This window comes from Adiantum capillus-veneris, chromosome 8, assembly GCF_014529385.1.
Source record: "Adiantum capillus-veneris isolate H3 chromosome 8, ASM1452938v2, whole genome shotgun sequence".
NCBI classification, from domain to species: domain Eukaryota; kingdom Viridiplantae; phylum Streptophyta; class Polypodiopsida; order Polypodiales; family Pteridaceae; genus Adiantum; species Adiantum capillus-veneris.
In genome coordinates, this window is record NC_140938.1 from 52,723,244 (window position 1) to 52,795,332 (window position 72,089).

The 72,089-nt window shown below is 42.8% G+C and overlaps 1 protein-coding gene across 6 annotated transcripts; it reads right to left on the reverse strand.

Annotated features, from left to right (window-relative positions):
- Positions 1-3,900: 3,900 nt before the first annotated feature.
- LOC147452142 (N2,N2-dimethylguanosine tRNA methyltransferase) lies at positions 3,901-44,031 on the reverse strand. 6 transcript variants are annotated; one of them, XM_086517942.1, is made up of 11 exons: positions 43,461-44,031; positions 43,125-43,367; positions 42,780-43,038; positions 42,474-42,674; positions 41,977-42,073; positions 41,648-41,896; positions 41,342-41,404; positions 5,376-5,485; positions 5,011-5,165; positions 4,030-4,114; positions 3,901-3,940 (listed from the first exon to the last, which is right to left on the reverse strand). In XM_086517942.1, exons 1-11 carry the CDS (start codon positions 43,960-43,962, stop codon positions 3,916-3,918), a joined length of 1,989 nt encoding a protein of 662 aa, XP_086374068.1. In that variant the 5' UTR covers positions 43,963-44,031; the 3' UTR covers positions 3,901-3,915. The 6 variants fall into 6 exon arrangements, with proteins under 6 accessions (XP_086374068.1, XP_086374067.1, XP_086374065.1 ...); XM_086517941.1 differs by lacking the exons at positions 3,901-3,940; positions 4,030-4,114 and having other exon boundaries at positions 4,996-5,246; positions 5,331-5,485; positions 43,461-44,028; XM_086517939.1 differs by lacking the exons at positions 3,901-3,940; positions 4,030-4,114 and having other exon boundaries at positions 4,996-5,233; positions 5,331-5,485; positions 43,125-44,030.
- Positions 44,032-72,089: the final 28,058 nt, after the last annotated feature.

The following is a 72,089-nucleotide window of genomic DNA, read 5'->3' on the forward strand; positions in this document are numbered from 1 at the left end:
TTCTTCTCTGTTTTTTGTTTTTTTTTTTATTTGTTTCTTCCCATTTTTACGTTACGTAGGCTTGTTGTTCATTGGATGTGCCTTCTTTTCTCTCTCCGCAATAAGGCCCTCCAAATGACCTCCCAAATTCCCCAATGCAATGCAAGTTGAGTATGATGCAAGTGACAAGAATGGCTCTATGTCTTTCTATGATTTGCCACCCTTGAAAGAACTTCGATTTAAAAAAATGGGTTTATAAGTTGAGACACGTGGTAGCATTGATCACATTTTTAAAATTGTGATTTTCATGAGGAGGGGCATGTGACATTATTTTATCGATTTAGTTTTGAAGTGCAAAGAAAGTATGCATCCTAAGGAAACCAGATTAAGAAGCACTACATACTTGGTCTAAGAAAACTCTTACATGTGGTTTTGACAAGTGGCAAGAAAACCTTGTCAAAATATATGCTCTACTTCTATTTGAAACATCTAGCAACCAATTTAGCCTTGTACTTTGAGTTTCCATCATTGAGTGTGATCTTCAACCTATATATCTATTTATGTGACAAAGCCTTCTTCCCTTTTGGCAAATCTAGCCTTGTACATCGACTTCCTTCAACTTGTAGATCCATTTACATAGCGAATAATTATTTTTATTTGGAAAAAAGATTTTTTTAAAAGTCCCAATTTTATTCTTCAAAGAATGCATCTCTGCTTACATATCACTCTCCCACTTAAGCTTCCCATCTCGTAGCATAGCCTCACCATAGCAAGAGGGCTCACCATAATCCAACCTCTCAAGAAGCTAGAAAATCTTGTTGACCTTTTAAATGCAGTAGCATGTGCATGAGGACTCTTTTGCCTATGGCCTCCCTAATAGAGGGAGGTAGATGAAGAAGATGATGAATAGTAGAGCAAATAGTTGTGCACATAGAAAGAGAGTTTGCATTTAGGTTTTCAAGCTTTTTAAGTAGGCAAACATCTTGTTTGTACTTACATGGCTGCCCAAGTTGGGTTGAACCCCAACAACCGCCCCCTTCGACCAAACTTGGCACTTTTGCAAATATCATCGCCCCATTGCACTAAGCTTGTCACGCTCATGACACATAGAGGCTTTGGTGTACTCAAAACCGTGAGTTTTAGATTTTCTCACAACTAAGGATTTTAGGTTTACCCATAACCTTACACTACCACAAAAAATCTCCTCTGAATACACCATGTATAGGTCAACGTAGCTACCATCACACTTGGCTTTTTGGTTTACTCACAAACCTTGGGTTTAGGTTATCCGATAACCACATGAGGTGGCAACGAAGGTGGGGCTTCACATTGGGAAGGTCTTACCTCCTAATGACATCATGAGGTGGCAATGAAGATGGGGCCTCACATTCAGAAGGTCTTACCTCCGGCCTCTTATTTCCTTAGATGGGGTAGTGTCTAATCCCATCACAACAACAAGAAAAAAGGAAAAGACTATAATGGCAGGGAGCTTTTGCAAACAAAACACCATATAATTTCGTGAAAAAGGCACAAAGGCAAGAAACAACGTGGTGGTCTCATTATTAGAGCTCCCAAAGTAGCACTACCCTAAACTGTTTATTTCTATAAATAGCTCGATGAATAGTGGCAATATAAGGCGCTCGATCTTTATGGTGTTACTTGTTGCGGAAATGAAGGCTTAAATATAAAGGGCTCAATTGTGCATGGGAAATGACTTTTATACACCATACCTGAGGCCATGAGCTGCAGCACATCGGTATCGACAAAAAGATGATAGGGCATAGCCAGAGTTGCCATGGATGATGTGAACAGTGCAATACTATGTGGATCCATGTGTTGATGATGTGCATAAGGCTGACACAAAAGCATGTAGGTGGGCATTGGGGTGCACCAAAAAAATGGTGTGGCCAGAGGACATACACGCTGGGGGCGAGAGGGGATGCGAAAGTAGGTGCCACAAGGTTTCATGATGAGATATGAAGCCACGAGTGCACAAGACAGTCGAATTGTGTGATGAGGAAGAAGGATAAGAGGAGATATAAGAGGCGTACGAACCGCATAGCCATGGAAGAGTATTTTTCAAGCATGGCTCACTAAAAGCTTCTCCAGAGTTTAAGACCCCCACCATTGGGCAATGCAACAAAGTCATTGCAATAGGAGCAATGAAAGTCCTCTATAGATAAAGATTTCTATTCTTGCACAACCCATATTGTCAAGCTTGTCTTCATTTGAGAAGATAATACAAATGCTGAAGTAATCTTACCAACCGAGGAAATAAAAGTTAGTGCGGCGACTCCTCTTGGCATTAATTGAAGAGGACTGAACCCAACCGCCTCATTAAATCTCTAAGGATCTATACTTGCGTTGGTGACTCTTCCAAGCTGGGTGAAAACACTTGCTTCTGCTCCTCCATTCGTTAAACATCACAACCCCTTCTTTCATATTCCTCAGGAATATCCAATTCCAAGCAAATGTTGCAGTTGAACGACTCCGTTTCTTCACTAAAGAGCTCTTGTGATGTAGATATGGTAGAATCCTCGCAAAAATGAGTGTCTGAGGGAGAACTCTCCCCCATTAATCCTCTATCACTTGCCTTTAGCTAGGGCTATTGCTTAATGAATCCTTTCGTTAAGGTTTTCCAAACCTTGCAAATCTTTTCGTAGATCTCCAAAAATTTCTCAAAGCTCAATTGAGTCTTAGCCACGCTCAAAGGAGTTGCACTCGTTGGAGGAGAAGGTCAAGACCTTCATGGTTCTGATACCAGCTATTGGGAAAGCCTATGGCTTCCCTAATAGACATAGTAGAGAGAGGGAGGTAGATGAAGAAGAAGATGAATAGTAGAAAATAGTTGTGCACACAAAAAGAGAGTTTGCATTTAGGTTTTCAAGCCTTTTAAGTAGGCAAACAACTTGTTCATACTTACATGGCTACCCAAGTTGGGCTAAAGCCGACACATTTGTCCCACTAGCATTTCAACACCACTTGAGATACTGTCACTACTTTCTGCATGGTTGGAGCTACGATAAACATCACTTTGCACAATTTTTTCTCCCTATGGTGCATGGAGAGCCTTTTGTCTTTGTTTTATGAACAGGTGGCCTAACATCTTGAAATTTAATCATCCTCTTCTCAACCTCTTTGATGGGAAGGTTCTTGTGCATTTTCTTATCATCAAAGATCACGCCATTGCTACTAATAAGCTTATGCAAGACCAAATTCCATAAGCAATAATCCATTTCACCATGTTCTCCATAACCAATGAATTACTTCGTTCTAGATTCTTTTTAATTCCCTCCAATTCATGCTCAAATGCCTCACAACCAAAGACTCGCAAATGATCATATGATGGTTTTCTTCCACTCTTCGCCTTTTTTTAACTGCCACCATCAAGTATCTTATTCGGTGATCGATTGGTCAAACCAACTTCAGTCTTACAAGCGTCTACTCAAAAGCAACTTTGCAACTTAGCCTAAGATAACATGCTATGAATTCTAAGGTTGCATCCTACAATTCCTTCTCTTAACAACCGCATTATTGCTGGATGTATTAGGAGAAATAAACCCTCCTAATGCAATTTGAATTACACAAACACTAGAAGTTACTAGACATACTCTCCGCCATTATCAATCTGTAAACTTCATATGTGAGTAATTTTGAACAAATAAAGTCCATTTTTTAGTGATACAAAGTGCATTAGTCTTTATGCTTCGACGGATATGCCCGAACCTTCCAATTGCATCATGTATAAAAGTGAAAGTATGTAGTGCCCCCCAGTGATTCGGTAGCCATGGGTCCACACATGAATGCATTAGATTCAACTTCTCAATATTTTCCTTCTTTGATTGACTAGAATGGGCTGATCTAGTTTGCCTTCATACACACAATTCAAAATCTATAAAACTGGGAACAAACAAATACCCTGAACAAGATGGAGAATTAATTCCATAAGTGCTCGAATGACCTGACCAACAATAACCAAGGTATTTGGCTACTAGGTAATATTTGCAGCATGATCTTGGATGGTACACACAAACCAAAGGTGAGGATTACCACATGTCTCCTGTAACCAAGACCAAAGATTCTCTTTGAATCTTCCAAGTGTCGTTGCTAAAGCATCCATGATAGCCAAAATCATCTGTAACAACCCATTGGAAAATAAGAGTAGACACGTGTCTCACATTCTTAAGCACAAATGGTGAACCTTTGGCAAAAGTCAAATGTACCTCTCCTACACTTAAGTATAGTACAAGCAAAATCATCCAAATTTAAGCATTCATGTGAGCTATCATGATAGGTAGTGACCCTTTCACTATGAGGAGTAACATGAGTTTATACACAAGAATTTTCGCTCCAATCTTGAGAGAATGAGGCATCTTTACTTGTCAAGAAACATGCAACCTAAGAACATGAAAATAGAATACCTCCATCATTACTAATGACTTGAATGTTTTCTTTATTTTGGCCTTGCTCTTATCCTCTTTCTTGCCATCCTCATGTTGGTCCTTCTCTTCTTTCCACTTATAGCACTTTTTCCTGATGAGACCTTTCTTCTAGTGAAAGCAAACAATTTTCTTCTTATCTCCAGACTTGCTGCAAGTCCCACAATACTGACCGTGCTTATGAAAACACACTCACACTCAACTACCACTAAACACATTCTTCCTCAACAACTCCATCCATCATATCGCATCAGCCTTCCCTCGCTACATGCAGTCCATGCCTGAATTGCACAATTTTGCGACCTTCATTCTCATCACCACTTTGTTCAGAAGACAATTTACTATGAGGATCCAACAAGTTACAAGGAATTCCCGACGAAATTGCTTAAGAAAATGGTAAGAGTCACTTCACTAGGCCTCCAAGCTAATTAGCCATGCTAAGACAAGCACCATGTACATCCCTAAGGCCACAAGAATGCGCAGAGATTTACACAGTATAAACAACAGGACCAGCATTCATACACATGATGATCTACTCTCGCCTCAAAAAATGCTGGGCTACGCACAAGCAATCATCCGGTGGAAGCGTTACCCATCCTTTCCACACATTTTGCGCCTGCTGAGAAGTTACACTTTGTTCGTCTTCCTTGCTGGTCCACCACCAATGCTAGCACAATTCGCATATGATGGTGCAAGCACGCCCCAAGAAATCCTCCCTCCTGCAATGCACCTCCCCGCAGGTAGCCCCTTCCAAAAGCACCGTCAATTTCATATTCAAGTTATTCACAATCCCGTCCCTGCCGCAGAATCAATTCCTGCACAGCCCTGCTGTGTATATCAACCATCCCCACGTTCAAAGACCAAAAAAGAAAAAGGAATTAAAATTGTAAAGAGGCTAGTTTTGATACATACCCTTCCTCCTCAAATCCTTCATGAAGTATTGCCAACACAACTCACCAATCTTCAGTGCCTGCTAGGCGTCTAGCCAATGCTAAACAGGATGTCATCGAGCAGTTTGTCTTCACCGCATTTGAGCAAACGTGGGACCTGCTAGCAATATAGCCCTCCTGTTCACTCACAACCAGAGAAACAACAGCATCTATTGAGGGCCAGCGGAAGAAAAAACTCGAGTTTGTAGCAGAAAACCTCGGACACACAATAACAACAGTCACAATCCAAGCTAATTCATCTCAAAGCAGCCCATAATGTTGACTACCTCGCATGAAGTGCACTTGCAAAAACACACCAAGTGAGACCTTGCTGTGAGAGTGCACGTGCGCGGAAGCGTGAAAGAGGGGAGAGAGAGACACACACACACACACACACACACACACACACACACACACACAGAGAGAGAGACCACAAACCAAAACACTGGAGTAGGGAAGAGGGGGCGATCAGTCCCCCCATAACTACCAGAACAAGAGACCCGTACAATGCCAGCTGATGTGTGATCTATGACTGTGGAAGTGGATACCGGGAGGTAGGGCAATGCCTCGAAAATCCCCCACGACCCAAGAAGAAATAAATGAAATATGAGGGCGCCCAGACAAGGTGGGCAGCCGGCCCAGAAGTGGGCGGCCGGAATGCAATCTAAATGCATATGCAAAGGGTGGCCAGCCCGGAGGCACACTAGCCATACATGTATGCCCTAGACCTGTGAAGCAGTAGAGTGGTGTAAGTCTTAACACCACCTCTCAGCACCGAATGCTGTACAAACCGTTTGAAGCAGAAGATGTGAGGCAAATAATCAAGATGTCAATTGCGATGTCTGCAACAGTCTGGGGTGTCCGAACCACCGAGAGATCTCCATGGTAAAGTGTCGTCACAAGCAGTGTAGCAAACTGCTGTACTCCACCGATACAGGGTGAAGATACTACGTGAAGGTCCTGAACTGAGTGTGAAAACAACTCCTTGTCGTAAAAGAATCGTCAATAGACCTACAAGTGTCCTGCCCAATAGGATCTGTGGTGTCTGTAGTCAAACCGTCTACAGAAAATGGGAAATCCCAGCAACCATCTTGAGCACGATCGAAAGCCTGCCAATGCGTGAACCTGCAACCCAGTGTAGCGTGACATCCCAACCCTATGTGTCCGTGGACAAGCTACACCACAGCAGGGTTCAGTCATTTCAATCAAATCTAGATTAGCAGTGATCTGGCACTTTTGTGAGTCTATTCGTAGACCGTGCATGCCCAATCACTTAGCATAGATGCATATCCTCCGGTTGCACACAGCATGATCATCGAATTCCCATCAGAATCCATTAGAATCAGTTAGGGGAATTTTCCAGTGCATTTAGCCTATTTTCCAATTTTTGGTTATTTTCACTTATTATTTTTAAGTGACTTTCCAACAAAAGTAGGTAGGGCAATTTTGCTAAGTTAATATATAAGCAAACCCAAGTTAGCACTTTCTGGCAGAAGAGGCAGCAGGAGCTTCCCGCTCAACAGGCAACTTCTCAGCAGTACCCCCCTCAGCATCAAGATCCATCTCCCATCTCTGGCATTTCCTCCCTTGCAGTCATCGCCATCAGCCACAGTACCCTAGCGTTAGCAGATTCTTGCAGATCAGCCCCATCCTCGGAGTTGTTCCGCGACAGAATCACCTCAGCATTAGCATTTTCAAATCAGCCTTGCTAGCGTTTTTGCTACTTCAGCCATGCAGCGTTTTTGGATCAGCAACATCAGCAGATTACTAACGGCAGCAGAACAGTAGAGCCAGTGTTTTGTACAGCAGGTACTTCAGCGTTTTAGCTTTGCAGATGCAGATCATCCTAGCGTTTTTGGCTAGCAACAGAAGTCCAATCAGCGTTTTGTTTTCAGCCATAAACCACATCAGATCCACAGCGATTTCAGCCTTGATACAATAGCAGATTCCCCTCAAGTTGGTTGCAGATGATCCCCCATTTTCAGCCATAAAAACGCAGCCAAAACAGTCATTTTCAGCCACCGAAACAGTCCCCGAATTCAGCGATTAGAAGATCTCAGATTTCAGCCATCAAGTCATCGTCGTCGTCGTCGTCGTCGTCGTCATCGGCATAGTCCAAGTTGCATCAGTCCATTGCATTCGCATTGTACACCTTTGTGCAATCAAAGTAGACCACTCTCGCCGACGAGAGTGGGGCCTTCGGAGGAGGGTTTTACAACCTCTCGGTGTCGTATCTCTTCTCTCTCCTTCTCTCACTCTCATTCACTTGCACGCACAATATCCACTCACTTTGTTCGTGATCATAGCACTCTCCATAAGACGGAAAGCTCTCTCTTTCCCTAAGAACTAAAAGGAACCTTGAGCAATAAGATCACTAATCTTGAGAAAATACAACATTCATTCCGCTGCACCTAACATTGGTATCAAAGCTTTGGAAGTGTTCTGCATTACTCAAGGAAAGAACCACAAGAATTTTTTTTGCTTGTTGCGATCGCACGAACCCAAGTTTACTTGGGCATGGCGATTCCTAATCGTGTTTTGTTGAAGAGTGACAGGAATCCCAAGAAAGAAGGGCTTGTCCAGCCTCCCCTTGTGTCTCTTTTCACTCATTGAGAGCGGACCGTGCACTTAGCGGCCGGCCAATCGACATGAGGTGGGAAAAAGCAACCTTGGTGTGAGCACGAGGCCGCCAAGGGGTGCGCCCGCAGAAAAGGGTAGAACTCGGGTGAAGAGAAGATCCTTCTCAACGCGATTTACAAGTGAAAGAAAACCTCAAGAACCCAAGACCCTCAAGACTCAAGAACCTCAAGAACCCCAAGAACCCAAGACCCTCAAGACTCAAGAACCTCAAGAACCCAAGATTCTCACGAATCAAGGACCTCAAGAACCTCAAGAACCCAAGATTCTCATGAATCAAGGACTTCAAGAACCTCAAGACCCTCAAGAACCCAAGTTCCTCGCGAACTTCAGAACCCAAGATTATAGTGCATGGTCGTCACCCGAAGCGGAATGGATACTTCGCATACAAGTGATGAGCATGAGAGAGGTGGCGAAGATTTTTCCCCACCAGGAGACTTTTTCAACCCTCCCCCTTCGCCATCTACGCCATGAGTTGCACTCACTCCTATGGAGATGATGGTCAAGTCGATGTTGGACACGATGACACAACAACAAGAAACGAATCGAGTTGCATTGGCACAACTCGCAAGCAAAGCAGAAGCACAAGAAGTCAAGGACCGCGAGCGCGATGAAAGAAACGCCACACTTGCCACAAAACAAGAAGAAAATCGCCTTGCTCAGGAACGTGAGCACATTGCTCTTGCCGCAAAACAAGAAGAAAATCGACTTGCTTTCGAACGCGAGCGCAATGAACGAGAGGCTCAAAGGGAGATTCGTCATCAAGAATTTATTTCCCACATTCTAGCCTCGAAGACCGAGCCACCCAAAGATCGTGGGAGTTCGTCAAGTGGCGCAAGCCACGACGCGGATTCCAACCATCCAATCACAGAAAAGTTGACTTTCAGTAAGTACGACGGTAAGATGGATGCTACAGTTATTCATTCTTGGTTGCATCAATTTAATGCTTATTTTGCGACAACTAAGAAGACAAGAAATAGCAAAGTTTTGACGGCAGCTATGTACCTTGCCGGTGATGCCATCAATTGGTACCACGCATGGCAAGAGGCACAGCTAGCCGCGCACCTAGAGGCAGCCGACAATTTCACGCCCCTCTCTTTTAGTTGAGGCTGATTTCCAAGACAAGCTCAAGGCGCGGTTTATGCCACCTTAGTACCTCGCACGATTGAAGGACGATTGGCACGCTCTCAAGCAAAATGGTATGCCGGTTATGTCTTTTTCTAATTGTGTTTTGCAGCTACGTACCCAACTACGCATGTCGGATGATGAGCGAAAAGAGGCTTTTCTCTTCGGATTGGACGAGTATATCAAGTACGATGTCGAGGTATTCGATCCAATCGATCTCAACAAGGCGGTAGCGATTACTCTCGCACAAGAGATGAAGCACAACAAGAGAAACCCTAAGGAGAACAAGACTTCCACAAGTACCTCGCAGACTTCTCAGAACCCTCAGAAGGATAAGAACGGTAAGAATGGTAAGAATGATAACTCTTCTAATCAATCTACCAACAGTATCTCATCAAAGAATTCTTCCAATGAATCTAAGGGTAAGACTAACACAACTGCTAAAAGAAAAGATAGCACAAGGAATTGTAGGAGGATACATCACGTCGGAAGAACAAAGCACTTATTCTAAAGAAGGTCGTTGTTTTCATTGTCACATCAAGGGTCACATAAAAAGAACATGTCCTAAGCTTGAATCGAATGAATCTAAAGAACCCACAGCACCCACTACATCTGTCAATGCAATGAATGATAACACGATTGTTGTCCACAGTTTCTCAGGACCCTCCCATTGATGATTCTCTCATTAAATGTTATGGTCGTACGTCGGGGCACCGTTTTGTCATATTGTTTGACCCAGGTAGTATGCATGATATGATCAGTTCCTCTCTTGTTGAGAGAGCCCACCTCGAGGTTAGTCCGAGATCTCCTATCGAGATCTCTGGCTTTCGTCCCGGTATGGACGCTCTCATCACAGAGGAATGCCTTGATGTGTTGTTTGCAATTCAACAGACTGCATTCACTAGAAGATTTGTTGTTTCTCCTCTCTCAGGATGTGATATGATTTTGGGCATTCGATGGTTTCGTGATAATGACGCTCTTATGGATTTTCTGACTAACACTATAACTCTCAATGCCAAAAGTGATTCTCCTATTGTCATTCATGGAGAGGACATTGCTCCTTCTCCGTCTCTCATTGCTAATATGCAGGACAAGGTTGAAAGGATTCGAGATAAGGAGACTCTCTCAGTCTCTTTCTCCACAGGATGACACACAGGATTTTCATGATTATGAGAAGCATGAGGATTTGAATGATAATGATTTGCATGATGATTTGGATGAAAAAGACGAGCATGATGAATTGCATGAAGATGATGCGATTGTTCAGAAGGATGATGTGTTAGTGGATGCTTTTTCTAGCGAAGCTAACCTCGTTGCAGATTCGATCAATCACGAAGGATCGATCTTGGCTCTCGAGCCTAGGTCCCAAGAACCCCTTCAGGAAGAACCGATCTTGGCTCTCGAGCCTTGGTCCAAAGAAACCCTCACAGGAAGTATTATGTGTTCGCATAATTGATACACACGCATTGTTCGAGTGTTTCATTCGTGAAGATTTCCTGTATTTTAGTCAGCATCGTTATTGATCCTTTTTCCTAGGCATGACATATTGTATGTTGAGCACGTTTCTCTCATGGATGAGCACAAATGTATGCGGATTGTTCATGAAAAGCTGAAAAGTTGGTATGTAAGGAAGTCACATTCCATATCTCTTCCTTGGCATGACACAGTTTCCGAACGAGCACATGACAGTATGAGCACCAAGCATGGGCATTTCCATTGTGATTTGCCACAGTTGCTTGATTTTGATCAAATAGAAAAGATTCGAACGCCTTGTTTACATATGTTTGATGAACGGGTTGTCACTCCGTCTCTATGTTCATCTACATTGCATACACAGTCTTTAGAGAAGACAAGATTTTTTTCCTTCACTTTACATGGAATAGGTATGTTCATGGTTTTGTGTTGGAGATGGTTTCAGGAAATTTCAACCATGGAGATTCTTGAAGACGAAAGACGCAGGTCTCTAGACGAAGTTGAAGCAAGAAAGGAGATTCAGAAGACTTTGTGTCGCTTTCGGCGCGGCCCAAAGAAGCAAGCGTTGCAGACCTTTATGAAGTTCAAGTACCGCACGACCCACACATCAGAGTGGGCCGGCGAAGAGTCCCTTCCAAGATTCCGGATGCTGTTGGCGATCTCCTTCGACGCCATACAGTTCGGTACCAATACCTCACTTTGAAAAGGAGGGGATGTCACGTGACACATCCCAACCCTATGTGTCCGTGGACAAGCTACACCACAGCAGGGTTCAGTCAGTTCAATCAAGTCTAGATTAGCAGTGATCTGGCACTTTTGTGAGTCTATTCGTAGACCGTGCATGCCCAGTCACTTAGCATAGATGCATATCCTCCGGTTGCACACAGCATGATCATCGAATGGGAATTTTCCAGTGCATTTAGCCTATTTTCCTATTTTTGGTTATTTTCACTTATTATTTTTAACTGACTTTCCAACAAAAGTAGGTAGGGCAATTTTGCTAAGTTAATATATAAGCAAACCCAAGTTAGCACTTTCTGGCAGAAGAGGCAGCAGGAGCTTCCCGCTCAACAGGCAACTTCTCAGCAGTACCCCCCTCAGCATCAAGATCCATCTCCCATCTCTGGCATTTCCTCCCTTGCAGTCATCGCCATCAGCCACAGTACCCTAGCGTTAGCAGATTCTTGCAGATCAGCCCCATCCTCGGAGTTGTTCCGCGACAGAATCACCTCAGCATTAGCATTTTCAAATCAGCCTTGCTAGCGTTTTTGCTACTTCAGCCATGCAGCGTTTTTGGATCAGCAACATCAGCAGATTACTAACGGCAGCAGAACAGTAGAGCCAGTGTTTTGTACAGCAGGTACTTCAGCGTTTTAGCTTTGCAGATGCAGATCATCCTAGCGTTTTTGGCTAGCAACAGAAGTCCAATCAGCGTTTTGTTTTCAGCCATAAACCACATCAGATCCACAGCGATTTCAGCCTTGATACAATAGCAGATTCCCCCCAAGTTGGTTGCAGATGATCCCCCATTTTCAGCCATAAAAACACAGCCAAAACAGTCATTTTCAGCCACCGAACCAGTCCCCGAATTCAGCGATTAGAAGATCCCAGAGTTCAGCCATCAAGTCGTCGTCGTCGTCGTCATCATCGTCGTCGTCATCGGCATAGTCCAAGTTGCATCAGTCCATTGCATTCGCATTGTACACCTTTGTGCAATCAAAGTAGACCACTCTCGCCGACGAGAGTGGGGCCTTCGGAGGAGGGTTTTACAACCTCTCGGTGTCGTATCTCTTCTCTCTCCTTCTCTCAGTCTCATTCACTTGCACGCACAATATCCACTCACTTTGTTCGTGATCATAGCCCTCTCCATAAGACGGAAAGCTCTGTCTTTCCCTAAGAACTAAAAGGAACCTTGAGCAATAAAGATCACTAATCTTGATACAACATTCATTCCGCTGCACCTAACACCCAGTGTGGCCAGGTGGCTAAGCTGTGTAAAACTCCACGAAGGCCAGATGTAGCAATCTGCACCATGAACGTCCTCCGAAACAAGGAAAGCCAAACTCAACAATCTGCACTATAGAAGCTACCGTAAGCTACAACAGTCACCGGGAGACCGCATGGACCACCACCAGATGGTGTCCTGCCAGTAGGTAGGGTAATCCAAGATGAGGGAAAGCCAGACTCAACAGTCTGCGCTGTGAACGGCCTCTGAGAAGGGGTGTACTTAGACCAAGCTGTCTGCATCGTAATCATCCTGTATAAAGTAGGAAAGCTAGACAGAGCAATCTGCGCTGTGAATAATCTCTGAGAAGAGGAAAGGCTAGACCAATCTCTCTGCACCGTCTTGACTGTATCTCCTGCCTCCAATTCTCCGGTGTCAACCAAAACAAAATCTGCACCAACAACGCCACCAAACCACGACTCTGTGTGGCTCTCAATGTGAATGAGTTGGGAGTTGCCTACTGCCCAGGTCGGGGGATAAGTCTGTTGTAAGGTTACCGAGGGTGAGTATAAGCAACTCTGAAGGTAGCAATCCAAATGATCAAGAGTATAGAAGAGAAATTGCACTACCATCCAAGCCAAGCTCCGCGTGACTCCGAATGTAGTCGCGGGATGCTTGATCTCTCGCATCTCGCAATGATGTCCAAGAAGAGATCCAAGATCCTCTTCCTAAGTCCATGTAGATGCTCTTGTGTAAGCAAGTGATCTGACATGTCGAGGTCAAGTGGTAAGTGTCTGTCCATCCAAGATGGTGGTGTCTTCTCTGGGAATGTCGGAATCCCATATGCCATGAGCATGGCCATGTCTCGTGTGAACTCCTCTAATGAATGCATAGGTGTGTCCATAGCAAATCACAAGTCGCCACTCCCTCTGGAGTGCGCAACCGCCGAATGATGGCTGGAATGAATGGATCTCCCAAGGATCGTACGCCCGTAGATGATCAAGCTGATGTCGAAGATACCATGTACTGCAGCAGTCATTGAGAGAACGCACAGACCACCACAGAATGGTGTCCTGACAAGAGGTAACTTCATCCTCTGAAAAAACGCAAGCCAAGTGTTTGCCGTCCACCCAAAAACGCAACTGCGAGGTAATGAAAACGCTGCTGTCCAACTATTTTCAACGAGATCATACGCTCCCATCATGGTCCGGAGCGGTGCAGTGCGTTTGGAGAGGGTGGTGAATCAAAGTCACAACGGCTGAAAACAAAGAAAACAACATGTATGTGTGGCTGAAAGCAGTGGCAGATGTAGAGAATTCTCGACAGCAATGCACCGGATGCGAAGCCGTGTGGGAAAGCAAGATCCAATGGGCAAGGCCCAGCGCTGCGCTAAAAAGAAAAAGGAATTAAAATTGTAAAGACGCTGGTTTTAATACATACCCTTCCTCCTCAAATCCTTCATGAAGTATTGCCAACACAACTCACCAATCTTCAGTACCTGCTAGGCGTCTAGCCAATCCTACACAGGATGTCATCGAGCAGTTTGTCTTCACTGCATTCAAGAAAACGTGGGATCTGCTAGCAATATAGCCCTCATGTTCGCTCACCACCAAAGAAACAACAGCATCTATTGAGGCCAGCCAAAGAAAAAACTCAAGTTTGTAGCAGAAAACCTCAGACACACAATAACAACAGTCACAATCCAAGCTGATTCATCTCAGCGCAGCCCATAATGTTGACAACCTCACACAAAGTGTACTTGCAAAAACACACCAAGTGAGACCTTGCACACATCATGCTCCATGATCCTGGCAGGTAGGTGACAATGAACACATACTAGCCTAGACTAATAACACGCCGCCGGTTGCCCCCGTCCGCACATGCAACTCCTGCAAACAAGCTCACAAATTTATCAATATGAGTCCTCTAGGCTTAACTACTGTCACGACTGTGACTATATTATTATGTCATCAGTTGCAAACTATTTATATGCAGATATAAAGAACCACCAGTCAAAGGATGTATCTCCTGACACAAATTGATGATGTGGCAGTCTTACCCGATGATGTGGACAGCTGTACAGACCCAGAAAATGCATTGGCATGCTGATGTGGCAGGTCGTACAGATTTCCGCGAAATGCGTTGATAGGTGCTGACGTGGCACAGCGTATAGATTTCCACGTTTTCCGTTGGCAGCTTTTGGACCAAGAGCTTTTGAGTTTGAAGCTTTTCATGTATTGCTTTTGTGAGAGCCATGGGCCTTTAAATATCTATTGAGAGGGCCTCGTTTGCTGACGAGCAGCTGAGCAGAGAGGACCCTCAGACTCTGTAACTTTGCTCAAGCATTAATATAAAAATAAATACCGAAAGGGGCACCAAACTTTGGGGCCAATACCTCTGGGCACGGAACTACGCCGGGTCGTGTCAACTCAAATGAATTGTGATTAAATTTGTGCAATGTTTTTAAGTGATTCTCTTGTGTGTCGTGTCACATTCCTGACTTGGCGTGCCCAAGTCTGTTATAGTGGTATCAAAGCACAGTCGATTTTTCTTCTCATCGGGAAAATCCGATCCCTTTTACCGCGATACAAATGGATTCAGGTGACGAATCCCACAAGAATCAGACGAACCCACCCGACATTTTAGATCGGGTCAAAGCACGGAAAATTCTAATGGACGACCAGACAAAGAGTACGGGCTACCACAACCTACGGAGTTTGAACGAATGGAGATGTAGCGTCAACATCAGGTTGATGCTTGTGCTAAGCAGATGCTCCAGTATTCGAAGGATCCCCAGTATGCGAAATTTTTGACCCGGCACCCAATTGATGAGATGTATTCTCGATGGCGTACGGCTATCGATTCACCCTTAAAGTCAGTTTTAAAGGAAGCTCCTGTTCCACAGATGTTCACCGAAGATGAGCTTGACGACAAGGTCGAGCAACGAGTCAAAGACAGGCGTGGCCGTAAGCTCTCGCCAATCTCGAACACCATAGGAGCTTCCTATCTCTCCTTCGAAGAGGAACCCTCTCTCTCACGCTTCCGCACACGCGCACTCTCACATGGTATCAGCAGCTCCAAGCTCTTCATGATCCAAGGCGCTTCATATGCATGAGATTCTTCTCCCACAATCAGAACAGCCAGCGTTTCTGCCAACGTTTTTACACCAAGAGGGGGGGGGGGGGGGGGGCCGCCATCAGTTGGAGTCTTTTCATCGCGGAGACACCCTTCTTCCCTTGCGTTTTTGTTGGAGAACACCAGATCTGCATTACCCACACCAAGCGCTAGCAGCAGGACAGTTTTTCGTCGCCGGAAAACCCTCTGCTCCACTTGCGTTTTCAGCCCGCATTTGCGTTTTTGGGGCTGAAATGCTTGCGTCTTCTGGACAGCAATGCAGTGTTTTTGCAAGAGGGGGCAGCGTTGGGCCTTGCCCATTGGATCTTGCTATTTCTACACGGCTCGGCATCCGGTGCCTCGCCGTCGAAATTCCTCTTCATGTCTACTACAATTTTCAGCCATCCATACCTGCTGTTTTTTCTCTGTTTTCAGCCTATCAGGGGTTGTGACATTGATTCCCCACCCTCCCTAGAACCTCTGCATCGCTCCGGACCATGCCGGGAGCGTATGAGCACACTGAAAATCCCTGGACAGCAACGTTTTTATCACGTCCCAATTGTGTTTTTTGGGTGGACAGCAACCTCTTGGCTTGTGTTTTTTCACAGAGAATGAAGTTACCAATAAGTTGCAGCGGATGTGACTCATGAACTTTCCTGAAGATGGAGCGGATGTGACTCATGAACTTTCCTCAAGAATGAAGTTGCAGCGGATGTGACTCATGAACTTTCCTCAAGATGAGTGCTTAAATTGTGCTCAAGGTTCCTTTTACTTACGGAAGGGAGAGCCTTCCATTCCTTTAGTGAGAGAGTGCAAATGATCAGAAACAAAGTGGATAAACACTGTGAATGAAGGTGCTGAGACTGAGAGATAGAGAGAGAAGAATACGACACCAGAAAAGTTATCAAACCCTCCTCCGAAGGCCCCACTCTCTATGGCGAGAGCAGTCTAATATTGATTGCACAAATCTCTACAATGTTATGGACTTGGTAGCGGAAGCAAGAGGCCTTGCTACTTACCCCGAGGAGCTTTTACCTTCTGACATATAGTGCACTATGTGAGATACCAAAACACACCTTTTTGCATTTTAGGCCAATAAAAAAATCTTTCTATTTTTTTCAAAGTGGTGTTCATTCCCCTGTGCCCACCCATGAGAGAGTCATGTGCATCATGCAATATGGTGGGCCTGAGAGAGGGCAACACACATAGACGTTGACGAAAATACAACAAACAACCCATCACGAATGAGATAGTTGCTTGGCCCTTGGGAAGCAACAGCCTGCAACCATTGCTTACCAAACTCGAAATCCGCATACTGGTTCTTCATGCTATCGAAAAACACACCTTGAAGAGAAATTGTGGATCTTGGATATGTTCTTTACAACTTAACGCATCTGCAACAGGGTTAGCTTTTCCAGGCACATACTCAATCAAACCTCCAAATTGTTCAAAAAATTGTGACCATCGTACTTGGCGATCACTCCAATGTGCACTAAGCATAGTTTCACGTGACACATCCAACCCTATGTGTCAATGGACAAGCTACAGCACGACAAGGGTTCATTCAATCCGGTTAATCTAAATTTAGAAGTGTTCTGGCACTTTTGTGAGTCTGTTCGCAAACCGTGCATGGTCAGGCACTTAGTGTAGATGCATATCCTCTGATTGCACACAACATGATCATAAGCATTCCCATCAGAATCCATCACAATCCTTCAAGGGAATTTTCCAACGTATTTGACCTATTTTCCCCTATTTTTGACATTTTTCACTTATTATTTTAAGTGACTTTTGTTGGGAACTGAGTAGGGCAAATTGGGTAAGATAATATATAAGCAAACCAATTCTAGCACTATTTGGTAGAGGAGCAAGGAGAACACAGGCCACTGGCAGCAGGTTCCCCCTCTCTCTCAGCAAGACCAACCCTTGGGCGATTTCATCCCCTAGCGTTTTCCTCAACAAGGCTTCATCGCCAACAGTTTCCAGCACTTGGCGTTTTCAGCCACAGCATCATCGCTAAGCTTCTCAGCCCTAGCATTTTTCATCCAAGCACCTATCGCCACAGATCTCAACCCTTAGGCGTTTTCAGCAGGCCATTGTCGCCCTCTTTCCGTAGCACTTTCAGCCTCACAACAGCAGCAGAATTTCAGCAATAAAGACCAGCAAACCAGCGTTTTTCCATAGCGTTTTCAGCAATAGCAAATTTCAGCCCCTGGCGTTTTTGGACAGCAAGACAATAGCGCCTATTTTCAGCCCTTAGATCGGTCTCGTCATCCCCGTCGTCGACATGGATCTAGCCTAGACTTGCATCAGTCACATGCATCCACTTTGTACTAGTTTGTGCAATCAATCGTAGACCACTCTCGTTGGTCGCCAACGAGAGTGGGGCCTTCGGAGGAGGGTTTTACAAGTCTCTGGTGTCGTATTCTCTTCTCTCTCTATCTCTCAGTCTCACACACTTTCACGCACAATGTCCATTCACTTGTTTGTGATCATTGCACTCTTATCATTAAGAACGGAAGGCTCTCCCTTCCATAAGAACAAAAGGAACCTTGAGCATAGTACGGAGAACTCATCTTCAGAAAGAACAACATTCATTCCACTGCACCTTACACATAGACTAGAATCACTTGAGGGCTTGGTGATCTATGCGAACTGTAAACTCTCTACCATAAAGAAAATGCTTCCAATGCTTAAGAGAGTGAATGACAGACAAAAGTTCTTTATCATAAACTAAATAGTTCTTTTCTACACTATCGAGCTTCCGACTAAGGAAAGCTACAGGACGACCATGCTGTTGAAGTACAGCTCCTATGGGGACATTGCTCGCATCCGTCCATATCTCAAAGGGGTCATCCCAAGAGGCAAGGATAAGACACGGCGCTTCTGTCTCACCGCAACCTTTAGAGCTGCGAAAGCCTCAATGGCTGCCTTGAGTAAATCCACACGTTATCAACAAGTCTCTACCCCTTTCAAAACATCTCTCATAGACGCGGCAATGCGTGCAAAATTCACTATGTACGAACTATATGCTTGACATAAACCAAGAAAAGAACGCATATCATATGCAATTTTGGGCAAATCCCAATTACATACTTGTTTCACCTTCGCGGGGTCTAGCTTGACGCCTACTGCAGAAATGATATAACCCAGATAAGTAACTTCAGTGAGAAAAAACTCAGATTTCTTAGCTGCAATGTACAACTAACACTCATCCAAACGGATCAATACCCTTTCTATATCCTTTTCATGTTGTTCCCACGATGCAGAAAAAATGAGAATATCATCAAGAAAGATGAACACACATACACCAACCGTATCGCCCAAACGGCCTACCATGAGACAGTTAAATGTACCCACGGCACCTGTCAATCCAAAAGGCATAACCACATACTTCCATTGCCCTCGCTCTGTGCAAAAAGCGGTCTTGAAGATGTGGCCTTTGAATACCCTTACCTGATGGTATCCACTTTTGAGATCAACCTTGCTGAAGACCTTTGCCCCTTTGAGCCTATCAAAGATATACTCAATGCGAAGCATCGGAAACTTGTTCTTGACGGTCATCTCGTTCAATGCCCTGTAATCAACATACAAACGAGACGAACCGTCCTTCTTGCGGACAAACAAAATAGGAGCAGCAAAAGGACTTACACTAGGGCGTATGAATCCTCTAGCCACCAACTACGTGAGTTGTTGCTCTAACTCTTCCTCCTGCGTCTTGTTCAAACGATAGGGAGCCTTACTGACAGGCTGTGCCCCCTCAATAAGCTCGATGCGATGGTCCTCCAGTCGCTCGGGTGGGAGACGGGGTGGAAAATCATCCTGCAAAAAGAGATGCTTAAACTTGGTAAACAAAGTTGAATAGCTAGTTGGAGCCTGAATGCTCTGGGTAACTGGAGCAGCATAGATAAATGCCGCTTGTGCTCCTCGTAGTAATTCACGCTTTGCTTGCACATGAGAGATGAAAGGCAAAGAATGCAAGCCCTCCTCAGCAAGAATAATGAGGGGGCAGTCAGTTTTGGCATTTAATGTGAGTGTTGTCCTCCCAATCAATGAGAGAACCATCTAATGCCCAAAAGCATATCACATCCTGAGAGAGGAGACACGACAATTTCCTACGGAAAGCAACTTGTTGAACTGTAAACAACACATCAAGGCACTCTTGCGTAATGAGATAGTCCATACCGGGAGCAAAGCCAGACACCTCGAGAGAAGATATCTGACTAACCTCTAGGCGGGCTCTCTCTACAAGAGAGACACTAATCACATCATGCATACTGCCTGGATCAAACAATATGACAAACGCTGACACTTTACATGACCATAACACTTTATGAGAGACTCATCAATGTGTGTGTCAGAGACATGAGAAGATTCAGCTTGGTTGATTAAAGTGCTTGTGTTGTTGCGGATGCCTTAGGTTCTTTAGGTGGGGCTGTCTTAGGACAAGCCGCTTTAATGTGACCATTGACGTGACATTGATAACAACGACCTTCCTCAACATAAATGACTTGTTCTTCTATCGTTAAGTATCCTCCTATACTTCCTTTTACGGCTTTTTCATCAGGGGTGAGCTTAGGTTTAGCCGGTGTAGTTCTTTTCTGAAGAATTAGAGGAAGATTGGCTAGAAGAGTTACCGTTCTTATCATTCTTAGGGTTCTGAGAAGTCTGGGAGGTATTTTGAGATGACTTGTTCTCCTTAGGCTTTCCCTTGTTGTGCTTCATCTCTTGGGAGAGAGCAATTGCTACCGCCTTGTTGAGATCCGCAGAGTCGAAGACTTCTACGTATTCGTCCAACCCAAAAAGGAAAGCCTCTTGCGCTCATCATCAGATTTGCGTAATTGGGTGTCGAGCGCAAAACACGGTTAGAAAAAGATATGACTGGCATACCAAACTGCTTGAGATTGCGCCAATCTTCTTTCAATCGCGCTAGGTACTGAGGAGGCATAAACCGCGCCTTGAGCTTGTCTTGGAAGTCGGCCCAATTGAAGGGAAGGGAAGCGTCTTCGTCGGCTACCTCTAGGTGCGCAACCAACTGTGCCTCTTGCCATGCGTGGTGCTTGTCATGGATGCTTGAGAGTCAGTCGTTGCCTGCATCGTCGCCTGTGTCATCGCCTACATCATCGTTAGAAGGCTCTAGAAGAATCTAGAAGGATCTAGAAGATTCTAGAAGGTTCTAAAAGTATCAAGGAGATTCTACAAGTTTCTAGAAGCTTGGAGAAGATTCCAAAAGAATCTAGAAGTTTCTGGAAAGCTCTAGAAAGTTGAAGAAGGATCCAAAAGGTTCTAGAAGAACTAGAAGGATCAAGAAGGTTCTAGAAGATTCTAATCTCCTCAAGAAGAACCTAGAAAGTCCTAACCTTCTCAAGTAACCTCCTCAAGCACTAGTATAAATAGGGGTCTTGGGCCACAAGCCCCTCAGTCTTGCCAACACCAATTGTGAGCCTCCTATGAGGAAATCTCTCTTCTAGTTCTTATGTTCAAGTCTTGTCCTTGCAATCAAGCCTTGTCTTGTACTCAAGTCATGTAATCCAAGTCTTGTATCTAGCTCTCTTAATAAAGTATTATGTCTTGTGATCAATATTAAGCTTATCATCAAGTCCAAGTTCTTGTACATTGTGAGCGCCTCCTCTTGCTCTCTTCTAGTTTTATACGCACTCATAACAGTTTGGCAAGACTACCATCTCTTAATCTTCTCAAGCCATCATGGAGCCGACGATGGAAGGTGTCATCAACGCATTGCAAAGCATCCAAGCTCAGTTACAATCAGCATGCCTGAAAAATTTGAAGGGACTAGATCAAAGTTTAGAGGTTTTCTCGAACAAGTGCGTCTCTTCATTCGAATGCAACGAGAGCGTTATCCAGATGATGCCTCTTAAGTAGGCCTTATTGGGACCCTCCTCTCGGGTACAGCTCTCTCTTGGTTTGCTCCCTTACTTGAAAAAGAATCTCCTCTCCTTCATGACTTTGAAGCTTTTGTGTGGGAGTTCTCTGCAACCATTGGGGATACTGATAGAGCAAGGGTTGCTGAAACCAAACTTAGAAATCTCCGCCAAGGATCAAGACCTGCATCCATCTATGCATCCGAATTTCAACAGCTCACTTGTGATCTGACTTGGCATGAGGAATATTTCATTGGCCAATTTCGGTGGGGATTAAAGGATGACGTAAAAGATCTTTTATTGACTATGCCAAAGGTTCACACACTAAGCGAGTTCATCTCTCAAGCAATAGAATGTGATAATCAACTATTTGAGAGGAGACAAGAGAAGCGTCTTGGGGCACCATTGCGACCCCAAACAGAAGTGACACATAATGGCTACACACCTCAACAGGGCCACGAATCAAGCATTGAGCCCATGCAAATTGATTCAGCACGGTTTCAACCTCTCTCAGCCCAAGAGAAGCAAAGGCGACGCATTAATGGCTTATGTATGTATTGCGGAGAGCAGGGACACATAGTTCAACAGTGTCCAAGGAAGAGAAGGATGAAGGTTCATGGTGCAGTGGCCTCAACGTGTTCGGAAAACATGGACGTCCAACCCCAATAGAGACCGACCCGTTAGACAAAAGACAAGCAAAAAAAGGTCTCTTTCTTCTTGCTAACTCCACTTCAAGTTTTATGCTACCAGTCAAGATCCATATGCCGGGTAGGCACATGGATTGTGAAGCATTACTAGATTCAAGCGCAACGGCGTGCTTCACGGACAAAGAATTTGCAAAAGAACAAGGCATACCACTTGTGGAGAAGTCTAATCCAGCAACTGTAGACGTCATTGATGGTCGTCCCCTCGCTTCAAGGGATGTCAGGTATGAAACTCGCCCCATAAAAGTAACATTGCAGGAGCATGTTTCAAGAATAGCGTTCAATATTATACAAAGCCCAAGCAGTCCAATTGTTATTGGGCTACCGTGGCTTTAATTACATAATCCTAACATCAATTGGAGGGCTCGGAGGATTGAACCACGAAAAGTCCAAAAGAAGAAGAAAAGGCATAATAGGCCTATATATCTTGGAGCCAAGGTCTTCATGCGTGCAGCCAAAAAGTATCCAATTTTCCTAATATTTGCAACACCAAACGACACGTCGACAACAAAAATCATGGAGGCATTGCCACGTCAATATCAAGATTGCAGACCTCTTACCGGAGGAAGAAGAACAATGATGTTTTTGAGAAGAAGAATGCAAACCTCTTACCGGAGCATCGACCCTATGATTGTGCTATAGAGCTTAAAGAGGGAACCCAACCCCCTTTTGGCCCAATATACAAGCTATCTCCAGATGAATTGGTAGAATTACGAAAAAATATTGATGAGAATCTTGCTAAGGGGTTCATACGGCATTCAAAGTCCCCAACAGGAGCTCCAATACTCTTTGTAAAAAAGAAAGAACAGAACTCTCCGGATGTGCGTGGATTATAGGGGCCTGAACAAGATCACCGTCAAGAATCGCTATCCCCTTCGCTTGATCCCAGAGCTTCTTGAGCGCCTTGGCAACGCAAGAATATTTACAAAAATAGACCTTCGTGGTGCTTACAACCTAGTGAGAATCAAAGAAGGTGATGAATGGAAGACAGCCTTTCGGACAAGGTATGGCCACTTTGAATATACCGTCATGCCATTAGGTCTCACAAATGCCCCAACTGTTTTTCAACATTTAATGAACGATATCTTTCGGGAGTATTTGGATTATTCTGTGGTAATATATTTGGATGATATCTTGATATTTTCCAAGGATCAAGAAGAGCATGAGCACCATGTACGATTAGTGCTTGAAAGCTTCGTGCATCAAGGTTATATGCAAAGTTGGAGAAGTGCTCTTTTCATCAATCTAAGGTGGAATTTCTTGGTTATGTAATTTCTAAAAAGGGAATATCCATGGGTCCAAAGATTCAAACCATCCTTGATTGGGAGACACCCACCTCGGTAAGAGATGTTCAATGTTTCCTCGGATTTGCAAATTTTTATCGTATCTTTATACAAGGATATTCCAAGGTGTTGGGTTAAAGGCCTAAATAACCCCTTTTTGTACATTTTTATACTTTGTCCAAGTTCAATATGAACCTGGACACATTTTTTAAAGGTCACTTATAATAAAAGTGAGAAAACCCAAAACTCACTTATTGAGTTTTCCCCAAAAACGTGAGCTCTCTCTCTCTCCCTGATCGTTCTGCTAGCGCTTCCTCTCCTGCTGGCTTTCGCCACCCCTCTCTGCACACACACTGCACATCTTCGCGTGCTCTATCACTTGCACACACCGCCGCGCGCTCAACAACTGGTATCAGAGCCAGATTAAGGTTTCAGAAGCTTTGCGCAAATTTTCGCTTTCATCGCGAAGCCCCTTGCTTCCGATGTCACCTAGGGTGGTTAGGGTTTCCAAAACAGCTTAAAACAGGCTGAAATTAGGTCAAAACAGGTAAAAACCAAAAAATTACATGTCAAAACAGCAAAACGCAAGTGTTCTAAATCGATTCCCGTGAATGCCCCTTGCTTTTCGCACTCAAAATAGGTCCATTTGATGCAAATTGAAGCGCCAAAACAGTAAATTTGCAAAAAATTCAGAATTGGACTGTTTTTATGTACACAAATTGAGGTTTATGTACACCTTTTGTAGGTTTATGCAAGTACGCATTGGGGATACTTGTTAATTGCTGAAATTTTCAGCACATTGTATGCAACGTGTGGTACATTGTGATCACTGAAATTTTCAGATTTTGTGTAGACACTTTCTGCTGCATTTTTATCCGTGCAAATGGCCTCTACTTCCTCATCGTCTGATGCCAAGAGCTTGATGGAAATCAAGCGATTTGACGGTACAAGTTTCGACCTATGGCAGGACAAGATGCAGGGGATTTTGTTCCTCAAGAATTGTGAGGATGCCCTTTTGGCTGTTGTAAAGCTTGTGGATATGCCGGATGAGGATTGGGCCAAGCTCAACAAGAGGGCAAAGGCCTATATCAAAATGGTTGTGACCGATGACATTCTGGTGGACATAAAGGGCTTGGACACTGCACATGCAATTTGGCATAAGTTGAAGGCCACTTATGAGAATGCCACCCCTGTGAATCAGGTGCATTTGATGCGCAAACTGGTGAACATGATGCTTGACGAAGCCAAGTCGGCTTCTGAGCACTTAAGTGCTTTCACCGGTGTTATGAGTCAGCTACAGGATACTGGGCTTCAACCTTTTGATGACAAGTTGAAAGCCATATTTTTGTTCATGACTTTGCCAGACTCTTGGGAAACGCTTGTGGTTTCTTTGAGTAATAGCCCCAACCTCACATATGATGGAGTGCGAGGCTCCATCTTAAATGAGGAAACGAGACGCAAATCTAGTGGTGGGGAAGGTGGCAGTTCTACTTACAATGCGAGAGGCAGAAGTCAGAAGCAAAATACAGATACCAAAACTCAAAACAGGAGCAAAAGCAAGTCTAGGGATAAGGATGTGACTTGTTACCAGTGTGGCAGAAAAGGCCATAAGAAGCCAGATTGCAGGTATTTCAAGAAAGAACAGGAAAGAAAGAAGGAATCACAGGAGAAGAAGAAGACAGAGGATAAGAAAGGGGAAAAATCAGCAGGTACCTCCTCCAAGGATTCGGAGACTGTCAATGTATCCTCTAGTGTGGTTATCACAGCGTTATCCGACAATGAGGAGATCTTGGTTGCCGCTTCATGCCCCTCAGATTTTGTTGTAGCAAATGCAGAAGACATGCTTATCTCACGTAGAGATGTCATTGATGCATTGCTAAGTGCAAATGATGGCCTTACACAGTCTTGGATAGTAGACTCGGGTGCCTCATTTCATGTGACTCCATCTGTGGAGTGTTTTGCTTCTTATCATGCAGGCAAGTATGGCAAGGTTTACCTTGGGGATAACCATGCTTGTGACATTGAAGGAATGGGCACTGTGCGCTTCGCATTAAACAATGGCCAAGAGTTTATGCTTTAAGATGTAAGGTATGTACCAAGCATCAAGAAGAGTCTATTGTCTGTTGGCCAGATGGATGCACAAGGTTATACAACCATTTTTGCTGGGGATTCATGGAAGTTGCTTAAGGGATCAATGCTCATTGTCAAGGGATGCAAGAGTGGTACATTGTACTATTTACATGGCAAAGCTTTGCCTGGCAAGTTTCTTGCAGTGGCCGAAGTTGCTTCTCATTTGAAGTTGTGGCACAAAAGACTTGGCCATATGAGCCAGAAGTGACTTGATGTGCTCTCCTCTTTGAAGAGGGTTGATGTAAAGGGCATCAAGTTAGATTTTTGTAATGACTGTTTGTATGGTAAACAAAAGAAGTCTTCTTATTATTCTGGTGTCTCGCGCAAAGCTAATGCTCTTGATTTAATTCACTCCGATCCATGTTCAATGCCTGTTAAGTCTTTTGGTGGTGCATTCTACTTTGTTATATTCATTGATGATTGCACTAGGAAAGGCTGGGCATATTTGTTAAAGAATAAGAGGGAGACATTTAATGCATTTAAGAGGTTTCATGCTTTTGTGACCACGCAAAAGGGTAGTAATCTTAAATGTCTGAGATCTGACAATGGGAAGGAGTACACGTCTACTGAATTTCAGCGTTATTGCGAAGAATAAGGGATTAAAAGGGAGTTGACAGCCCCTTATAATCCATCTTCTAATGGTGTGGCTGAGAGGTATAACCGTACTTTATGTGAGAGAGTGCGTTGCATGTTGTCCACGGCTAATCTCCCTCATGGGTTTTGGGGAGAGGCTTTGAAAACTGCAGTTTCTGTATGCAATCGCTCTCCTAACAGTACGCTAAAAAATGACATTCCAGAGGAGGTTTGGTTTGGCAAACCTGCCTTGAGGACAAAGCTAGATGCCAAGTCCATCCAAGGACTCTTCCTAGGTTATGGGGAAGAGGGTGAAATGGGCTACAGGATATGGTTGCCTCAGTTTGAGAGGGTAATACGCAGCCGAGATGTAGTGTTCAATGAGGCTAAATTGCTGAAAAATGCTACATCTTATGAAATTGACAAGAAATCGGTCAAATTTCAACCTCTCTTGCCACCTATTGATGTTGAAAAAGAGCCTCAGGATGCATTACCGCAAGCTGAAATTGATAATCAGCCGGTTAACCTTGAGCCAAAAGAGGTAGGACATGATTTAGATGCTCCAAATGAGGATGGACAGCCACCTGTCATGGCTAAAAATGATTTTCAGCAGCATGAGCATGCTGAAAATGAGTTGCCTCCTGATGTAGAACCTGTGCCTGAGAATGTAGATCATTGGGTACGCAGGTCTACTCGTGTCAGAAGGTTGATACAGCGCTTTGACCCCTCTTTGCATCATGTTATGTTGACAGATGAGGGTGAGCCTCTTACATATAAAGAGGCAAAATCATGTGAGTTAAGCAGTGAGTGGGAGCTTGCGATGCAAGAGGAAATCAAATCTTTGCATGCAAACAATACTTGGGATCTTGTGCCATTGCCTAAAGGAAGAAAGGCTCTTCCTAACAAATGGGTTTACAAGGTCAAATGTGTTGATGGAAAGCCCAAGTATAAAGCAAGGTTAGTTGCCAAAGGGTATGCACAGAAAGAGGGGATTGACTTTCAAGAGATCTTTTCTCCTGTTGTAAAGCTTACGACATTGCGTGTCCTTTTTGCTCTCGCTGCAGTGCTTGACTTATAACTGAACCAAATGGATGTAAAAACAGCTTTTCTTCATGGTGACATTGATGAAGATATCTACATGAAGCAACCTAAGGGTTTTGTAGTTCCTGATAGAAAGGAAGTTGTATGCAAACTAAGAAGGGCATTGTATGGTTTGAGGCAGTCACCACGTCAGTGGTACAAAAAGTTTGATACTTTTATGCTGTCTCAAGGCTTTAAACGCAGCCATTCAGACCATTGTTTGTATACAAAGAAGGATAATGATGGAAGTCCTATAATCCTTGTGCTATATGTAGATGATATGTTGATTGCTGGGAAGCATAAGTCTGCCATTGATGCTCTTAAACGTCAGCTGAATTCAGCTTTTGCAATGAAAGATTTAGGTGATGCTGAGCACATCTTGGGCATGAGAATCAAGAGAGATAGAAAGCTGAAATTGCTCTTCTTATCTCAAGAAAAGTACATTGCTAAAGTACTTGATAGGTTTAACATGACTGAAGCTAAGTCACTTGGAGTACCTTTACCTCCACACACAAAACTTAGCAAAGCTGATTGCCCAAAGGATGACGTGGCAATGAATGCTATGAAGGGAATCCCTTATGCATCAGCTTGTGGTTCTCTTATGTATGCTATGGTTGCCACTCGTCCTAACATTGCCCATGCGGTGGGAGTTGTTAGTAGATACATGTCCAATCCCGCCAAAGCACATTGGGAAGCTGTGAAATGCATTCTGAGATACTTGTCAGGTACACAATCTAGGTGTATATGCTATGGCAAAAGTGACCTGAAGTTGCAGGGCTATTGTGATGTAGATATGGCAGGTGACTTGGATACCAGGAAGTCCACTAGTGGCTATGTGTTTGCTATTGCTTGTGGTGTTGTCTCTTGGTGTTCACGACTGCAGAAAATTGTGGCATTGAGTACGAATATATTTCAACCACTGAGGCTTCTAAAGAGGCCATATGGTTGGGCAGACTTGTCAAAGAGCTTGTTATGCCTGCTAGTACTCCTGTCTTGGGATGTGATAGCCAGAGTGCTGTCTATTTGGCCAAGAATGCCATGTTTCATGCACGGACAAAGCACATTGATGTGCGATACCACTTCATACGACAGGTATTGGAGGATGGTCTAGTCACCTTGACTAAGATTCACTCACAGGATAACCCTGCAGATGTTCTCACCAAGAGTCTTGCTAAGGCTCAACATGAGCATTGCATACAGCTGGTGGGAGTTGGTTAACTTAAAGGCGTCATTTATGCCTTTAAGTGGGAGGTTGTTGGGTTAAAGGCCTAAATAACCCCTTTTTGTACATTTTTATACTTTGTCCAGGTTCATATTGAACCTGGACCTGGACACATTTTTTTAAGGTCACTTATAATAAAAGTGGGAAAACCTAAAACTCACTTATTGAGTTTTCCCCAAAAACGTGAGCTCTCTCTCTCTCCCTCTTCGTTCTGCTAGCGCTTCCCTTCTGCAGCACAGTGCCTCCGCTTCAAGCCTCAAGGCCTGCACATCTTCGCGTACTCTATGACTTGCACACACCGCCGCGCGCTCATCAACAACAACTACAAGGACAAGAGGTTAATGAGGACTTGCAAGAAATTGATGGACTAATTTACTATAAGGGTCTTCTCTATATTCCGCCAGGACCAACACACTTGGAGGTACTTCAGCAACGGCATGATCTTCCATCAACAGGGCATTTTGGGGTTAATAAGACAATTGAGCTTCTCTCCCGTGACTTTTGGTGGCCTCAAATGTGGAAGCTTGTCAAGAAGTATGTAGGCACTTGTGACACTTGCAATAGATCAAAAGCCCCTCGTCATCGTCATCATGGGTTACTCATCCCTTGCCCAATCCAAGTAAACCATGGTCGTCCATCTCCATGGATTTTATTGTAGAGCTACCCTTGTCACAAGGATTTGACTCCAATTTAGTAGTCGTGGATTGGTTTACAAAAATGACACACTTCATTCCAATCACTAAAACCATCACCGACGAAGGTACGGCAAAACTCTTTCTACAACATATCTATCGTTATCACGGATTACCGGATGACATAGTTTCTGATCGAGGCCCAGAATTCATCTCTAGCTTTTGGAAAAGCTTATTCAAGCTACTCGGAGTATAAATCAACCTCTCCTCAGTCAATCACCCACAAAGTGATAGACAAACCGAGAGAGTAAATCAAGTTTTGGAACAGTATCTCCGATGTACTATCAATTATCACCAAGATAATTGGATCGAGCTCCTACTGCTAGCAAAATTCTCCTATAATAACAGTTTTCATGCCTCCACCCGTCACACTCCATTCTTTGCTAATTATGGTCAACATCCACAGACACCATTAAGTCAAGAATCCAACTGCTATTCATCTTACACAACAATTATCTGCAATTCACAAATAGCTTACAATTCATATCAAAGAAGCTCAATCCAAGTATGAAGAAAGTGCAGATCTCCATCGCATACAGCATCCAAAATACAAAGAAGAGAATAAAGTGTGGCTCCTCCGGCGTGATCTGCATTCATCTCATCCCTGTCAAAAGCTTGATTATCGAAGGCTTGGCCTGTTTGAAATTATCCGTCAAGTCAATCCAGTCACCTATCGACTATGGTTGCCCTCATCCATGAAAATCCATCCGGTCTTTCATGTCTCAGTCCTAGGACCTTGTCACTCATCTAAGATCCCAGGAAGATGCAAATGCGTGGTGTGGGCGTGTAGCTCTCGGAGAGGCTACCGCGACGGTGTGGTCGCTTCATGAATCCGGTGAGGGAGATGCGCGTAGCGAAGAGGATAAGATCACACTCTCTCTCACTCTCTCTCAGACTCGTACGACACACGATTAATCATTCAAATGTTATTTATATATATATATATTTTAATGGTTCTAAGGTGACCTTTATACATTAGTCACCTTAGCTCAAAATGTACATGGGATTTTAATTGAGTTCTACTCATCACAATTACAAAGTGGAAACGTATCTGGGTCCCGGCCGACTAATTAATCTTTACATAATCCAAACAAGTGGATCAAATTGATAAGACATCTTTGACATAAAAATGGGAATTTGATAGGCTTTACAAGGTGGGCTCATTACAAAAGTTGGACAAGCTGGGCTCCAACACTCCCCCCCTCCTAGTTCATGTCTACCACGACATGATTGGCTTTGTCTTCAATGTCTTTGTCAGTCTTCCTGGTTTATTTGATGTAGAAACGCATCGTATCGCATAGATTTGCTCGCCATTAATGGGCCAAAATTTTTTGACTTGTACATGAAGAAGCCGATGTAAAATGCTTCTTCGAATGTTTGGAGATGGTAGTTGGGCAAAAACATGAGCCGTCTGAAGTATGCGTACGAAAATGGCTCTGTAGGTGGCCCACTTAAATCATATGATAGCTCCGATATATTTCTTTCCGTATTCATGAACTCTGAAGTCCAGCTCTCTAAAAACGCTGTGAGACAGGCCAAAAACGTCCGAGCTATTTTACAAAGCATTTTGCAGGACAGGTCGGGAGAGCCTCCGAATTCTGCAATGGCGCCCTGAAGGGTTTTCACCATGTAAGAACCGGATATTCTCTCTCCTTCGGCCGGTCCTAGCAAAACTGGATAATTCAGCCATGTGGGATTTCTGCTTTGTAAGGCTTTATGTTGGCTGTAAGTATAAGTTCTGGGTATTGGGCAAAAAGTTCTATCATCTCTGAGCTCAGGTGGTGCATTGACCAAGTGGATCAAGTTGTTAGGATGATCCAAAAGCCACTGACGCCTCCACTTTGGCTGGCTATCTACTATTCTGCTTTGCTGTTCCCGAACCTGTAATTCTCCTTCAAATAGTGGCACTTATTCTTCCTTTGCTAGCTGCCGTTGATGTGTCAGTGTTTCATATTTCAGCAGAGCATAGGGTAACATCGAGCATTCCACTCTTCCCGTAGCTCTGTTGTTGTCTTGCCTGATCTGGAGAGTCCTTGTAGTATCTCCTTCTCTAGTTTCATGGCCTTGTACCACATCATCTCTGATTGCTTTTCCATTTCTTCGGCCAGCTTCTACTCTTCAAGTTTTGTGATTGAATCTTCGTCTTCTTCTTGGTTAGTGGAGCCAACTTGATCATTCTGTGTATCTGTGGCCCCCTGGTCCTCTGATCCTTCTTCATATTCATCATCTCCTCCATATATTTCTGATAGGCGAGCCAAATCCGTGGCCGCTTGCACTATGTGCACCCGCACCTACCCTTGGGGTTGTCTTGTAGTTTGGAGACTTGCAATTTGTGCAGTCATTGTTTGATTATTGATTTTGAGTGTTTGAAATTCCATCTCCTTTTGGGTTGCATCCTCTTCTAACTCTTTTACTCTGTTGTGCAAATTTTCATTTTCTTCCTTGATGGACTTGGAAACGAGGCTTTCTATTTCACTGTCATGAGCTGGTCCTTGTTGTTGTTCACTTTGTAAGTCCAAGATTTGCCTTTGCAATTGATCCTCAGCTCTAAGCGCACTTTCGGCTATCATTAATCTCTGTTTTCTTTCCAATTCGAGCTCTCTCTTCAGTGCCGCCACTTCTTCTTGCGGTTGGACCACCGGTGTTGCTGGTAGCAACGTTTTTTGTTTCTTTGCTCTTTCTATCTCCCCTGCCTGTATGTCTATTACTGCTCTCTAATCCTTCACTTCAATTTGTAAGTCATCGATTACGACTTGCAAATTTTTGACTGTCTCCAGGGCATCTTGCTTTTCTGCCATCAACCTCTGGATTTGTTCATCTCTGTCATTGACATCTTCAAGAAACACATTGATTGTATCTTCACAAATGGCATTGAAACTTTCTAACTCCTGTAAATTTTCCTTGAGGAGGTTTACTCTGCTTTTGAAACCCAAGATCTCAGCATCTTTAATGCTAATTAGTTTAAGGTTGTCATCTCTTTGCTCCTGCAACTTCAGAACCTCTTGATAGGTTGTTTCCAATTTCCTTTTGTTTGCCCTGTTCTGATCGGCTAACAACCGACTGTGCAGTCTCGTTTGGTTTAGTAGAGTCTCCATTGACTGTAAATCTAGGTTTATAGTAGCTTCCAACTCAATTTCTTGAGAGGAGGAAGATTTTTCTCTTGTCAGATCTACCTCTATGTGCTTGCCTTTATCAATGTTTGATATTGTTCCAGTGTTTAGATGGCCATCTGTCCTTTCTTCTTCTTCTCCATTGGGTGGTGTAGGAACTCTCATCACGATGTGAGCTCTATGAATGCGGAGGAGAGTCAACAGGTGGAGTTGTATGCCTTTCACTTGTCTCTGGCCTTGGAGATAGAGGTGATGTTTCCTCATCTCGTGTAGTTGGCCTCAATTGATCTCTCAAGGTTTGGAGATCCTCCTCTTCAAGTGGCAGTTCTGGCTCATCCGTAGCATTCCTCTCTTGGATGTACCTCTCAAACCAGTCCAACTCAAAAGCTGGATTGTGTTTATTCTTTGTTCTGAATGTGTAAGTGCTACTAGAGGGTCTCCAAGTGGCAGCTACATCGCCTCGTAGAGATCTTTCTAGTACAAAGCCTTCTAGCATTCTTTCCATCTTTGCTACCTTCTGCAATCTGATGTTGTTCTCCATTTCCGCTTTCCGCTTCTTTAATCTCAAGTCTTCTTCTTCAGCTTTTCTTTCTTATTCCATCTTATCCTGTGTACTTCTGGTGACTCTTTCCAGCCTGCGTCCTCCAATGGTGTTAGTAGAGGCCGATACTCGCCTTTGTGGTCTGTCTTCAATATTCTCTCTTAACATCAGCCAGTCGTTCTGTTGAGGAGCACCCGGTAGCTGATCTGCCGCTCCTTTAGCACGGTATATCATTCTAGTGAGTACTTCTCCTACAATGTAATTTAGCTTGTCATGTTGTAGCTTTGTGACTTCCTCAAATAGATATGATGCATGATCTATATAGAAATCAAGTGTCATTCCCATAGCCCAGGTCATTGTTGTTGAGATGACCCCGTGTGGTGTAGTGTATCTAGGCGGTCTCTTGTTGTAGCTCAACAAACATTGACTGTATACCTGTGTCAGTTCTCTTACTTCCGGGTTTGCTATGAGTTTAAAAGAAGGCAGTTTGAATCTTTGCAGGTAGACTATTAGATTCTTCCTTCTTTCTCTCATGTTGGCTCCCTGATCAGACAATTTTAACGCTTGTTTGATGATTTCCTTGGTGATCTGAATCTCCATCATCTCATTATCCATGCTTGCAACCCTGCAGTTTCCGTCTTCTTGGATAGTCTCAATTAGTTGTTGTACCCTCTTGAAATCTATCCCCACTGGTGGTAGGGAAACAAAGTTCCATAAGCCAACTTTCTTCAGCCATGACCTTTGCGGTGATCTTTTCAGGTAGTTTTCTGCCTCCTTGGGGATCATTACTGTATCCACTAAATTTCCTTTGTCATCCACATAGGAACCTTGGTAGATTTGGAAAGCTGCTGCCTGTTGCACTTCTGCAGGTATCCATGTGGCTACTGGCTTTAATGAATTGGGTAGAAGTGTATAGGGTATTGCACCCTCTGTTGCCAGGTTCTTGCCTTTTCTTTTTCCCGGAGAAGCGTCCATGGATCCTGTATTCACAAGTAACGGTTAATGTACAAACATAGTACTTCTTTTCTAAATTGATTATCACTTAAGCATGTATCCAGGTGAGCCTTCTTAATCCCAAGATGAGTTAAGGACATAACGAATATGAGGTCAAGAAAGTCCTAGATTCTCGAGTTTCGCGTGGCAGGTTACAGTACTTGGTGCATTGGAAAGGCTATGATGTTAATGAACGAACCTGGGAACCAGGACACAATCTTCAGCATGCATCTCTCAAAGTCCAAGAGTTCCATCAACAGCATCCATGGAAGCCCCAGTCAAGGAACACCACTGCTCCTCGTGGAACTCGTCGCTAGAGGAGGGGGTAATGTCATGGATGCTTGAGAGTCAGTCGCTGCCTACATCATCACCTGTGTCATCGCCTACATCATCGCTAGAAGGTTCTAGAAGAATCTAGAAGATTCTAGAAGGTTCTAAACGTATCAAGGACATTCTAGAAGTTTCTAGAAGCTTGGATAAGATTCCGAAAGAATCTAGAAGTTTCTGGAAAGCTCTAAAAAGTTGAAGAAGGATCCAAAAGGTTCTAGAAGATTCTAACCTCCTCAAGAAGAACCTAGAAAGTCCTAACCTCCTCAAGCACTAGTATAAATAGGGGTCTTGGGCCACAAGCCCCTCACTCTTGCCAACACCAATTGTGAGCCTCCTATGAGGAAATCCCTCTTCTAGTTCTTATGTTCAAGTCTTGTCCTTGCAATCAAGCCTTGTCTTGTACTCAAGTCATGTAATCCAAGTCTTGTATCTAGCTCTCTTAATAAAGTATTAAGTCTTGTAATCAATATTAAGCTTATCATCAAGTCCAAGTTCTTGTACATTGTGAGCGCTTCCTCTTGCTCTCTTCTAGCTCTATACGCACTCATAGCAATACCATAGTTTTTCATACGTCAACCATGCGTCTCACTTGGGTTGGTATGGAAGCTCGATATAAGCCCGATTCAAACCCCCCAAAGATTCCATGCGTGGAATACCATACGGCACTAAAAAATTAGTGTGTGTGTGTGTATATATATATATTTATATATATCATAACAAATAGCAATTAAATTTAAAACACTAGACTCTAAAGAGCAACCCAAAGCCACATAATGCATTAAAACATCATAGAAAATGTAGAATCTAGCTAAATCAAGGAGTCCAAAGTCGAGAAACAGATGAAGATCTCTGATCAATAGATACATCAATGATCATACTAGAGGCTAGAGCAAAGCAGGAGATGGCAAAATATGGAGCCTCCAAAACCAACAAGACTGTATACTGAGTACTCCAAATGACAAAACATAAATAGAGCCTAGAGGGTGGAGTCTAGCCGCTCGATGCAAAATAGTGAATCCAAAACATAAGTAGAGCTAAGAGGAGTTAAGACCGAGGCTAGAGCAAAATGCGATGAGCTCTAATTTTCCCATTGGGTTTAATTCCTAAACCCCTCCAACTTATGAAGTCTTGTCGAGGGGCCTAAAAGACTTTAATTGAGCCTAACCACTTCTCTACTAGTCAAATTTCAATGCTGATCAACCCAACCATCTCGTGGCTACCTTGCCTTGACTCTTGCGGGTGAAACTCTTGGCCAACGGCCATTTTCACACAGGCTATGCCATGTCCGGGCATTTGTGATTTCAAAAAGAGGGTCCCAAAGATTGAATAAAAATCAAGGGAAGGAAACCAACAAATAAAAGTTAGTGTTTGTCATAGTCTCGTGACACAAAACTATACAGCAAACATCCGGGATGCTTTTACGCAAGAGATTTTGAGTGCCAACTTTTAGGGCACATGCTTTTCAAACTCCATGCTTTTCAAGGGCGCCTTGCTTTTGGAGAGCCCATGTAACCTTTATAAGTGTGCCCTCAAGCAACTCTTAGACACGGAAAAGCGAAGAAAGCTAGCAGTGAGTCAAACCCGCGACAGTTGTATCTTTGTGAACAGCAATAAAAAAAGAAATATTGATAGGGATGCAGCCAGTGCATCTAGCAGCAGAACTCCGTAGCTTCGTGTCAACTCCTCTCTCTCTCTCTCTCTCTCTCTCTCTCTCTCTCTCTCTCTCTCTCTCTCTCTCTCTCTCTCTTCAAGTTCAGTTTGTTGCAATTTCTGTTCGTGTCTTGCTATTGATTTCTTGCTTGGGTGTTTAAGCCTGTTACACTGGTATCACATGTGAGGATTAGTGGTGTTAATCCTATAATTAAAACTTAAAACTTCATACTTGTGATCAAACTGAGACTCAAGAGACTAAATGTGTGTTTGATTGATTGAATAAATGCTTTAAAACTAAGTACAATAGGCTCCTTATATAGGAGACGAAGAGACACAAATGAAAAGACATGTCTCATGGTGAAGAGACATGACTTTAGACCTAAAGATATCCTTTCGACGAAAAGCTGCAACCATTGGACAAAGAGTCGCAACCGTATAGCGAAGCGGTGTGACCAATCGTCGAAAGAGTGGCTTTTGGCGAAGAGGCATGTCTCTTGAGCGAAAGGTCATGACCATCCAAGCACAGAGTCCTCCTTGGCATGGCACTTTGCATATTTGCAACTAGAAGTAGATGTAATACTATAACATAGTCACAATCGTGACATTTCCTCCCATTTAAAATGAGAGCCTCGATTAAAGGAATGACTTCTAATGTTGATAGAACTCTGGAAAAGCATTGAATCTTCGAAAATCTTCAATCTTTGAGTTATCTGAAACCTTTGTTTTGAACCTTTGCTTCTTGCAAAACCTTTTTGCTTTGATTACTAAATCCCATGCCATTGCATTGTTCAAATACTTTTGAGAAGAATCTGGCTTAATCAGGTTGACTGCAACAAGAGATTAATCTTCAAAAGATTTCTGGTTTAGGATCTTCCAATAACTGTAAAATATTTGGTGAAGAGGAAATATTCTCAAGGCACTCTTCAGATGGGGTAACTTCAACTTTACGAATCACTGGAGAGGAATTTGGATTGAGACTGCAATCATCTTCCAATAATGAATCCCAAAAGTCTTCAAAATCGTCTTTAGAAACTGCCACTTCATGACTTGCAATTTGCATATCATCATCCAGCAAACAATCAAAGAAAGCATAATCATCTTCTGACCCAGAATCTGCAACTATGTGTCTATCTTTGTGTGGGAATGAAGTATCACTTGGAAAAACTTCTTCCTCGAAATCATCTTTGTCTCCATCAATTGATTCAGAAGAAGTTAATGAATTCAAAAATTAATCAATAATTATTTTTGCATCTACATCGGAGATTATATTCGTTTCATAATCCACTATATCATGTTGTTTGACTAGTACACGTGAGGCTTGAATCACTCGTTCCACATGATATAGCCCGTGTAAAATCAGTTCATGCCCATCTTTGAGCAAATTAATAGTATGTCCTCGGAAGCTAATTGCAGGATCATACTGGAATAACCAATGTTCACCAAGAATCATGTAATAGTAAGATAAAAGCATGACTTCGAAATCCAGTGTATCTGCATAGTTTTGAATATCGAACTGCAACTGCTGAACTATCTGAGTGCTAACGAAATTATTAGAGCATCCATTGTCCACCAAATTGTTGATGGAGCGACCATTGAGAGTTCCAAGAAGGCTCAGAACTTGCTTTGAGAGAGGCTCCAAAAGTGAAGAACCACATTGAGCATGCTTCATAAGAATAGTCGTATCCTCTGAGACACGAATTGTGTTGATCACAAATTTTTCTTTGTCTTTAGTAAAAGCTGGTTGCTCGAAATTCGATTATGTTTCCGTGTTGGAATTTCTTTTCAGATTAGACGGATTTGGTCTCTTTGAACATTGATACCATCTATGGTCACCACAACAAATTGTACATAATCCATCCTTTTTTGAAGTCAAGAAACATTTGACGAAGAGCCTTGCTGAGAATTGGCATGCCGATCTTGAGAAAAATCACGCCCTTTACCACGATCAAGTGGAGGGACATTTGAAGAAGATATGCTTTGAGATTGTCGATCTTGAGAATAGAACCTTGAAGTTGCACAAGGCTCTGTTGCTTGCTGTCTGAACTGAGATTGTTACTTTTGACTTTGGCTATAGCTTTCTCCAGTCGTCAAAGGAGTGTGGCTTTTGGCGAAGAGGCATGTCTCTTGAGCGAAAGCTCGTGACCATCCAAGCATACGGGTCTTCCTTGGCATGGCCCTTTGCGTATCTGCAACTAGGAGTAGATGTAATCTGTAACATAGTCACAATCATGACATCAGAGCTCATACAATTCTTCTTCTACGGAGGATCCAATCCTTTTTCTGCAACCCACATGGGTTCCAGCAGTGAATCCGACAAAGACAACACCCCTCCGACTACGCATGTGGACTCTATGGGAAAATGAAGAAAACTCCAATTCTAAAGAGGAAAGGGAGGGAATCAGCAGAGATTTCAACAGCAGCAAGCCTCCTTCCAAGGAATCAAGAGAAGGCACTCGCAAGTTTCCGACGAGGGATCTCGACAAAACGGACCTGCAACCTCAGCTGCAAGTTGACACTTGTGCCAAACGAATGATCAAAGACTCCAAGCACCGGAAAGAAGTAAAGTATCTCAATAATCACCTGCTTGACGAGGTTCTCTCAAGTCGGCGATGAAGACCAAAGCAAAGTCGGGTGCAGAAAAGCACACACTGTACTCGCAAGACGAGTTTGACGAAGCTCTTGAATAGAAGAGTAGTCATATGATAAAAGCTAAAAAGCAATCTCAAAAGAAAAGCACGCCACCAAACTATCCCAATTATCTGGGCCGGAAATCAACTTTCGAGACTACCTAGTGAATCCAAGAAGCTTGTTCGTTTTGAGGCTGACCCAATTCTTCTTCATCTTCAAAGAGTTCCAATGATCCCTCTTTCTCTAGTTCTAGTGAGGATGAGAAAAGGTGGAAGAAGCGGAGAAACACCAAGAAAAGCAAGAAGAGCAATCCAAGAAAAAGTCTAGGAAGCATAGAAAGCACTCTAGCGGTTCAAAGGAGGAAACCTCGTCCCCTTCTAGCAATTCAAATAGTGATAGCCACCCTTTTGGTACCATTTATGGTAAGAAGCAGAATCACCTATTGAGAGAAACTTAGTACGATAACTTTGATGAGAAGAAAAAGAAGACCAAAGAGTTCAAGGATGGAGTCAAGCAGTAAAGTTTGACACTTTTTCAAGCTTCAAAGATTCCCATCGAGTTCTTGCTTACATATAGTAGTTTGACACCGCTTTCTCTAGGGGTAACTTTTATGAAGCCTCCAAAGTACAAAAGGCCGCATCTTTTCTAAAGGGCAATGCTCAAACATGGTGGTTGACCCTGCTTCTGAACAAGAAAGCTCCGAAAAATTAAAATTAAAGAAACTACTCACTTTGGCTTGATTGACCAAGGAATGAAAAGATGCACATAGAATTGAAAATTTCCTAGATTGAACTTATTTACATGTGCTCTTTCATGTGTGTATTGTTAAAGAGTATATGTTGAAAAGATGAAATGTCAACAACCTTTTGACTGATGATTGATCTAAAATTTAGTGCATCTAGACATTTGCTAGAGATCATTGAGATCTAGATGTGCTGGCTAAATGAGTCACACATGTGATTCTAGTGCATCAAGAGCTCCAGCAAGATAAGATGACTCGATATTGATCTTAGTGCATCACGAGTTCCGAAAGGATGAGATGGCTAGATAGTGATCTACATGCACGAAGAGTTCTGAACTAGATGAGATGACTAGATTGATTGTTTGCACCTCAATGTTCAATGTGAACTAAGTGTTTGATTTGTAGAATACATGCTTCATGTTTGTACTTTCTTATCAGGATAGTCAGTGGCATGCCTGCTTGAAATGTGAAAGAATGTGAATCTGATAGTGACGAGATTTAATAGATCAAGACATCCATGAGCAGATCAGCGTTGTCTGGATGTAATTGCTAAATAAGTTACATTGATCATGATTTGTATGTGAGATCTCAACGGAGCTAATGGTGTGAATGTGATGTGATTGTTCAATGGCCAATGCCTTTCTGCAAGTGCTAGATATGTGCGATCTGATGCATGAGAGCGTATAGTCAGTGTGTACTAAGCATGTTTTTATCCTCTGTCTATTTTGCAAGCGTAATCGAGGGTGATTACTCTCCTTTCAAGGAGGGAGAGTCACAAGTTGATATTGCGGCATGGCCATACCATCCTGCACTCGACCCACAAGGATTAAAAGCCCTAAAAATCTAGAAAACCCTATTTTTGCAAATCTGCTCATGTGGGAGGCTAGCCTGAAATTTACGCTGACAATGCTGACGTGACAGTTACATGGCAACTGGTAACGTAAAACGCGTTGGTTAAATGCTGACGTGGCAAAACTCTATGGCCAACACCTAGGATGCTTTTGCACAAGAGATTTTGAGAGGCAATTTTTAGGGCACATGCTTTTCAAACCCAATGCTTTTGAACGGACGCCTTGTTTTTGGAGAGGCCACTCTTTGACACAGACGAGAGAGCTAGCAAAGAGTCGGACCCGCGAGAGTTGTACCTTTGAGAATAGCAATAAAGAAGAAATACCAAAGGGGCGCCAAACTTTGGGGCCATTGCATGTGAAAGTGGAACTCCGCAGTCTACTCTTCTCTTGTTTCTCTCTCACACTTTTCAAATTCAATTTGGATTGCTTTGACAGCTATTCCAGAGTTAGGACTCGCTCACTAACCAAACTTCAGACTCCAGATGTCTAGACGACGAGTTCAGACTCAAAGGACCAAATGACATATACAAACTTCGACTAACACACTTCAAACAACATAACAGATTTCAAGTAATAGATGAGGAACTGGAAATAATAGATTCAGATGATAGACAAATGGATTGAACGACTGGATGTGTTTTCATATTCAAATAGTAATTTGAAGTACAAAAGTTTAAAGAACCATGCTCCAGAATGATTAATTTGGACAATACAATGATACGAGGGTTAGCACTTCATGCTACTAAGCTCTATAAGATGCTTAGCGTTTAGAGTTCCAAGAACAACAATCCAAGGGATACAAGAGTTACAATCCCCAAAATGGGATAAGTGGGTCCTTTTTATAGGTGTTCGCACTAAAGTCTGAATGCTCACACAGTCACACACCATCGGGTAACTAACGGTAACTCCGCCAGGTAACTCATGCAGGTAAACCCCCGTGCAAGGCATCTCTAGAAGCCGGTTCCCACCTTTTACACAGTTCCTGTTCGTGTGTTGCTATTGATTTCTTGCTTGGGTGTCCAAGCCTGTTATAGTGGTATCAGACCTCCTACAATTCTTCTTCTATGGAGGATTCGACCCTCTTTCTATAGCACACATGGGTTCTAGCATGAATCCTAGAGAGACGACACACATTGTTGCCAACTACAAGTCTTTAGTCAATGATACAAAGAACTAAACAGAAAATAAACAACAACAAGCTCTCACAAGTGGACCAAAAGATTGATCAACGTTCTCAATAAATAGCCATTGAAAAATGATCTAAACAAGAAAAAGGAATATTTTACATTACGCAGAGCTTTGATAAATGTTTCTCGTCGTGGGCTTTGTACTTTTCCACGTTTTGCAATCTGCACAAGAGGCATTGCTTAGCGAAAGAAAGAAGATCAAATCCTTTCTGCAAGGAAACCATATTAATATATATCAAAACATTGAAAGAGGGGTGCATTTGAGCACATAACGACACAAAGAAATGCACAATCATTATTTCATTTAAATTTCACTCTTTTCACCTGTGAAAAAAAGAAGGGGAGGGGGGGAGGGGGGTAGAAGAAGAAGAGGAGAGTTTGAGGGAGAGAGAGAGAGAGAGAGACCTCATCTAAAGATATAAACCCGAAAGGAAGCTTGGGATGACTTTCTTCCATCATTATATTCAATAACTCCCACAACTTTTCCTGTTTCTTTTTCCTCCTGCCTCCACTCAAGTGAATTGCACTTTCTTGATCATTCAGATCAGATATCCAACCCCATTCGTTAGCAAGACCAATCATATCTTGGATATCTTCAGTATTGTGAAGGGGCCCTGTCCAAAGAGGGCCTGACATCTTCAATGAATCAGACACCTACAGCAACCAATAGTGCCAATATACTTAGAGACATCATTGATGGCAATAACAAAACATCTTCGAGTATCCACACCTGCCTTGTCAGAGCATGGACAGCAAGTTGATCCGAGTTTTTCCCACTCTACAATTCTAGAGTCTCCACATTTGTTACAATAGTATATGAAGCCGTAGTGCCTGTGTTTCCATCCAATAGATATAGTCAGCTAGAAAGATATCGCGTTCTATGGTATATTACAGACAACTAGTGAGCCGTAAATGCACAAGCTGAAAAGTCACAATGGCCTACATAAAGGATGAGAAAGTGTGTGTGTGTGACCCACTACTCAATATCCCTCTTTATAGAAAGAGGAAAACAAATGTAAAATATATATCACAGTGGGATACATATAAAAATGACAATGCAGATAAATGCCTCTCTTATGAAATATAGGATAGGAAGGAAAAAAGTTTAACATCAATAACTTGCCATGTGGCACTAATCGACAAGCTTATCCAACGGTCCACGATTGCTCCCAAGAGTTCAATGCTTTACTGAGGCCTTACGTAGGCCAGAAATTAATCACAAACTGCTTACATGATCTTTTGTGGCTTGCCTGCAGTCGCACGAAGTAGAACGCGAAACACTGGTCCATGAGGAGCATACACCGAGAATATGGGTGTTACACTCATATTGCGAACAGCCGCCTCCTTGACAACTGCTCCCATAAGCATCCTTAAACCCAACTCATTTGCATAAGGCATGGGCCTCATAAAAGTTCCATATTGGGCCAATGAACTGAAAGAACCCATTTTTGTCAGATAACCTGAAGAAACCAATTTTAAATTATTGCAGCACTAGTCAAGATAGCATACATACACTGAAGAATTGATGTTCTCTTACTTATATGGTCTGTGTCCTCCAGAAGAAAAGCCATCTGTAGATGTCACAAAAAGAAGGCCACCAAAGCGAAGAGCAGAAAGGGCTGGCCCCAAAAAGAAAGAATCACTCCCAAATGAGTCGATATCAATGAAGTCATAGAAATCCAAATTCAGATTGCATTTTGAGAGCAGCCTTGCAGCTTCTTCATGGCATACTTGCCATCTTATGTTAATAGAAGACTCGTCCATTTCCGTTTCATGCTCTGCATGCCGCGAAACACCTGCATGAAAAATTAAACCGAAATCACCACCAAAAGAAAGTGTATGACAACTTTGGCACCAAGAAATCAAAGGAAGTCATGCTTACCATAAGAATAGAAATTCACAGAATTTTGAAGAGGCAAAGATGTCCCGACTGAGGTGCTGGGTTGAAGACTATTTGATCCAAGCTCAAAGCCCTCTTTACGACCAGAAGAAATCTCCAATGCATTTGATCCATGGCATTCAGAGCTTACATCATCAACGGATGGCTGCCCTACCCCTTGAATCATTCCATTAGCGCCATCAAAAATATCTTTCCTGCTATATCCTGAGGTATTACTGCCATTCCCTGCATTGCCAAAATTTCCCATGTTAATCTGCTTTTGAGAATCTCCTGACGTAGAATCTTTAATCAAGGGCTCTGCAGGGGGTGAGTGGAGACCTTGGAGAGGCATATAGCGGCTAAAATTCTCGACAATGGTGCTGTGTAAGTTGGGGTTGCAGTCATTTACAAGAACAAAATCCGCATCTGATTGTTTGAGGTAGCGAAGCGCCCTGACACCACACCCCGCCATGGCATCCAGCACGCGAAGCCGCCCTTGTGATCTCTTATAAAGGGCAGCCGCAAGCACAGCCAGGTCACGCCCAAGAGAGCTTTGAGCTCTGAAGAAAGAGGGTCCTGTAGAGAAAGTTACTCCACGCTCAGAGATCAAGCTGGATGACAATGACGATGAGGAGGAGAAGGTGGTGGATGTAGCCAGAGGGTTTTCTGCAGAACAATCTTCGTGAAGCTCTTGCTCAGTCGCAGGAACCGCTTCGACCCTCATGTGACCCAGCCTGAGCGTCGCTGCTGGGGCAATCTGCGCAAAGCTCCTTTGCGAAATTTGCGAAAGCTTTATCGTCCGTTGTTTTAGCGAAGGTGGAGCTGAGAGTAGCAGAGCCATGTCCACTGCGCAGCAAACCCAATTCTTTACTCGGTAAGCGTAAGTAAGATCTTTAAATGGATTCCCCTTGGCATTAGTTTTTGCTGCCGCATGCGTTCATATGCAAATGATTGTTGCAAATTTATGAACTATTCAACAATAGAAAGTGACTATAGAAGATGAACTATGAAAACAAGTTTTCTTTTTTTTTAATAAATCTTAAGTTGAGAAACACTATATACTCGTAGAACATACTTGCAACATCGGATCAATGAGAAAGATTCTGATAGCCATCAAACTTTGTAGGGTGAAAGATATGGTGCATTATCCACCTCTACAGAGTTTCATGGCCATCTCAAACCTTCTCATCAGTTTGAGACTTCACAATCATCATAGTTTTACCATAAGGTACAAAATGAGCCCTATGGAAAAAATATGGTGATTGTGGAGTCTCAAACCGACAAGACAAATTTTGATATGTTGGGAAAGGTAATGAGATTGTAAGCAAAGTTACGTACAAACTTCTTGTAATAACTGCATAAACCAAGAAAAAAGCAAAGTTCATGTAAATTTTTGGATATATGCCATGACTAAATGGCTTCAATTATTTTGGGGTCTACATGTATTCTCTTGCATGATACAATGTGTCCCAAATATCCAATTTTAGATTGGAAAAATAAACTCTTTTCAGAATTCAGATACAAGTGGTTGTGTGCAAGCAAATAAAATACGCATGTTAAGTGTTCTTTATGTTCTTGTTCCGATTTACTGAGTACAAGAATGTCGTCAAAGAATACAATCACAAAATCTTGATTATCAATGAAAATTTTGTTCATCATGCGTGTGAATGTGGCTGGTGCATTTGTTACACCAAATGGCATGACAAGAAATTCATAATGTCCGTTTGTGTTCTAGACAGACATATATGTATCATGAAACATACCAATTGCTCAATAATAGCCTTTGAATATTTGATCGAGAAATGAAAATTCAACAATCGATAGGATAGTGTATCCGGTAATTACTTACATTGCAACAATTGTCATATTTTTTTTCATAAGGCTCATTTGGGGTCCTATGGCAACAAACATACAATTATGTGATTCCAGACCGACGAAGGGATTTGAGATGTCCATGAAATTTTGCAAGGATGGGGGATGCACTATATTCCCCTTCCTTGCAATGTCTCATGGCCATCTTAATCCCTCTTAGTGGTCCGGTCTGTAGAATCATCATATTTTTGCCACAACGATCATGTTTTTTGAAGTCATGAACCGACGAGACAATTTGAGCAGCCATGAAACTTTGCAAGGGTACATAATATAATATATCTTCCATCCATACAAAGTTTCATGGTCATCTCGACCCGTCTCTTTAATTAGGGCTTGCACAATTACCATGTTTTTGTAGTAGAGCTCATTTGGGGCCCTATGAAAAAAATATGGCAATTGTGCAGTCTCAAACTGATAAGAAAGTTTGAGATGGCCATGAAAACTTTACATGGGTGGGTAAAGCACCATATCCCCCACCCCTTCAAAGTTTCATGGCATTCAAAATCCATCTTGTGTGTCCTAGGTTGCACAATTTGCATATTTTTTCCATAGGGATCACTTGGGACCCTGTGGCAAAAATATGAAGATTATGCAAACTTGGACCGACGAGACGGTTTGTAAACTCTCATTGGACCCCTTTTTCTTGTGGCCAATAGGAAGCAAGCAAGCCGTTGGGCTGTTGAATGCTCATTGAACCCCTTGGGAGACTGTCCAATAGTCTTCTAGAGATCTTGATTCTTATTGGTTCTTTTATCAAGTGTTTTTCAATGAATTAAACTAAATGAACTCTAGCCTAATTCTCATTGGTCCACCTCTATGGCCATCCAATAGGATTTGAGTGCACCTTGAGGGCAACTGGGCTAGGGAGCTGACATATGTTCCTCATTCCCTTTGTGTAAAGTGGCTTGCATGAGAGTGTGTGTGTGTGTGTGTTTCTCTCATACCCTACTAAAAGGGCTCGCCCCCATCAATCTAGGACCACTTGAATACTTTTTGTACACTCACAAAGCATCCAATTCTACTAAGCTTGACCATTTGGACTTACCTTTGAATTTTGAAACCTTAGCATTTTGGAAGTCTTAATGGGTTGAACCTCAGGGTCTTTAAAGCCCATTGTTGCACATTGCTCTTTTGCAGATGCCCCCCCTTTGGATCCCTATTGTGGCCGGTCTGCCAGCTTAACCAATATTCTAGCTTTTTCTCCCCTCGTACTTCCCCATATTAAATGATCAGTTTAACATGAGAAAATCATTTAGGAGAATTAGATATTAGTTATTATGGAAGATTGATAGGACTAATGTGCAGACATGCTTGCGGTAGCCTTAGGCTCTCAAGCACCAAATGGATTAGTCATCCATTCTGGAACGATGTCGTAGGGTAAGATAGGGATCCTCTAACCGCTAAAAAGAGGACTAATGAATGGGCTTTATCTTCTCTACCCCATAGTCGAGGACGACTATGATTTCAAGAGAGAGGTAATGTCATAATAACTAATATCTAATTCTCCTAAATGATTTCTCATGTTAAACTGATCATTTAATATGGGGAAGTGACAGGGGAGAAAAAGCTAGAATATTGGTTAAGCTAGCAGATCGGCCACAGTAGGGATCCAAAGGAGGGAAAATAGGGATCCAAAGGGGGGGCCAACTGCAGAAGAGCAATGTGCAACAATGGGCTCCAAAGACCTTAGGGTTCAGGCCATTAAGACTTCCAAAATGCTAAGGTTCCAAAATTCAAAGGTAAGTCCAAATGGTCAAGCTTAGTGGAATTGGATGCTTTGTGAGTGTACAAAAAGTCTTCAAGTAGTCCTGGATTGATGGAGGAGAGCCCTTTTAGTAGGGGACGAGAGCGAAACACATAGACACACACTCATGCAAGCCCCTTTACATAAGGGAAATAACGGACACGTGCCAGCTCCCTAGCCTAGTTGCCCCAAGGTGCACTCAAATCCTATTGGATGCCCATAGAGGTGGACCGATGAGAATTAGGCTAGAGTACTTTTAGTTTGATTCATTTAAAAACACTTGATAAAAGAACCAATAAGAATTAAGCTCTCTAGAAGACTATTAGACAGTCTCCCAAGGGGTCCAATGAGCATTCAACAGCCCAATGTCTTGCCTGATTCATATTGGCCAGAAGGCAAAGGGGTCCAACGAGAGTTTAGTTGCATTATTTAATTACCTAAAGCTCTCACAAAAGGGGAAAGGGGGACACATGTCACAAGGCTATCACTTATGCCTCTTAATTCCTATTGGCTAAGCTTGGAAAGGTCCAATGGGAAGCCAACAGGTTGGAATTAGCAGGAGGGGTCGACCAAGATGAGAGAGGGGGCTGATTTGTAAAGGCATTATCACTTACACACACTCACACAAGCTGATGTGTGAAGCAAAAAGACTCTCTCTCTCCTTCTCAAGCTTTAATGGAAAGCTCATCATCTACTCCAAGCTTGTGAGAAGGGAGGCCTACACCAACAACTCTTGGGCTTGTGATGCAAATCCAACCAAGAGCCAAGCTTCAATGCATGCTCATCTCCTCTACCATGCTAATTACTAAGCTATACTAAGCTTTTATGAGTGATTATGTAAGGAGATGTACATCTTTCTCGTAAGACTACTCCTTCTTCCTCTCAATCTACTCTCATACCCCGCTAGCTCTCACCATCTTTGAAGGTGTGTGAGGTCTTGGGTCTGAGACCGCGAGGGAATTTATGTTGTGTTTTATAAGTGTTTGCTTAGTGCTTGAAGCTTCCATCTTCATTGCACTAGCTAGTTATTGAAGGAACACAAAGAATTGTATTGTAAAATGTCTCCCTTGATGGGGGAAACCTATAATACAAAGCCTTTTGGAGGGGGGACCGGCTCCATGTAAATCCGGTCCTCAATTTAATTTCTCTTTATTTTGTAGCACTGTTCATGCCTATCTAACTAGGTGTTATGCTTTTTATTGCCCTCTCCACCCAAGCACTATTGTTATGCTCATTAGGAACCTATTCTAATGAAATGCTCACTATGTTCATGTTATTTTCCACTACACACAAGTTACTAGGCCATTAAATGTTACATACCCATTGTACATACGCAAGCTTTGAATAAGTCAATAAAGAGCTTTGCTTCCGTGTACATGATTTTTGTTAAAGATTCCAATGCTTTAGCAAAAGAAAATATAAATAATCACAAGGAATTAGAGTTATCCAATTTTCTCAAGGGGTTTCAAGATGTCTTTATTGACGACATCCCTTGTGAACTACCTCCTAAACAAGGCAATGATGACCATGCAATTGAACTTCTTCCAAGAAGTTCACCGCCTAATAAACCTACTTATAGAGTTTCTCAAGCTCAACAAGAGGAGATTATGCGGCAAGTGCATGAGTTAGTTGAGAAGGGCATGGTTAGGCCTAGCTCATCTCCATTTTGCTCACCTGTGTTATTAGTGCAAAAGAAACACGGCACGTATCGTATGTGTGTGGACTATAGAGCACTAAATAGGATCACTATCAAAAATAGGTTTCCCGTTCCACGCGTAGAAGACCTATTTGATAAGCTACAAGGGTCCACCTACTTTAGTAGGATTGACCTAAAAAGTGGCTATCATCAATTACATGGAGCCAGTTCCGCCTCCAAAAGGCTTTGTATTATAGGTTTCCCCCATCAAGGGAGACATTTTACAATACAATTCTTTGTGTTCCTTCAATAACTAGCTAGTGCAATGAAGATGGAAGCTTCGAGCACTAAGCAAACACTTATAAGACACAACATCGATTCCCTCACGGTCTCAGACCCAAGACCTCACACACCTTCGAAGACGGTGAGAGCTAGCGGGGTATGAGAGTAGATTGAGAGGAAGAAGGAGTAGTCTTACAAGAAAGAAGTATATCTCCTCACATAATCACTCATAAAAGTTCAGCATAGCTTACTAATTAGCATGGTAGAGGAGATGAGCATGCATTGAAGCTTGGCTCTTGGTTGGATTTGGGTGATCAGCAAATCATCTACATAAAGAACCACAATGAGAAGTACATCACCCTCACGCTTTCCATACAATGTGCTTTCTTTTGGAGTGTTACGAAAGCCTTGTTTGACCAAATGAGTGTCAGCTTTCTCATACCAAGCATGAGGAGATTGCTTCAACCCATACAAAGCTTGGTTACATTTGCACACTTTGTTTTCTTGTCCTTTCTTGACAAAAGCGCGAGGCTGTGTTACATAAACTTCCTCAAATATGTCACCATTCAAGAAAGAAGTAACAATGTATGATTGATGTACATCCCAACAAAAATGAGTTTCCAATGCACATAGAAAACACACAATAGTCATACGACAAGTGGGAGCAAAAGTCTCTTCATAATCTATGCCTTTTTGCTGTGCATAACCCTTTGCAACAAGTCAAGCCTTATGGCGATCAATCTCACCATCCGGCTTGCGTTTCAACTTGTAATCCCACTTCGTACCAATTGCCTTTTTTCCAGGAGGCAAATCACATAAAGTCCATGTGTCATTTTCTATAAGTGCATCATATTCTGATTGCATGGCAGCCATCCAATTTTTTGAATTTTGTGCTTCATCAAAAGACAAAGGTTCCTCAACGTCATGTAAGCTAGACACAGCTAAAGCATAACAATCTAATGCATAAGATGCATGACGGCAGCCTGAACGAGTACGACTAGACAAAGGTGCATCCAATTTACTGTCATGCAAAGTGTGCACTAGCCATTTTGGCATACCTCTAGCCTGCTCATTTCCTCATCAAGTACATCATGTACATCTGCATCAGTAATAGGATGATCTATAACATTTTTGAAAACCCCCATAGGTTGTACATTTGCCTCATTGGAATTTACATTCGAAATTCCACCACTGAAAAGAGGCAAGAAAGTGTCATAAATGTCCTGTGAGCTTACATTAATGTCTCTAGTACATGACAGCAAGGACTTAACAGAATCTTCCACAAACACTACATCCCGTGAAACCAAAATACGCTTTTTTTGCGGATGATACAACCTGCCACCTTTGCTTTCAGCACTATAACCAACAAAAATACATTTGACAGCCTTATCATCCAATTTTCTGTGTTGCACTTGTGGCACTAAACCATAAGCCAAACAACCAAAAACACGCATGTGCTCAATAGATGGATTTCTATCATGCCATGCTTCATATGGAGTCATAGACTGCAACGCTTTCGTAGGACACCTGTTGAGTACATAAGTGGCACACATGACAGCCTCGAGCTAAAACAAATGTGGTAAAGCTTGACTCTTGACCATACATCTTGCCATTTTCATAAGAGACTTGTTTTTCCTCTCAGCAACACCATTTTGTTGAGGCGTATACGGCACTGTATATTGGTGTTTTATCCCACGACTAGCCAGAAATGCATTAAATTCATGAAACATATACTCCCCCCCTCGATCGGAACGAAGGGTGCCCATAATACATTTCGATACATTTTCGGCCATCGCTAGAAATTGTTTGAAGCACATAAAAACTTTGGACTTCGCTTTAAGCGGAAATACCCATGCATGCGTGGAGTAAGCATCAATGAAAGTCACGAAGTATAGGTAATTGCCCAAGGACGGAGTTTGCATGGGCCCACAAAAATCACGATGCATAAGCTGCAACCTGCATGTGGCCCTAGCTGAACCATCTTTGGAAACTTAGAACGCTGCATTTTACCCAAAATACAGCCTTCGCAAACATGTTTGATAGGTGCTTCAAGAGGCGGCAAAGAAGCAACCATATCAAACGCAGCAAACTGGTAAAATTCAGATACCCAAAACGTGCATGCCAAAGTTTTGCATCTGAAATAGCCCTTGAATCTGCAACTGCATTTGCAAAATTTTGTCCACACTTGTCATACAAAGTGAGCTTATACAACCCACGACAGAAAAGGCCAGATGCAACAATTTCATCACCAAAATTGAGATCATGAACTGTACATCTATCATTCACAAATTTGACTACAAGTCCAAGTCTAGCAAGTGCATATACAGGCAAAAGATTCTTCTTGATCCCAGGTACATAAAGTGCATCAACAAGTGTGAAAGAACTACCATTTGCAGCAGTAAGCACAATCTTTCCAACCCCTAAATCGGATAAGAGGCATTGTTGGCACAAGTGACTGAATTCCCATGAGGGACAGACTCAAGAGAGGTGAACAATTCAAGATGTGAGGTAATGTGCTTTGTAGCACCGTTGTCGAAATACCACACATGTGAATCTGCAGCAACTGACAAGCATGCATCATGGACAATAGGATTGTAAGTGAACTCGTACTAAAAGCCCATTCTGCATCACAGTCTCCTTTTACAAAGACTCAACAATGGTTGCATTTGTAGTGGAACCAGCATTTGCAGTGGAACCACCCTCTTTCTTCTTAGCCTCTTTGGCCTTCAACTTAGGACACTGCTTGATCAAGTGATCATTTGCTTTACAGTAATGGCAACTCTGTTGCATTATTACTTGGGCATACAGTTTAAGCAATGTGATGGTGGTATTGCCTTGTGTCAGAAAAGTTACATAGAGACATTGCAATGTAAGTTTGGACTCGAGGATTGCAAACCTATTGCCACTCCCATAAAAACAGGTTTGAAATTGAGTCTACATGATGCTGGTGATCCTGCAGATGTCACTCTTTACCAAACTGCTGTTGGATGCCTCATTTATGTATGCAACATGAGACAAGATATTGAGTTTGCAGTCTCACAGGTTAGCAGATTTATGCATAGCCCAAGGTCTAAGCATTGGCAGGCTGTCAAGAGGACTTTTCGCTACCTTAGTGGAACTTTACATCTTGGCTTGTTTTATCCCAAGGGGGGATCATTGCCGCCATGCTTACATGCTTTTTCGGACTCAAATTGGGTTGGTTGTTTTGACACACGAGTGTCCACAAGTGGTTTTTGTTTCATGCTCGATAGTTCATAAATATCATGGTTGAGCAAGAAGCAACCTACTATGGCCACTTCGAGTTGTGAGGCTGAGTACAGGGCAGTCTTCACAGCTACGATTGAGTGTGCATGGCTCAGACACCTTATGGTTGATTTGGGTGTTGGACAGGACACTGCCAACACTATCTACACTGACAGTCAGAGCGCATTGGCAGTTGCGAGGAACCTAGTTTTTCATGCTCACACAAAGCACATTGAGGTGCATTACCACTATGTTAGGGAGAGGCTCTCAGCAGGAGAGATTAGCTTGGCTTATGTGCCAACACAGGACAACCTTGCAGATCTTTTCACAAAGGCATGGTCTCGTGAGAAGCTTGAAGCTTTCCGCAAAGCTTTGGGCTTACTCCCCTTTGTGGACTGATCATGTCCTCAGGGCATGGCACTTCCCTTTACTCATGTGCCATCTCTTGTTCACCGCATCACTCAAGGGGGGATTTGTTACCATATACATGTGGTAGTGATGTGTGTGAACACATCACTACCACATGTGTGAACACATTAGGACCGTCGGGGCACTTTTTCCCTCTTTAGGACGTTTTTTCCCCCGAGCATTGTATATCGCCCATCACTCTAGGGCTATCCATCTTTCCATTGCACACTAAGTAATACACTCTCTATTGTGTGCCTTGAGCTTCCTTCGTCTTCTCCAAGCTGTGTGCGTTTCTCTGCAACCCTAATTCCAACAATTGGACCCCTTGGGAGACTGTCCAATAGTCTTCTAGAGAGCTTAATTCTTATTGATTCTTTTATCAAGTGTTCTTAAATGAATTAAACTAAAAGTACTCTAGCCTAATTCTCATCGGTCCACCTCTATGGCCATCCAATAGAATTTGAGTTCACCTTGGGGGCAACAGGGCTAGGGAGCTGGCATGTGTCCCTTATTCCCTTTGTATAAAGGGGCTTGCACGAGTGTGTGTGTGTGTGTGTGTGTGTGTGTGTTTCTCTCTCGTCCCCTAATAAAAGGGCTCGCCTCCATCAATCTAGAACCACTTGAAGACTTTTTGTACACAAAGCATCCAATTCCACTAAGCTTGACCATTTGGACTTACCTTTGAATTTTGGAACCTTAGCGTTTTGGAAGTCTTAATGGGCTGAACCCTAAGGTCTTTGGAGCCCATTGTTGCAGATTGCTCTTTTGCAGATGGCCCCCCCTTTGGATCCCCATTTTCCCTCCTTTGGATCCTTATTGTGGCCGGTCTGCCAGCTTAACCAATATTCTAGCTTATTAACCCCTGGAACTTCCCCATATTAAATGATCAGTTTAACATGAGAAAATCATTAAGGAGAATTAGATATTAGTTATTATGACATTACCTCTCTCTTGAAATCATAGTCGTCCTCGACTATGGGGTAGAGAAGATAAAGCCCATTCATTAGTCCTTTTTCTAGCGGGAGAGGATCCCTATCTTACCCTACGACATCGTTCCAAAATGGATGACTAATCCATTTGGCGCTTGAGAGCCTAAGGTTGCCACAAGCATGTCTGCACATTAGTTCTATCAATCTTCCATAGTAGAGTGACAAGCTCTACTTGGTGTTTGGGAGACGTCGTCTCCGCAAACTTGATTCTAAGCATGCATACTACTTCACATTTGTGCACAATAAAGAAAAGGAGAGTCTTATAAGACCAACACTTTGTTCTTTTTGAACATTTGTACATTTGGTTACTCTAGGGAAGCATTGTAAGCATTGACAAGGTTTAGGTTATCCTTTAATTGTATGCCTTGCATCCATCTAGCATCTTCAAAAGGATAATTCTTAAACTTAATAAGATAAGCCTCTTAATACCTTGCCTTCATGTCGGAGAATGGACTCGGGTTGCAACACCTCTTCTTGGTCCTCGATCTCCGGTGGGTCTTCAATAGTTGGTTCATGAGGTGGCTCTCCTTTGTAAGGCTTTAGTAGGCTCACATGGAAAGCATTGTGTATGAGCCAATGGTTGGGCAACTTGAGTTGATAGGCCATCTCATTGATTGGTCTAAGAATCTGGAAGGGACCATAGTATCTTTTTGCTAACTTAGCATAGTACTTTTGGTGTCCCGTAGGATTCTTGCCCATCGTGTGCCTTAATTGAGCCTGACCCAGTCATTTTCTTTAAAGGCTTGGGCTCTTTTGTGCTTGTCAGTAGCAACCTTTTACCTTTGCTGTGAGATAGAGATAGCATCCTTAATCTTTTGGAAAGATTCTTGTAGGTCTCGGCTATACTCATCTGCAACGAAGATCTTCCCGTGTAATTTGAGTAGCAGGGGACTTTTTGATCTTCCCTCAATTACCTCGAAAGGTGCTTTTCCCGTAGAAGTATGTACAGTGTCATTGTAAGCATACTCCACTAAGGGTAAGTAATTCTCCCATTGGGACCTTTAATCTACTTCCATTACATAGGCTTTTAGCAGATAAAAAATTGTTAAGTCAGCTATTTCACATTGGCCATCCGTTTGCAGGTGATAGGTCGAAGAGAAGTTTAGCCTTGTCCCTAAATTCTCAAAGAGACCCTTCCAAAAATTACTGGTCATTCTAGGATCTTCATCCGGCACTATGGACATTGGCAAGCCATGGTACTTGAAGATTGTGAAATGAAGAGGGTTGCAATTTGATGGGCTTTGATAGTCTTTTTGACAGGTATAAAATGAGCTTGTTTACTAAACCTGTCTACTATCATCCATATTCCCGTATTCCCATGGATAGACTTAGGCAATCCAAAGATAAAATCCATGGATATGCTCTCCCATGGTGAATTAGGGATTGGCAAAGGTTGAAGCAATCCAGGTTGCTTCCCTCTATCAAACTTTGTCTTTTGGCATACCATACATTTAGAAAGATACTCTTGTATGTTTGCTTTCATGGTAGGCCAATAGAAATACGTTTCAATCCCTTTTAGGGTAGACTGAATCCCTCTATGCCCCGCATAAGGAGGAGCATGAGATTCATACATTACTTTCTCACTAGCGAGTTAGTAACACGTAGTCTATTGCCATAGAGAAGATAACCATCTTGTAAGGTAAATGGTTCCTCTCTCTTCCCTAGTGCAAGGGCTGAAATCACATCTCTAAAATCGTGATCAATAGCATACTCATCTATCATAGAAGATAGATCATTGTGAGTTGCTATGGAAACCGCATTCACTCTCGGACGTCTTGAGAGTGCATCGGCCACTTGATTATGCTTGCCAGCAACGTGAGCAATATGAAAGTGAAGTTGCAAAAGGAAATTTGCCTACCTCATTTGTTTGTTGGAGAGCTTGGTCTGCATCATGAAGTACTTAAGACTTTGGTGATCCGTCCGCAGAATAAAAGGAGTCCCCAATAAATAGTGCTTCCATGAGTCGAAGTGATGTAGAACTGCGAGGAGTTCCTTTTCATATATGCCTAGAGCTTGCTCAACAGGGTTGAGCCTTTGACTTTCATAGACTATGGCGTACCCTTCTTGGAGCAAGACAAGTCCAAGGCAATCACCACAAGTGTCACATTGGACCTCAAATGGCTTTGAGAGATCCGATAGTGTAAGCACAGTTTGAGAGATAAGCTTTTCGAAAGCATTGTTCTCCTTGGCAGACCATGTATACCTAACGTTTTTCTTTGTTAGGTCATGTAATGGTCGTGCAATTTGTGAGAAATTTTCTATGAAGTGTCTATAGTATGCACACATACCTATAAAGCTTCTTAGCTCATGAAGATTCCTTGGTTTAGGCCATCCTTTTATTACCTCTAACTTTGATGGATCCATTGGATGCTATCTTGAGAGATAATGTGACCTAAATATTGAATCTCTTGTAAGAAAAACTCACTTTTCTTTCGATTAACATAAAGTTTATTCTCTCTTAAGACTTGAAATATTACCTGGAGGTGTTGCTTGCGTTCGTCTAGTGAATTAGAGTAGATGATAATATCATCAAAGAACACTCTAGTAAAGGTTCGGTGAGGCTTGAATAGCTTCTCCATCAAGCGGTTGAATGTGGTTGGTGCATTGGTCAAGCCAAAAGGCATGACAATGTATTCGTAAAGACCAAACGTAGTGCAAAATGCGGTCTTTACAATGTCTTGATCAACTATCCTTATTTGATGGTAGCCACTTTTTATTTCAATTCTAATGAAGTAGGTCGACCCTTGTAGCTTATCAAATAGGTCTTCTACCCATGGAACGGGAAACCTATTTTTGATAGTGATCCTGTTTAGTGCTCTATAGTCGACACACATACGATATGTGCCATCTTTCTTTTGCACTAATAACATAGGTGAGCAAAATGGAGATGAGCTAGGCCTAACCATGCCCTTCTCAACTAACTCATGCACTTGGTCGCATAATCTCCTCTTTTTGAGCTTCAGAAACTCTATAAGGAGGTTTATTAGGCGGTTAACTTCCTGGAAGAAGTTCAATTGCATGGTCATCATTGCCTCGTCTAGGAGGTAGTTTATAAGGGATGTCGTCAATAAAAACATTTTGAAATTCCTTGAGAAAATTGGATAACTCTAATTCCTTGTGTTTGTTTATATTTTCTTTTGCTAAAGCATTAGAATCTTTAACAAAAATCATGTACACGGTGATGGAGCAAAAGACGCCGTGCGTACACTCACACACCCAGACAACTCAACACACCACAAGGAATTTTCTTAAATTCAAACCCACACACACCACCACTCAAGAGCTCAATAAAAACACTACCCACAAGCTCGATTCAAACTCCAAACGCCTCGACCTACAAGCCCTTGCCTACCCGCAGACAGACACTACAAGGTTAGTCGAGTTGATCAACACTTGCAATCACACTTGATGGTGACTAAAATATACAAAAAAACCCATCAAAAACTCAAAAACTCCAGCCACAAAAGGCCTCTCTCAAACCATTGCAAAAGCTCCACCAAACTCCACTTTGTTGGACTCTTTGGAGTAGCGCCAACCCTAATGGCATTGATATAGGGTCACATAGTCTTGCAGCCCGGGGCGGTCACTTTTTAGAATGTGTATGATATCACGTGAGTTAACCGGAGAGGATTATTAAAAGACCAAAATGTATAAAAATGTATACATGCAGAGGGGGGTGGGGGTTTTTTAAATAGGATCACAGTGTAAGTATAGTATGTATATTGGGGTATTATTAATTACCTCTTGAACGCACGTGATATAGGGGTCTTTTGATAAGTGACTGCCCCGGGTCTTACAAAAAGCCGCACCTTCTTCCCTCAATTCCTCGCACACACACATCCATGGAAACCTCAGAACTTCCATAGACCCTCCCAAGTCCAAAATTGAAGAGAGAAAGCTTTCATTCACTCCTCCACACACTCGAAAACAGGACGCGAACGCTACGGAACTGCACTAGACCACCTGTAGGAACCCTGCTTCCTTCCCCACACAGAGAGGTGAAAGTGCCAAGAATTGGCTTAAAAAATGCTCCTTCAGCTCAAGAAATCACGGCAGCGTCACTGATGTGGCAAATTTAAGCCTTTTCACACAATTTTTGGTCATTTTTTGACCTTTTTTAACCCAGTTTTGGCCAGATTTGACCCCCGACGGGCATTTTTCGTGGGAAAACCCCAAACGGACTTCAAAATTCACCAAATTTTGTACGCTTGATTCTTGATAACCAAAGAACTTTGCCACATCCCCACATTCTATTTTTGACCACTTCTAGGGTGGCGCACGCATCACCGCAGATCAGGCATCGTAAATAGACAGTTACTCCATGTCCCAAACTTCTTGAGCGGGGTGAGAGTACCCATACTTGTCGCTTGCATTATTTACATTCTAGAAATCTCAAACACATTCTCTAGAGCCAAAATAAGCCACCTAGAACCATATCCAAGGCCCCGATACCCTATCCGGGCATGTACATGTGTCCGATTGCTAGCACGCGAACCTGCCTATTCACAATGTGTACACGTTGCATCTTTTTTCGAACTTGAAACCACTTTGCAAAGCTCCCAAATGCATGTATTTACATATTTTGTACATATGACCATTCATATAAACGCTACTTTGTACACGCCATAAGCGGTCTATCATCATTGCCCACCCTCTAGGTAGAGCATTTATGCTCGACCAAGAGACTATTTGCATATGGAACCACATCCCTCGCAAAATATTTCTTCAATCTATAACCATTTATTATGTAGCGCAAACATCCACCAAACAATTTTTCCAACTCAAATGTGCCATTAGAAAATACATGCTTCACTATGTAGGGACCCAACCATTTGTCCCTCAACTTCTTTTAAAAAGTAAAATCCAAGCGAGAATCATACTTCATCACCAGATCTCCCTCTTTGATCTCTTTCTCTGGCAACCTCTTATTCATTTTCTCCATCCTTGCCTCTACTTGTCTTATATCTATATTAAAAAGAGAAGGTCAACTGCCATGTGGTTGCAAATGCTTCAAGCTCCAACCTCCAACCTCCACGATGCCACTTCCCCTTCTAGCCGCTTGCCATCCAGGCGGGCACTTAGCGCTGAGCTGGCAGTCCACCTCCATGCGCGTGTCTTTGCTTCGCTGGAAGCAACACCCCCGCTGCCTGAGGTAGTGCAGGATAATAATCACACCCCGTAGCACGAGGCAAAGGAGGCTCACTCAGAATGAGGCAGTGCTTCAACCACCTTGAGTCGCGGGAAGAGCTGGCCTTTCTCTCCCGATGCCCTAATCTTGAGAGGCGCCCAGAGGAGAGGAGACGGAGAGCGTTGCAAGGTAGGGCACTGGCTACCGAGGTTTGAAGCAGACCTTGACGACTCGCATTGTCCCCTCTTTGCACATTTCTGCCTGCCTGCTCAGCTTCTTCTGCATCAGAACGTGGCTGGCCCTCCTCACTCGCCTTGGCCTCCCCCGTTCCCCCTTTACTCGCCAGGAGAACACAGTCATACAGGCTTGCATTGTAGCTTGCTATGGGGTTGCTTATAGCTGTACTCACTGCATGCTCTTGAAGCCTCTTAGGCGCAGTATGGAGGCAGTCATGTCCAATACATCGCCGCAATATGAGTACTGGAAAATGGGTTCAGCATAGTTGAAGTTATCTTGGCTATACTCAGATGCTCCAAATGCTATCGAGGAGCCTCAAACTAAAGTGATTGCATCCGGACAAACCTCACCCCACTAGCATCGACGTCTTCTTCTGCCATGGGTGGCCAACGTAGCACACAAATAGGGTTGCCAGCACTGGCCTTGAGCAACATGCGCAATTCAAGTGTCAATGCACACCTTGACCTACGGGACAGGTGTATCTTCTCTACCTTGCAAGCTGCGAGACCCCACTTCAAGGCCATTGCGGGAGCCTACATGGCTACACACTTAAGGAAACTAAGTGTAAAAATCTTCAAATATACTAGATGTAGCAAAATCACCGTTGCTTCTGTGATGTTCCTCTTCTTTCAACTTGCTCAAGCTCCTATCTTTGATTTTACCTCTGTCATCAAGGACGACAAACCCAGGGAAGGTTGATCTACCGTTTTATGCATAGGCTTGGTTTGTAAGACCTATCCATTGCAAAATCACCTGTTAAAAGCTTTTGCTGCACTTGATAATCAAGTTCTAATGCAAGCGATAAGAAAAAGCATGGAGGATGTATGCACATGCATCGTCCTCTGCCCTAATTTCAAAAAAAGCCTCAAATCTATTAAGAGGTTAAGACTATAAAGTTATATATCTTTTGATGAATGGAGTTGCTTAGGAATTCAAAATAGTTTAGTTTATCCCCAACATTGATGCAATGATGACGTTTTGAAATGCTTTGGGAGCATGCAACAATTTATAATGCCTAATTGTTGTTGGATATGCTAAGCTTGGCTCACGACACAACTTTTACCATTCTCTAGACACATGAAAGGCTTGAAGTAAGTTTTTAGAAAACATAAATTTTCACTTTCATTCAAGGAATGACAAAACTATCATAGGAACAAACATAAGAGGCCTCAACGTTCTATCTGGTGAGATTGCCTTGCAGCCTTGACGACTATGCACGAGAGGGAGAGAGGGGTTGCTGGTGCGTGCGATAAAGGAGGGGAGAGACAGAGAGAGAGAGAGGCACCGCCGGAGGCGGCCGGCCATACTAGTTGAAGATAATAATCACTGGCTTTCTCTCTATTCATTTGCAACAACTCGAGAGAGAGAATTCTTTCTTGCAGCTTGTCATTATGCTCACCTTGCATTCTGCACAACAACTTCAAGGCATCCAACTGCACTTGTATGGGCATAAGAGCTTCCTTTCCATAAACAAGCTCATATGGTGTAAACTGTGTTGATGCTCTATACGCAATTCTATAATCCCACAAACACTTTTCCAAGTCCAAGTCCCACTCTTTAGGATGCTCTCTAGCATACTTTGATAGCATCTTCACAATTTGACCATTGCAGTTCTCAACCAATCCATTGCATTGTGGGTAGTAAGGAGAAGAATGCCTATGATGAATTTTCAATTTCTCCATGAGAGCAGCAACAAATTTTCCCCTAAAACCTGGTCCACGATCAGAATGATAACCATAGGAGCTTCAAACCTGCAACACACCTATTCATATAAAAAAAGAGGCCACTTTTCCTGCTGTTACATCTTTTACTGCTCTTGCCTCCACCCATTTTGTCAAATAGTTCACAGCCACAAGGATATACCTTTTGCCATTGTTGGTCTTTGGCATTGGACCTACAACATGTACTCCCCATTTTGGAAATGCATCAAAAAACATTATAGATTTTTGAGGCTCAGCCAAAAGCTTCCGATTTTGCAAACACTTGGCATTCATGGCATGACTTGCACAAAAAATAAGCATCTCTCATCATAGAGGGCCAACAGTAACTTGCTCTCAAAACACGAAAGACAACCTGATCCTTGCCTTGATGGCATGTTTCTTCATGGCAGTGCTCCAAAATCAAGCCCATCTCTTCTTTGTACGACACTTTTCTCAAAATGCTATCCTTGCCATAAAGCATGAGATCCTCACCTCCCAATGTGTAGTTTCTTGCTTTTGCAACTATTCTCTTACGCCGAACCTTTGACATGCCCTCTGGACATTGCCCTTTACCAAGAAATACTTCTACATCTTGCAATGATTCCCTTCGTGCATACAAGGCTTCCTTGACCTTTAAAGGAGCTACCAAGGCATCCAGCTTGTCCCTAGCCAACTCATCAGCTTCTTTATTCTGCTCACGAGAAACATGCTTAAACGCTATCTTCTCAAACTCATGCAAAAGCTTCTTGATGCCATAGAATCACTTCTTCAAATTGTCTTTCTTAACATTTCACAAACCAAGCAACTGATTCATGACTAGCAATGCATCCCCTTTTGCAATGACCCTCTTCAATCCAAACTCAACACACTACTTCAACCCGAGGAAAAGCGTGAGATACTCGGCTTCATTGTTACTTTCAGCTTCATCAAGATCGTAAGCTCTAGAAAAGATTACATCGCGTTTTGGGTTCTTAATGACTACCCCACAGCTTACCTTTTGAAGAACTTTCTTGTATGCACCATCAAACATCATTGTATACGCATCTGTAATATCTACTTTCTCTTCATGATCATCCTTGTCAACCCTTGGGTAAGATGGAAGCTCCCCCCCCTTATGTACCACTATGTTTGCCAAGTGAGCTTTAACAGAATGATCCACTTTAAACTCAAACTCGTACTCTTGAAGCTCCAAAGTCCACTTTAAGATGCGCTTGCTAGGCTTCAAATGTTGTACTACATCTGGCAAAAGATTCGATGTGGTGAGCACATAAAACTTTTGGGGCAACAGATAGGTTTTGAACCTTCGACAAGCAAGAACCAAGGTGAATACCCACTGTTCCATTTCCGTGTAGGAGAACTCGCTTACATTCTTCATCTTGCTCTCAAAATAAACTGGCTTGAAGTTCCTTCCTTGCTTTTGTAAGAGAACTGACCCAAAAGCTAATGACCCCACACTAATAGATACATAGAAAATCGATTGCAAGTTGGGAGGACTCACTGTTGGTAAAGCACACAATACCTCCTTGATACCATCAAAAGCCTGTTGCATGTCTTCATTCCACTCAAACCCTTGAACTCTTTGACTCAATTTTTGGAGAGGATACACATACTGACATAGCATCCAAAAAAAACGTGACAAGTACCTGAGCTTATGCACAAATGATGCCAAATCCTTTGTGTTGCTAGGCGGATCCATAAGCAATAAAGCCTTAACTTTTTCTGGGTCAGCTTCTATTCCATTTTGGGAAACCACATGTCCTAGCAAATGGACTCTAGCATGAGCAAATTTACACTTCTTTGGGTTGAGTTGCCCACCCTCTTGTTGAAGCCTTTTAAAACTCAACCTCAGCTTCTCCAAATGTGTGACCCGAGAGCTATAACACCCAATGTCATCCATGAAAACACGAATGAACTTACCCAAGTAGGGACCAAACACTCTATTCATCCATCCTTGGAAGGTAGCATATGCATTAACCAACCCAAAAGGCATTCTTTTGTAGGCAAAACAATCCCAAGGAGTAATGAAGGTCGTCTTCAATCGATCTTCAATCGCTATCAAGATCTGAAAGTAGCTAGAAAATCCATCCATGATTGAGTAACGTTCATGACCTGCAACCTGATTGAGGATTTCATCTAGGAAGGGTAGTGGATAATGATTTCTTTTTGTGGCAGCATTCAAAGGTTTGAAATCAACACATATCCTAAATCTTCCGTTCTTCTTGGGCACAATAACAACTAGAGAGACCCATTCGGACTTCTCCACTCGAAAGATGAAATCTGCTTCCAAAAGCTTAATCACCTCTTCATGAGGTGCCTTCTCATGAATGACCCCCAACCTCCTAGCTTTTTGAACCTTTGGCTTGGCACCTTCTTTTAGATTGATTCTATGCTCGCCTCCTTTGGCTCCTTGCAACTCTGTATATTCAGTGACAAATAGCTTTGGAAACTCCGTGAACATGTCTTCATACTCCTTTTTTTCTTTCTTTGTCAGGTCCTCTCCTAGCATGCTCCTTGCGTTCACTTTGGCAGGCTCTACAACTGCTTTTGGACTATCCTTCTCCTCCTTGATCTTCACATCATGCACCAATGCTTCCTTTTCAACACTTATCCCAAAAAGATCAGGACATAATTGCATCAAAAATTCCTCTACACTTTCTTCTGATGATGTAGACGAAGCATCACTATCATATGATGTGGTTTCTGTCGAATCCGTATCTTGCATCTCCATTAGGGGCTATGTACGGCTCTCGTGTGTCTTCATGTTGTAGACAATGGTCCTTCCTTTCTCTTTGTCGGGGATAGTGATCAAGCTCGTGCCCCATCCTGCTTAGCACCAAGGGTTATAAGCCGTGGCCTCCCTAAAATGATCGGATAAGCATTCTCACCCGCTTGCATCACGTGGCAATCAGCTAAGCACTCAATCCCCAAGACTTTTATCTTCACATATTCAGCTATTCCAAGACACCTTGCCTTTTTGTGGTTGGCCATCCTCATACGGATTGAAGCATTCAATGACATCTTAACTGCTGCTTCCTTCATGATAGCCTCAGTCATGACACACACCTGGGCACCACCATCCACATATGCTTGCACTTCCGTTTTCTTTCCCAGCATAGCTTCAACTATTGGCACCATATCCACTGGGTGACCAACCCTTAAAGATGACACCATGCTTTGATGCTTTTCCTTCTTGGAAGGAAGCCGCATACTCACACACTTGGTCCATTGCCTCCTCAATTTAGCGTTCAAAGCCACCAACTGAATAAAAGATATATTTGCCTTTTGATTTCGTATGTCGTCGACAATATCATAGTCTTCAACACCTTGGCCAAGGAGGTAGTCCTTTGGACAAATTTTCCTTCTTCGCCGCCTCTTGTTACTTTTTGGTTTGTCTTCTACCTTATCCTTTCCTTTCCTTGCTCTTGTTTCCCTCTCTTCTTCCGTCTCTTTCTCCCTATCATGCCTAGCTCTCTTATTGGACAAAACATCCACATCTTGATGCTCAAGGGTAATGATATTAATAGCTCTACCTTCTCCATTTCCAGGCAACGGTTGTGGTTGTTGTTGCGGCGGTGGTGCTTCTAGTGCCTGCTCTTGATGATTTTCTTCTTTTCTCCCTCGACCATGTCCATATAAGGGGTATATCCCTCCTCTCTCTCTTGGTGGTTCAGGACAATCAGGGGCATAGTGACCCTCTTCATCACAATTGTAGCATCTACCTTGTAGCCTTCGTCCCCTACCTCTCCCAGTTGGCCGCTCTTCTCTTTGGTTCCTATTCATTACGTTAATTCTTAATTCTTGCAATTGACCGGCAAGATCATGCAAAACCCGGGCCGTAACGGGATCTGGACCTTGAACCACTCGCTCCACTCTATCATCCGTTGCCAGAGGGACCATTGGTTGCACCACAACTGGCTCAGCGTGTGTCATGCCTTGCTCCCACCTTCTCTTGATCTTCTTGCTCTTGGACTTGACAATTTCTACAGCTCTTTCGAATGTAGCAGGCTCATCTTGATCAACCTTCTTGCTTACACTTGGATGGAGACAATCCATAAACTGATGTACTTTAAAGAAACCCCCTGGAGGTACTTGGGATGCTGCCTCTAATTGAATCCAAAGTCCTTTGAAGTGTTGCAAAAACTCTTTAAAGTTAGCATGAACATCTTGCTGCAAACCTCTCAATTTTGTCGTCGCTTCTGTTGCGGTTAGTTTCTTCCCAAACCTGTCAAAAATTGCCAGCTTCACCTGCTCCCATGTTTGCTTTTTGTCTTCCTCTAAACCTTCAAACCACTCTCGAGCTTCTCCTTTGAGTGCAAGAGGAAATACACGAAGCTTTGCTTCATCATTCACAATGTGCATACCAAGAGTATGCCACTCGAAGTCCGCAATCCAGTCCTTCGCATCCTCCTTCCCTGTGAACATTGGCCGACTATAAGTCATCTCTTCAGAGTCACTTCTCCCTTGTGTGAGTAACTCCACAAAAGTTGAAGTCTTGCACCTCAACCAAACCACCACCCTTCTTCAATGACGCTCGAACTTCACAACAAAACCGCTTCACATGGGTGCACAACCGGCAAATTTCTGCTCCCCAGCGGGATCGCCAAAGGATGATGGAGCAAAAGACACCGTGCGCACACTCACACACCCAGACAACTCAACACACCACAAGGAATTTGCTTAAATACAAACCCACACACACCACCACTCAAGAGCTCAATAAAAACACTACCCACAAGCTCGATTCAAACTCCAAACGCCTCGACCTACAAGCCCTTGCCTGCCCGCAGACAGACACTACAAGGTTAGTCGAGTTGATCAACACTTGAAATCACACTTGTTGGTGACCAAAATATACAAGAAAAACCATCAAAAACTCAAAAACTCCAGCCATAAAAGGCCTCTCTCAAACCATCGCGAAAGCTCCACCAAACTCCACTTTGTTGGACTCTTTGGAGTAGCGCCAACCCTAATGGCACCGATATAGGGTCACATAGTCTTGCAGAAAGCTGCACCTTCTTCCCTCAATTCCTCTCACACACATCCATGGAAACCTCAGAACTTCCATAGATTCTCCCAAGTGCAAAATTGAAGAGAGAAAGCTCTCATTCACTCCTCCACACACTTGAAAACAGGACGTGAACGCTACGGGACTGCACTAGCCCACCTGTAGGAACCCTGCTTCCTTCCCCACACAGAGAGGTGAAAGTGCCAAGACTTGGCTTCCAAAATGCTCCTTCAGCTCAAGCACTGATGGCAGCGTCACTGATGTGGCAATTTGAAGCCTTTTCACACCATTTTTGGTAATTTTTCGACCTTTTTTGGCCCAATCTTGGCCATTTTTGACCCCTGGCAGGCATTTTTCGCGGGAAAAACCCCAAACGAACTCCAAAATTCACCAAATTTTGTACGCTTGATCCTTGATACCCAAAGAACTTTACCACATCCCCACAAATAGACAGTTACTGCATGTCCCAAACTTCTCGAGCGGGATGAGAGTACCCATACTTGTCGCTTGCATTATTTACATTGTAGAAAGCTCAAACACATTCTCTAGACCCAAAATAAGCCACCTAGAACCATATCCAAGGCCTCGATACCCTATCTGGACATGTACATGTGTTCGACTGCTAGCACGCGAACCTGCCTATTCACAATGTGTACACGTTGCATCTTTTTTTGAACTTGAAACCACTTTGCAAAGCTCCCAAATGCATGTATTTACATATTTTTATACATATGACCATGCATATAAACGCTACTTTGTACACGCCAAAAGTGGTCTATCAACGAAAATAGAGCTCTTTAGTGACTTATTGAAAGCTTGTGTATGTACAAGGGGTATGGTGTTACCCAACTCCTTAGCATCTATGTACATATCTTTTTTCCTGTACTTAAAGTAGATTTTCCTTATAGGGAATTTAACATTGGTAGCCATGCGATCAAACCACGGTGCCCCTAGGATTACATCCTCGTGCTTGAGAGGAGAGATAAAGAAGTCCTCTTTGTCCACATAGCTTTGGACATGGAGCCTCAATTTCCCAATTAAGGGAGCGAGTGAAGCTTCTTGCCACTTGAAAGCACCATCTGTGGGTAGGACATCTCCCATCTCATAGGCTTGGATGCCTAGCTTGGTGGCCAACTTTGTGGATATGAAATTGTGAGTAGAACCAGGGTCAAAGAGAATAAAAGCATCATGTTCTCTTACCTTTCCCCAAGCATGGCATAGAGGAGATCCTGGTGAGCTTCCTCTACTTGGATTTTAACCAAGGTAGCTCTAGGAGGCTCATGGTGGATGTTCTTGCGTGGTACACATGGCCTTGCTTGCCGCACTTGAAACAACGGTTATCCTTGCGATAACGCTCAAGCTCTTCAAGAGAGAGTTTGTTTTTGCCTTTGTTAACTCCCTTCTCCTTATTTTTGTTGTTATTGGAATTGCCCTTAGGAGACTTTTGGACATTGTCCTTCCCCTTAGGCTCATTGGAACCCTTGTTTTCCGTGGGCTTAAGATTTCTCTTAGCCCCTGTTTGGAAATTGATTCAAGAAGCCACCATAGTATGGTGTATAACCGCAGATATGGTACGTGACCTTTGAGAGTTGACATACTCCACCATTTCTTCAGTTAAGCCCGCACAAAATTGTTGCTTTTTCTCTCCAAAATCCATCTTTTTGAAGACAGTGTCTTTGAAATGTAGGTCCCAAAACTTGTCTATATATATTTATGAATGGATTCGTAGGGAGAGAGCTTCAAGCTTCGCAATTCGGTGAGTACTTTGTCTTTGACATCGGTGGCCAAAACCTGCTTCGTGATGGAAGCTCTTAAAGCTTTCCATGTTTGTGGAGCTTCACCATTTGCCTGTAGGCTAGACCACCATTGCTTGGTGGACTTTTGTAAGTGCATAGCTACATGGTGTAGCTTAGAGGACTCCGTGAAGCCCTCATCTCCAAACGCCGCATCGAATTGTTGGATGAAAGCCAAGACTTTGTCTGTAGCACCAAAAGTGCCATCGTAGGTAAGGAAAGAGATGCTCTTTCCTCCCTCTTTGAACTTCTTGAGCTTGGACGACCTCTTCCACATGGCATAGGAGTTCCTATGGCCTCTTCTTTTTTATGGTTCAAAAGTTGCACCATCACTTTCTTCAAAACATGAAGAATTGTAGCAAGATGGAGAAGAGGGTGACCTCTTTCTCGCCATTTTCTTGCCTTGGTTCTTTTTGTCCGCACCATCACTTTCTTCATAAGAGGAAGAGGATGCAGACGATGGAGAAGAGGGTGTCCTCTTTCTTGCCTTTTTCTTCTCTTGATTTTTATCATCCCTCTTTGAATTATGGTGTGGAGAAGTGTGCAATGGTCTTCTCCGTTTAGGAGGTGATGGAGAGCGTTTTGCCCACCGTCTTTGTGGAGCCATCTCCATCGAGGTGGCAGGAGACTCACTTATTTCTCGTTCCTTCGATGGGGCTCTTGAGTTCTCCTTTGAGAAGGAGATGCGTCATCAAGAAGCAAATTTTTGAGCCCTTCGTATGGATCCTCTTCTTCTTCCCGAATCGGAGAGAGGCCTCTTTTGGAAGTCTCACAAGGAGGCTTCCTAGGTCCTGTCTCTTCATGGTGGGGAGCTTGGAGAATCCCATGAGCACGTAGTTGCCGTTGCACTTCACTTTGGAGGGATGGATTGCCCATGGCTTGTTGAAGCCTAGAAACAAGGTAGTTAACAAGCATAAGGGCATCATTAGTAGCCTGCTCATTAGCAAAATCAAAGCTATCAAAATTAATTTCACTCTCTTTACTATTGTCAGCCATTCTAACAACTTTTAGGTGTAAACTTTTTTTTGGTGTACTTTGGTACTTCAAGCCCTAGTTGCTACTCCTCTTTACCCTTTTAGAAAAGCACTCAAGCTACTGTACCCGTGGCTTGAATACCATTAATTGCAAAGAATAGAGAGAGGGTCTTTCAACACCAAAACAACACCGGATCCTGTCAAGCTTCTAATAGCTCAATAGTGGTTAAGACATAGGCAAGCCTCGTAGGACTCCACTATTAAGACCATAGCTCTTGATGGTGATGCCCCGTTATTTGCACGAAGGCAGGTGCACTGCAAGAATGAAAAATCCCTAATCTACTTACTCACGACTCCCAGAATGACGAGAGGGTTTGAGATGGCCCTTAAACTTTGCAAGGTTGGGTAATGCACCATATCCCCCACCCTGGAAAGCTTCATGGCCATGGAAATACTTCTTGTGGGTGTGCGGGGCTACACAATTGCCATATTTTTGCCATAAGGTGCATTTGGGGCCCTATGGCAAAAATATGGGTATTGTGAAGTCTTCAACCGATGAGACCGTTAAAGATAGCCATGAAACTTCAAAAGTGTGGGTAATGCACCATATCCTTGCTCCTACAAAGTTTCATGGCGGCCATTGAAATCCGTCTTGTCGGTCCGAGGTTGCACAATTGCCATATTTTTTCCATAGGGTCCCTATGTCAATAAATTGGCAATTGTGCAACCCTAACCTAACGAGATGGTTTGAGATGGCCATCAGAATGTGTCTTTTTCTCCCGAGTCTGCACAATCACCATATTTTTACCATAGGGCTATGAAAATAATATGGAGATTGTGCAGTCACAGAGACGAGAAAGTTTAAGATGGGCATGAAACTTTGTAGGATTGGATAATGCACCATATTTCATGTCCATGCAAAGTTTCATGGACATCAAAATTATTCTTGTTGTTCTGGGGCTGCAGAATCACCATATTTTTGCATAGTGCTCATTTGGGACCCTATGGAAGAAATATGGAAATTGTGCAGTCTTGAATCAATGAGAGTGTTGAAATGACCATGAATCTTTACAAGGGTGAGTAATGCACCATATGGCATTCTTTTGCCAAGCTTCATGGTTATCAAAATTTGTTTTGTTGGTCCAAGGCTGCACAATCGCCATTTTGTTTTGTCAAAAGTGTCCTATGGCACAAATATGGTCATTGTGCAGCCTGAAACCAATGAGATGGTTTAAGATGGCCGTGAAAGATTGCATGTGTGAGTCATGCATCACATACCTTTCCCCTACAAAGTTTTACGTCCATCAAAATCCGTTCTGTCAACTTGGGTTGGATAATCGCCATTTTTTTTCCATAGGGACTGTTTGGCAAAAATATGACGATTGTGCAACCATAAACTTACATGCCCAAAGATTACAATTAGAACTAAACGCTCACCATATTTATGCCATAGGGCTCATTTGGGGCCCTAAGGGAAGAATATGGCGATTGTGCAGTCTTGGACCGATGAGACGGTGCAAAGGGGAAAGAATGCACAACCAAGAAACACGAGTAATTGCCTTGTATAGCCCAAAGATTATAGTTGCACCCCAATCCACTTGAAAAGATGCAAAGGAGCACAAAACCTCTCGCACCCAATACATAATCACTCACAAAAAAGCAATCCCACACAACCAAACAATCACAATCCCTCCTCTATTCACTCAAACTCTCTCTCCCTTGCCCATACTGTACCAACATAGGAAGTACACACACACACACACACACACACACACACACACACACACACACACACACACACACACAGACTTGCACAAAATTGAGAAAGAGATAGAGAAAAAACCACAAAGACGACACCAAAGGGGTAGCAAATTGACTTTGGAAATCTTGATTGTATGGATCATAGGTGTACAAGGGTGGTTGAGCCGCACTCCGTTGACATGATACCTGAGTTGCCTACCATTCATTCTCACAAGTTGATAGAGGATACCATTCAAAAAAGCCTTGTGTACCCTATATGGTCCGGTTCACTTCTTTCTGAAAATTTTATGGAATTTGAAATCCAAATAGCTAGATTTGTACTTCATAACCAAATCTCCCTCTTTGATGTGCTTTCTTGAAGACTTCTTGTTAAACTTCTGCATACTCTTGTCCCTTTGCTTCATGTAGAAATAAACAAAAGCATCCCTGTTCATCTTTAAATCCTCCCAACATGCTACTCTTTCCTTCAAGACATCCTCATCAGCCTTGTAAACTCTCTTCATACCTTTTAAAGCTCCTAGTTGCGCATGAATTGGAAGCTCCATTTCTTTGCCATACACCAACTCAAATGGAGTAAAGTTTGTAGTCACTTTGTAAGATGTCTTGTACGCCCACAAACATTTTGACAAGTTACCTTCCCATTCTTCTACTATTGGTATATATACTTTGTTGAGCATCTTTACTATCTGTCCACTGGCACTCTCCACCAATCCATTGCACTATGGATGATGAGGAGAAGAAAACCTGTGTTGAATACCAAGCTTCTCCACCAAAGTCACCATTAGTTTGCTTCTAAAACCCTGTATCCTATGAGAAATTAGTACCCATGGTACTTCAAAATGGAAACATATAAATTCATAGACAGAATTTGCAATAGTAGAAACAGTCACCTCCCTAACAACTTTGGCCTCAACCCATCTTGTCATATAGCCAATGCCTACAATGATATAATTCTTACCACTTGATGATAGAGGAAGAGGGCCAATGGCATCCAAACCCCACTTCTCAAAACCTTCATGTGCAATAATTGCACCCTTTGACTCCGTTGTGAGTCTCTTTTCACCCATAACTTGGTAATCATGACAAGTTTTGAACCAATAGTGCACATCACAACCATATATGGCGGCCAAAAAACAACTCTAAGAATACAGAACAATACCTGGTCTTCCCTTGATGTCTGCTTTTATCATGGCATTGTTGCAAAACCATACCAATTTCTTCTTTGTAGAGAACTTTCCGTAGTACTCCATGACATCCATATACCATAAGATCCTCTCCAATGAGAGTATACTTGCAAGATTTTATTATAACCCTTTGCTTTTGCAACTTTTCCATTGTCTGCAAACACTTTCGTATGATCAAGAAATCATCAATATCCTTCACAGCTTCCCTTCCTACATACAAAACTGGTTGTGCGTACAATTTTGCTACCCATACTTGCAAACAATTGCTAGCCAATGCATTCGCCATATGATTCAACTCCCTTGAAACATGCTTGAATTGAATAGCATGGTCAACTTCAAAAAGATTCTTGATCTAGTAAAACCAATGCTTGAGTGAATCTCTCTTTACCTACAATTGACCTAGTAGCTTCTTGATGACCAAAAAAGCATCTCCCTTAAAATCCCAAACTCCACCATTGCTTAAGTCCCAAATCTAGTGTCAAGTATTCTGCTTCACTGTCCGTATGAACATTTTTCAAATCATAATCATTAGAGAAAATGAATTTACCTTCAGGATCTTATATAAAAAATCAATTGCTTGATTTTTGTAAAACCCTCATGTATGCTGCTCCATCAAACCATAAAACAAATGCATCTTCAAGTTTTGGTTCTTTAGCTACTTGCACTTGTACCACTTGTGGATGCACATGCAATTCCACATTGTTGTTTACACAACCTTCTTCTAAACTAGACCTGCTTGTATGATCTGTTTTGAACTTGAACTCAAACTCTTGCAGCTCCAAAACCCACTTCATAATCCTTTTTCCTAGGTTCAAATGCAAAAAAACTTCTGGTAACAATATGCTTGATGTCAGCAATCAAAACTTAAGAGCAACAAGAAACACTTTAAATTTCTTGCATGCAAATACCAAGATCATAACCCATTGCCTTCCACGTGTTTCCAACCCTTTGCAACAAGACATGACCTATTGCCATAGTTCCAATTATCATAGACACACAAAAGTCATCCTCT

Coding starts and splice junctions, on each gene's coding strand:
- LOC147452142 (XM_086517942.1), bottom strand. CDS start 43,962: ATGGCTCTGCTACTCTCAGCTCCACCTTCGCTAAAACAACGGACGATA. Junction 42,675..42,779: donor GGAGGACACAGACCATATAA/GTAAGAGAACAT, acceptor GGGTTCTTTCAG/TTCATTGGCCCAATATGGAA. Junction 5,486..41,341: donor TTATCAAAGCTCTGCGTAAT/GTAAAATATTCC, acceptor GTGAGTGAACAG/GAGGGCTATATTGCTAGCAG.